The 72,089-nt window shown below is 41.6% G+C and overlaps 1 protein-coding gene across 1 annotated transcript; it reads right to left on the reverse strand.

Moving 5' to 3' along the window:
• Positions 1-28,755: 28,755 nt before the first annotated feature.
• On the reverse strand, positions 28,756-31,240 carry LOC145074366 (uncharacterized). Its single transcript, XM_079020760.1, has 4 exons — positions 31,141-31,240; positions 29,978-30,205; positions 29,559-29,690; positions 28,756-29,460 (listed from the first exon to the last, which is right to left on the reverse strand). Exons 2-4 carry the CDS (start codon positions 30,194-30,196, stop codon positions 28,882-28,884), a joined length of 930 nt encoding a protein of 309 aa, XP_078876886.1. The 5' UTR covers positions 30,197-30,205; positions 31,141-31,240; the 3' UTR covers positions 28,756-28,881.
• Positions 31,241-72,089: the final 40,849 nt, after the last annotated feature.

A 72,089-nucleotide genomic window follows, 5' to 3' on the forward strand; every position in this document is an offset into this window, starting at 1 on the left:
ATTTAATGCAGCATCATCCATTTCTTGAAAAGTATTTATGATCAGTTTTTAATTGATTTAATTGAAAATTTAAATAAAATTTTTGAACATCTTCATTTTAAAATCGAAGTTTATTTTCATCCATTTTATGTGTTAAATTCATTGATCCCCAATTACAATATTTATATTTAACTTTGCAACCAAAGCTTGTTATTTTTTTATCAAATGTACACGTTAATTTGTACTATTTTATTTTCACTTTTTATAAAATAATACAAAAAAATTTATTCATATTTGTTATCTATAATAAATTCGTAAAAGTATTGAAAAACTGTTTTAAGTTTAAAAAATAATTTATCTAGATTTTAGTTTTTTTTTTTTGCAGCATGTAGACATTAAAAAACAAATAGTCTTCTTTTTTCAGACTACGGATGTTTGGTCCACCTATTCTACTATAGTGGTTTGCAGATATGGTCCGCAGACTGCAGAAATTTTGACTCAGAAAAAACATACATAACCTAAGTTTTCTTGGTTGTGCAATTAGTTCTCTCCCATTCAATTATTTGGGTGTTCTAGTTAGGAAAAATAGGGCTCTAAAGAAACATTGGAAGTTGGTTATTGATCGTTTACAATCTAAGCTATCGAATTGGAAATCAAAGTCTCTCTCCTTTGGCGTTCGTCTCATACTAATCAAGGATGCTTTTAGTAGTCTCCCAACTTACTACTTCTCGTTGTTCAAAATCTTAGGTTGCATTATCAACTACGTTGAAAAAAAGCAGAATGCGGTTTTATGGGGTAGCGTTGATTCCTCCGAAAAAATTCATCGGGTCTCATAGACCAAGGTACTTGCAAGTAGAAGCAAAGGTGGTATAGGAGTGGGCAATCTTTAAAAGCCCAAAATTATGTTCTCCTTTTCAAATGGTGGTGGAAAATGAAATCTAGTAAATAAGGCACTATGGAAGGATGTGGTAAACAATATCCACAAAGTCGAGAGTAAACATATTGATTGTATGTCCAATAAAACTGGTAACGATGTGTGACGAATTGTCAAAGTCTTATCTAATCTTCTAGCTTTGAATATTAATATATCTAATGTGTTTGGTTTCAAAGTGGGTTCAGGTAATGAAATCAAGTTTTAGAAAGATGAATGGCGGTGCAATTTTAAGTTGCAATCAAGGTTTCATGTTTTATACTCTCTTGAATCCATAAAATGTTGTAGAGTTTCCGAGAGATTGTTGAACAAGGGATGTTTATGGGGGTGTAAATAAAATGATCTTGACTAAGAAGCGATCTATGAACTTACACATTTGATCATTTAAACTTGTTAAATGTGTTAATATATTACTATTGTCATTGACTATCTCATGTAACAATGGTAACATATGAAGACATTTTATAAGTTAAATGATCAAATGTATACAAAAAAACAAAAATTGTTTAAATGTGAACAAAACGAAAAGTTAATTACCCCAATAAATTATTTTCCTCACTTTTAATAGCGATTTTATTTTTCATATTTGTCTGTATTATTTTTCCAAATGTTATTTATAAAGTATCTATAATGACTGATTATTTATCTCATTTATAGTCTTCTGAGTCGATAAATCAATTTTCAACTAATATGTTTTTAGCTAAATCTTATTATCATAAATATTAATTAAATAATGATCAATTCTAAATTTTTTAATTAATAAATATGTTTATTTTTTTGTAAAATATTTTATACTCTTATATTTTTTTTTCTTTTGTTTTAAGCATAGACAATATTTGAAAAGTAAAAGTATCTAACAATAAAATTAAATAAGCTAAATATGTAAAAATAAATATGGAGGGTCTTTCAAAATAAATAAAAAGAAAATAGTATGTAGAACAAAAAAAATCCATATAATGTAAATATTTAAATATTATTACAACTTTCATAGAAGTTTATAAATTTTTTTAATTTTTTAATACAACGTTCTAAATTAGTATTTAACGAAAGTATTTTAAAATGTTATAAAAAGTATTAATTATCATACAAAATCTATGAAACGCTTTATAAATGTTGTAAAAGAAAGTTTAGAAATAATTGCATAAAGGTTATAAAAAAATTGTATGAAAATCCAAAAAAATAATTAAAAACTTGTAAGAAAGTTTTAAGACATTTAGAAAATATTTGATTTAAAAACACTTGTATGAAAATTATAAAAATGTATAAAAAAAAAGTTTAAAAAAAGTATATGCAAAGTTTAAAACGTTGTATTAGAAAAACCAATTGGAAAAAATGATAAAAATGTTGTAAAAAATTATAAAAAAATCTTAAGAAATTTGTATAAAAATTGTTTATATTTAAGTAATCTTTTTTTACACATTTGACCATTTAATTTGTTAAATATGTTCACATTTTACCATTGTCACCTGAGATAACTGAGATAGCAGGTATGATAGATGTCATTTCATGCATTTTTAGGGTAGTTTTTATAAGCAATTAGCATCATAATTTGTACATTTGCATGTCATTAGTTTAAATAATGTTCAGCTCATGTCTTTTATTAGAATTCTCATACTGCTAGCATTTTTGTGTAATTTTCACATAACCGATGAGGTGAATTATAATTGTGTATCCTAGTACCAAAGGATACAATTTTTTATATTAATAATAATAGTCGTACAGTCGGGTCTTGGTAGAAGGCTACTTTCAAAACAGTCGGGTCTTGGTAGAAGGCTACTTTCAAAACAGTCGGGTCTTGGTAGATGGCTACTTTCAAAACAGTCGGGTCTTGGTAGAAGGCTACTTTCAAAACAGTTAGGTCTTGGTAGAAGATTTCCTCTATACTAATAGGAAGGGTTTTTCAAACATTTTCAATTACTTACAAACATTTTCATACTTATACGAACTTTCTTTCAAAACGATTTCAAGTCTTTCATTACAAATTTTACAAATCAAAGACACATTAATACTTATGAATTCACCAGCATTTTGGCTGATACTCGCTTTCAAAATAACGTGTATTCTCAGGTCAAAAATAGAGAGGTACGACGACCAGGTTTTGTGAAGACGGAGAAGTCAAGACTCCTCTTTTATTTTGATTATTCATTATGTTGTCTTATACCATAAAAGAACACACTTGTAATTAAATTTATACTATTAATGCAATGGATGATGTTGTTGCTTGTTTACTACTTTACATTTTTATGATACATTACATGACGTCCTCCGCCCCATAACGTTTCCGTCATTCTCGGTTTTGGGGTGTGACATTCCGCCTCGTGCTAGGGAGGTTCCCTAGGCTTTTCGGAGGGTTACGGGGCTAGAGAGAGGTTCTAGAGAGAGAGAGAAAGGGAGGGAGAGAGCGAGAAAGAGAGAGAGTAAAGTGAAGAAAGAATGAGAAAGGTGTGAAGAAAATGAGGGTGGGAGAGGTTCTATTTATAGGGTGAAAAATGGCTGAACTTGGTGCCACATGTCACCATCTAGTGGTAAGACTTAGGGAGAAAGCAGCGGCCAAGATTGTGTCACATCACCCATTTTCGCACAACACACTTCCGACTTCTAAAATCCGTAACTTTCACATACGACCTCCTTTTTGATGTTCTTTATATCTACGCGTAGGTAAAAATAAGATCTACAACTTTCATATTGACTCCGTCGGCTAATTCTCGACCAATCTTAAATTTAACAGTACGAGGAGATTATATTGTTAAATGTCCGCGTAAAATTCATAACTTCTACATACGGACTCTGTTTTCGTCTGTATTTTTACAGTTGAGTTCCTATTAATGAGATCTTCAATTATCATTTAGGTCACGTAGACCAAAAACCGCTCGATCTAAAATTCGAGTTTCGGGCTGTGCACTGCTAAGCCAAATCTTAGAAAATTCATAACTTCCTCATACGAAGTTAGATTTGGGCGTTCTTTTTTTGTATGTTGTCGGTTTAACGTATACTATAACTTTTGTTTAGATTTCTAAGGTTAAAAATTCCTCCATCATAAATTCACTATTTACGTCTTCCGGTGTCGTGTCGGTTTTGTCGTAAAACTTCGACGAACCATAACTTCTTCGTTATAACTCGGATTTCGGTGCTCTTTATATGTACAGAACCCTTGAGACGTATTCTACAACTTGGTTCAGATTATTCTAAATAATCTTTTCTAGAAAAGTCATTTTCGACCCCTATTATCTCTAAATTGATTAGCCCGAATTTACGGTCGTTACAGGGACACCATGTCTTAGGGGCATTGTTGTCTTAAAGGCTTAATACCCTGTGTGTAATAGATACACTTTATGAGGCTTGCATTTGGCTTGCTTCTCACTTACTCCTAAACCATAACATGCTCATGGTCATGCTTTCTGTCTCGTTTGTTCATCTTTTCTTAAAGAACACTTGCCTTTACATGCCCTCTTAAAGTTCATATTGGTTATGAAGTTAAATCTTAAGGGTTTAAGAGTTTATGGACTAGAATCTACATCAAGTTGAGCCATTGTTGGTGTCTCAAATGTTCCATATTCTTTATCAAATTCCAAGCCTCCTAAGATGATCCAAAGAACAACAAAGGTTGTTATTTCTTCATCCTTTCTATGGTTGGTATTTTATCTTTCTATTACTTGCAAGAAGATCCTTGGTGAGTATAAAATGTTTATGTTATATCAAAATTAAAGTGTTCCGTTTGCCATATTTTTTAGTTTATGAAACTATTTTAAACTAAAACCCAACATGATATGGTGGCTGCCAGGGTGTAAAACCCTAATTTTATGGGTGTCGGGTCTTATTTAAGGGATGTGATGGCTAGGGTTTGCATAGCCTCAACCTCCATCACCTTCCTATCAACATAGAGCAACCCTAGCATCCATTGTTGACATTTGTGAGCTTGGTGCATTGAACTAACAAGAAAATCTCATCACCATCTTCTTGCACACATTCTGGACTCTTGTAAGTCCTGAAAATCTGATCTTTGTGTGCTATGTTTCTAGATCTAGCCTTGTATGCACTTTTTTCAATGATTAAGAGAGTTTAAGTGGATGGATTTCGTAAAGTTGAAAACTTAATGGATCCTTGAGGTCCCTTTGTGGTTATATGTTCCAGATATAAAGTTTGATAGATTTTTTATTCCATGCATGAGGTTTTGGCCTCACTTTCACCATTTTAACCTAGACTGAGCTCAAGACATGCATTGAACGTGCATATTTATAAAGAAACAATTTTTATGATTTTTTGGGTGTAAGAAAGACTTTGGGAAAGTATGAATGAGTATCTTAAAGGATTAAGGGCTTAATGCATTAAGCTGGCTAGAATAGGTTCCAGGACGTGGAGGATTGATCACCACCACATGGCGATAGACAGTCTTTACGATTGTTTGTTGTGAGGTCACCACAACGTGGCAAATTCTTGGCCACGACGTGGTCGTTAGCTGATTTGGTTTTGACTGTTAACTTTTTAACCAGTTTGACTTTTTTTGTCAAACTTGGGTAGAATTGTTTATTTAGGTAAGGGATAGTCTTGGTTTGGCTTTAGGTAGCTCTGGTTAGCCGTTCTATTGCTAAAGATGCTATTGAGCTTCCATTATTTTTTTCACGTGAGTTTTCTTACTATACTTTGTACTGCGGTATGTATCCTTGTGTGTAGGGTGTTGGTAGGTTGTAGTGATATGTTAGATTGGTAGATCTGTTATGATTACATTTTCCTTCCTGGTTATTGTTTATCTATTTGTGATGAGATTAAATCTTTAATCTTTGAAGATCGATTAGATCTTAAACAGGTAAGTAAATATAAAACAGCAAGAACACGAAAATAAGAACAAGGCAAGAGTGAATCAAACGTGTCGAATGATTAAAACAAAATCCTCAGAAGAGCTCGATTAAGAACATCAACTGTAGAGGATTGGTAGGTTTACAAGAAGGATCAAAGAAATCTGTAAATACTATCGTTATGCTCTAGATCAATCCTTTTTCTAATATGCATGCAAGCATATACTTATATAATAAACATAATGGGCTCTCGGTTGGACAGGCCCAAACCGGAATACAAATTAAATAAACAAATAGCTGAGCCCAAAGACGCAACCCTTGAACAAATCTTCAACCCAACAATCTCCCCCTTTGCGTCAATTGGAGCGAGATCTTCACTTGTTACTTGGGCCAGCAGCGGAGGCAGGTACCTTCTTCTTCACGGTGTTAAACAGATGAGAGATAAGAGCCAGAATCGTCTGCCTAAACCTGATGTACCACTGGATCATGTCATTGAAGTACTTAACATCATCCGCTGTATTCTCTTTACACCTTTGGATGATCGACAACACGTGCTCTAGACAAGCAGTGGTGTAAAGATGTTTGTCAGCTAAAGCAAAGAGACATTTCTGTCCTTCTGCTCTAGTGAACATAACCGAATTGCGTCTCGGGTCGATCTTGCCCATTTTCATCTGATTGAGATCACTTGCCGATCCCACAGGAGCTATCTTCGGTTTCTTCTTGAAGACAGTGGCTACCTCCTGATCCATAAGGGCTACCTCCATGATATAACAGACAATCATCCTCTTGAGATGGTCTATGATCGGACCATATTCAGCTTCATTTGTCAAGAGGATGTTATGCAAAATAATCCAATCATGAGGATTTAAGTTCGGTAGATCTGCCAGGGAGATATGATGTGCAGTTCTTGCAGATCCTCGAATCACCTTGAACCGAACATTAATGAATCTACCTTCGGTGTAAGGCTTTAGTACCCGGACGTTCACTATCTTCTGGGCGCTCCATGTTAGATACTGAGGACGAGCAGCCTTCAGATAGAAGTCGATGAGCTCCCTATCAACCTCAGGGTTCGGATGAGGGACTTCATAAATATTTGAGAAGGCGTGGAAGATAAACTCCTTTCGAGTCAACGGCATGTCGAACTGCGAATCGACAGAATTATTGCAGTCGAACGAAATCGCCGACTCGAGCCATAAGATGCTGGGAGTGTCTATGGCCTCTTTGATCATTCGCTCCCGAGTCCAGGCAGGGAAGAGAGTCTTCCTGCTCTCGAGTAGATCGTTGGCTTCCTTCTGCTTGCGTTCGGCTTCTTCAGCCTCTCGCGCCACACGATTAACATCTTCATCAACATTGCGACTGTTCTTTCGTTTCAACATGTCAGCAATGGTTTCTTTATCTTCATCTTCATCTTCTTCCTCAACTATGTTTTTCCCTTTGTCTTTCACACCCGAACCCGAAGCTTGACCAGTTGGAGGTGGTTCGGTTGTGTGAGTAGCTTTGGAGGAAGGAGGTGGTTTCGATCCAGTCTTCTTCTCTTCTCCCCCTTGTTTCGGATTGGACACGAAACTAGGTAAACCTTCGATTTTGCTGAGAAGGTCCATGGCAGGAGAAAGCTTTTTAGCAAGGGTTCGCCTCACCGAATGGTTTAGAATTGGATCGTGTGCTTCTAGGATGTTTGATAAGGCAGCGTGTACATCCGAAACACATGTCTTGATGACCTCCCTTTCGGATCGAAGAGCTTCAAGCTGTTGTTGAGAGTTTGATAGCTGAGTGCTCTTGACCTTTAGGGCGGTGGTTTTGCTTGCCAGAATGTCCATCAATGAGTTCTCAGCTGCGAGATCCTCTTGAAGCTTAGCTAGGCGCTCATCAATGGAGGCACGAAGGGCCGAGTTGTCGTCGCATATTGATTGGCGAAGGTTGGTGAACGAGGTCAACTCCGTTGAGACAAACTTTGACAATTGCTGAACAATCGGTTCCAAAGTTGTCTTGGTAGAATCCGCACTCTCCTGTAAGGACTTAAACAGGGATGAGGCGTCGTTGAATAGTTTATCGACTTTTGTGGTCGCAGCCTCATAGGCTTTGGTAGAGGCGTCGATGGCGGCAGTGGTTGAGGCTACCGAATCATGCTGAGCCCTGGAGAAGGCATCAACAATCTTTTGAAGTGCAGCTTCAGATAGAGAGGACTGTTGGTTGGAAGATGAGGCGAGAAGTAAGTCAACCTTCTCGTTGAGCTCCTTAAGATGCTTCTTTGTCACTGGAGCATCATCCTCTTCATCACTCTGAACCTGAAACGGACTAAAATAGACCGAATCGAAGGTCATGTTATCACCGCCAAGGAACGGGTTATCTCCATCAGAGGCGTGATCTGGAGATGGTTGGGGTGGTGAAGCTGGGGGTGTTGTGGGTTTTGTGGATTCAGGTTGAGTGTGGGTAGGTTCGGTTGTATGGGTTTCGGTTTGAGGTGGTTTGGTTACGGGTGGGGTTTCGGTTACAGGTGGTGTTTCGGTTGCAGTTGTGAAAATGGGTGGTGGTATAGGGAAAGAGGTTGGAGGAATAGTGGTAGTGGGGTTTATGGTGGGAATGGAAGTAGGAATGGTTTGAGTGGGTGAAGGAATGGGTGAGTTGTCGATTTCCATATCTGGGGTAGGAGATCGGGGTGGGGTGTTGCCTCCTGGAGGGGTTTCGCCTCTTTGAGAGCCGGCCGAGTCCGAACTCTCGCCTTCAGAGTCACTCGAAGAAGAGGGAATAACAAGCTTGCGCTTCAGTTGAGTCTTCCTCCTCTTCGGCTGTGGGGACTGTGCAGCTTTTGTCTGTTTCCTCTTCTTGGGAGAAGGACCCTTAGGAGCTTTGGTCGCTTGCTTCCCTTTGTCCGCCTTTTTGCCCCTGGGCACCGGTTTGTCAGCATCATGGATGGACTTTAGCATTTCCGGTGTAAGTTCCCTAGGACCAGATGCCTTGAACTCTTTGATCGTCCGGATGATCCTGCTGTCGGATGGGACGTCGCCATACATTGTCTCTGGAATAGAGCCAATGAAAGAGAACCTGGATGCATCAGAAACGATTATCTTGGTGGTATGAAAAGTACCGACCGAAGACATCACCGCACCAACAGCAGTAGGTATATCCAGCTTATCCATCGCCCATTTGGTGATAAGAATCCAGAACCGGGCAAGCGACACCTCAGAATGTCGTGATGAAGAAGAAAGGCTCTGGATGAGCTGTTGCCAGTGGACCAACCCAAAGTCGAGGTTGACGCCGTTGTAAACTGCGTACATAATCGACAAGAACAGTCGACTAGCACCATCAGATCTTGAGCTCCGTTCAGACAAGCCCTTGAAGAGAACTGTGAACATGCCGTTCCACTGCGGCGGCAAGCAGGACTTCTTGAACTTTGCAACGGAGACGAGCGCCTCCGTGTACCCCATGTTATAGAACATGTTGTAAAGATGCCCAATCGGAATCGTCTCCGGATTAATTCGCGATTGGTCAGCAGCCAAACCAATCAAAGTGCCAAATCGCTGTCGAGAAATAGAGGTTTTGTGATCAGCAACCTCGAAGAACACCCGCTCGACTGCTTTGTCATAATAGGCAGTCGCATACACCTGCGAGAGAACCACCATTGGCACAGACTCAATCCTGGAGAGAGCTGGAGCGATTTGGGAGTACTTCAGGCACTCGATAATCGGCGACATGTAAGAGTCGTACGCCAGAGGGTTTAGGTCGATCACCAGGCATTGTTGTGGACGAATAGGAAGGATTTGTGAGGTAGCATGGACGAAAGATGATTCTGCCATTGTTGAAGGTAGGAAGAAGAAGATGAACAGTGAAGCTTTTTCGAGTTTTGGCTCTCTTGTAAATTTTGAAGCAGTAAAGAGGTAAATCGTGGTGAAGACTGCCTTTTATAGTGGGTGAAAGGAGAGAGAAAAATCGTTTCAAATCTTCTATGGAAATACGAAAAGGTTTCCTGAATGACAGATGCGTGACAGTTGAGGCGTGCGATGATCACGTAGGAGAGAGAGTGTCAGATTCCTAGGATCACGCCGCCCAACAAGCGCCGTTTCAGAAGAAAACCGTTTCAAATCCTCACGCGCCTTTAAGTGCCAGAGGGATGTCGCTTGGATTTCGCACACGCGTCCACTTTGTCAGTAAAAGAGTGGACGTTTCAAATTCACACGCGCCCCTTTTTACCACTGGTTGAAATTCAATCCTTTTAATTTCCCACCTGAGTCAGCAACCCTTCGTCTTATCGTTTTGAATGGCATCTTTTGAATAAATTGCCCACGTGGAGGATTGTTGACCACGTCTTAATTATTAACCACCAATGCAACAAATCAGCCTGATATTAATTAGTAACGGAAGTTTGGAAAATCAAAGATTTTCGTGCAAAGAGTGTAAAAAGAAAAGAAATAAAGCAACTCTTTTTAGGATTTACTGTGATGTCAATAATGACACGACTGATGATCCCGGGCATGAATCTCTTCCTTCAAGGTCAAGAGAGACCTTAAAGTGTTAATGTGGATTCCCGTTGAATTACGATCAATCATTTTTTAAGAAATGTTGAAAGGCTTCCTTTATGAGATACTAAACAACAGAAAGCCCAATATGAAATTTTTCCATGTATTCGGCTCACGGTGTTTCATCTTTAACTCTAAAGAACACCGCAACAAGTTCGATGTCAAAGCCGACGAGGGAATCTTTATGGGCTACTCTCTCACATCCAAAGCATACAGAGTCCTAAACAAGCGTTCGAGAAAAATTGAAGAGACATATTACGTGACCTTTGACGATAGCTATGTCAAAAAGCTACAAGCCAAAGAAGACACCGCTGGGGAAATCTTTCCTCAAACTGGCCAAGTCACAGTCTCGATCGCTAATCTATACGAGAAATTTCTGGAGCTCGTTGACGAACCAGAGAAAGCTTCTCTCTCAGAAGCAGGTGCAGCAGACAACAAGGTAGACCACATGAAGCAAATTGTTGAGATTAAAACTTTAATCTTTGAAGATCGATTATATCTTAAACAGGTAAGTAAATATAAAACAGCAAGAACACGAAAATAAGAACAAGGCAAGAGTGAATCGCTTGTTGAGATAGGACCTGTTCTGTGTAAAACAAGCAGCAGAAATAGCATCAACCCAAAAATAAAGAGGTAAGGAAGCGAAACTTAGCATAGTTCGGGCAGCTTCACACAAAGATCGGTTTCGTCTTTCGACTATTCCGTTCTGTTGAGGTGTGTAAGGAGCTGAGAAGTTGTGACTTATTCCCTTTTCTGCTAGAAATTCTTCAAATTCCCTGTTTTTGAATTCCAGACCATTGTCGCTCCTGATGTTGCGAACGACCTTCTTGAGCTGTACTTCAATTTGCTTGATAAACATTTTCAGCTTATGAGTCGCTTCAGATTTGAGCTTTAGAAAGAACACCCACGTAAATCGTGAAAAGTCATCAACAATAACAAGAATATACTTGCTACCACCGATGCTTTCGATAGATGAAGGAGCACACAAATCAATATGAAGTAATTCGAGTGGTTCAACAACTTTTGTGTTAATTACAGATGGATGACTTTGACGACTCTGCTTCCCCATTTCGCATGCAGCACACAAATGATCTCTATCGAACTTGAGCAATGGAAGACCCCTAACATGACCTCCAGTGACAAGTCGGTTGATATCTTTAAAGTTGAGATGAGAGAGTCTTCGGTGCCACAACCAGCTTTCGTCAGATTGAGCTTTTGATAACAAGCATATAGCTGGGTTTCCTTTGATGGGTTTAAGGTTTAGAGGAAACATTTCACCCTTTCGCTCCGACTTGAGAATTACTTTCTTTGTCTTTTTCTCAATAATTTCAGAACCTTCATCATCGAATGAGACTTTGAGACCTGTACCTCCAACAAGCTGAGATACACTGATGAGGTTGTGTTGGAGTCCTTCCACATAAGCCACCTTCCTTATAGTGAAATCACCATTAGTTATCATTCCGTATCCCTTTATGATGCCGAAAGAATTGTTTCCAAACTTGACATTGCCAGCATTTGTAAGAGATCTGTATTCCCTGAGCTCCTCTTTCCTCCCTGTCATGTGACATGAGCAGCCACTATCGATGTACCATTCTTCGTCAAACTGCTCGTCACTTATAACCTGCAAAAATTAAGAAGATTTAGGAACCCAAAGTTTCTTGGGTCCACGTGAGCTTTTCATGGGAACAGGAACAGTAAGAGAGATGTCAACAAGATATGTTCGTTTTATAAGTGTTGTTTCATCTTTCTTTTTAATGGTAAAAACTTTTATTTTATTAGGATTGGGTGCGGTCGGTTTAGACTCTGGTGTGGATGTAGAAACCTTCTGTTTGCCCTTTTGTTCAGCCAATGAATGAGGTTTTTGAGAATGAACAGAATGAGCTTTAGAGCAAAATGGAGATGAATTGGTGGAAGTAGAAGAATTAGATGAACTAGAAGGAGTGGGTTTCGATTGAGAGGACTTCTTGGCTGGAGACTCTAGGTGACCCTTTTGCTTTTGATCATTGGAGGGACTGACCTTAGAGTTTTGATCTCTTTTGACTTCAGAACCGAACCTTTGCTTTCGGTTGAAATCGTTCTTTGAACCGAACCTTTGCTTTCGGTTGAAGTCATTCTCAGGCTTTCCGACAGGATTGTTTTCATACTTCAGATTCTTGTCTTGATGTGAGAAGTATGCATTCTGGGATTGCCAGAATTGCCTCCTTTCAAAGAGATTCTTCCTGTATCTTTGGTTCCTTTCACGTTTCTTATTCCTCATCTGCTTCGGTTGATGATGAATATTAGCTTTCATTTTCGGTTTCTCCTTGGCTGGTTCATTTTGAACTGTAGGAGTTTCACTTTGAACTGAGGAAGTAGAGGGAACGTCTTCTTTTGCCGAACTTTCATTCTCCTGAGGAATGTCTTTCGTACCACTGGTGCTTGGCTCATCGAAATTATCTGGCTTGTTCAAGGGTTCAGGTATGTATCTACCTTTACTCATCCAAGAGGTTCTTTCTGATAAGCCTATCGTTTCGTTTGCATTATCTATTGGAGCTGACCAGAAGTACTCATCACAGTCATCAGCATTGTCTTCGTTTACAATAGCTGTGAGTTCAGCCGTCTGATGTTCGGTTACTCCAGTGACCTTGTATACTTGATTTGGAGTGGTCCTGACCTTTTGATACACAACTGCTTTCTCTGCTAAGATCGGGGACTTTTGTTGGGACAATCGAGCGAACTCCACTGAATTTTCAGAAATTAGATTCTTGTGGTTTTCAGGTTCGCTTTTTACAAATTCTGAGCAGTCAACCGTGTCCTCTACAGAAATTTCACTCATGTTGTCGTCCTCGTTAAGCTCAGATGCATTTTCAACATCAATTTTGTTTTCTGAGCTTACGTTGGCGTTTAAAGAGTCAAATTTTTGTATGGTTTCGGTTCTCAGTTTAAGTCTATCATTTTCATCCAAAAGGTTTTTAAGCATGTCCTTGTGGTCCTTGGATTTAATGAAGGACTCAATTTTGTCCAGTCCATACATGTAGGTCGGATTGACATCGTCAGATGATATCACACTCTCACAGTTATAAGCTTCGGCATCAATTTCATCCTCCTTAAACTCAAGGAAGGGCAAAATCATGCGATGGATCTTTTGGCCTATTTCACAGTCCAAGTGCAGCTGAGTACTATTAGAATAAAGACGTTTTTCAATTAAACAAAAAACATTCCTCTGTTTTAACAACTTTAAATTGTCTCTTTGTAAATAAACGTTTTCGTCTTTAATATTAACTAATTCAGACTCCTTCAACTCGATCCACATGCGCTGCTCCTCACTCTTCGAAGACACCCCGCTTAATTGATCAGTTAGGTTAGAATTGGTGACTCGAGTTTGAGTTAAGCTACTATCTAGATGAGAAATTCTTGTATTAACATTTTTTAGTTCTTTCTCATATGAGGATTGTGGTACTTTAAATAAAATGAAAACCGATTGTACCTTCTTTATCAGTTCATCAAGCTCATTGAACTGCTGGCTGAGTGGTTTGGCCGTAAAGCACATGTCCTCCTGCCCCTTCGGTTCATTGCTTCCACCATCAGTGTTGTATCCCCTCATCTGAGATACATCAGACACCATGAAGCATCTTCCTCCACTGCTCTCCTCCTTTGCCATATAAGCCTTTCCATGAGTAGGCTTCCTCACTTCATCGTCTTCTGAGTCGGTAGACCAAACTTCCACGCTACCGAACTCGTCATCAGCAACCGAACCCTGCACAATAAGAGCATTCATGGAAGGGTTAGCGGTAGACTTCTTCTTTCTCATCTCATCGAGCCTTTTCTGCAGCACAACTTCCTCATCCTTTTCATCATCCTTTTCAGCCATCTTTTTAAGGACACAATCTTTAGCATAGTGGTTTTTCCCACCACAGTAGTAACAGCTTACTCCAGAATCACCATCCACCTTCGGTTCCTTCTTGGGCTCTTCAACCTTCGGTTCATTGTTAACTTTTTCTGAACTATAACTCCCCTGCCAGTTTCGGTTTTTATTGCTGGGGAATCTCTTCTTTATGAACCTCTTGGGGTTAGACACCATCATAGCATAATCCTCAGACGTGAGGTCATACTCCTCCAAGTTAAGGTCTTCATCCTCCATCACAGCTTTACTTTTTGACAGGAGGGCCAGCGAACCAAGGCTTGAAACAACGTTCTTCTCCTGCAGTACAATCTTCTCCTGGGACTTGAGAATACCCACCAGTTTCGCCAAAGAATATGATTTAAACTGCTCATGGGCTTTGACTGTAGACACCACTGCTCTCCATTCAGACCTCAGACCATTTAAGAATGTAACCTTCTGCTCGATAAGCTTCCTTTCGATGTCATGTTTGATCATCCTGCTGAGAAGATGATTAAAGCGATCGAACGTCTGGGTCACTGTTTCTTCTGCTCCTTGCCTGAATTCTCCAAACTCAGATAAGAGCAAGGTTTGGATAGAATGTTCAAGATCCTCGTCTGTAGAGTACAGTTCGCGAAGTCTATCCCAAACTTCCTTTGCCGTCGTGCATGAGCTGACCAACCTGAAGGTGTCGGACTGAAGGGCGAATCTTATCAATCTTAACGCCTTGATATTGCATTGGAATTTATCCTTTTCATCTTGTGCAATATCTTTAACATCCTTCAGCAGATCATTGTACTCCTTTTGAGTTTTGATAATCCTGGACGTTGCAGAATGAGAAAAAGGTCCATTAATGATAGCTTCCCATATGAGGTATCCATTATCCTCAGATCCTATCACGTAGTCTTCGAAGTGATGCGCCCAGACTTCATAGTCATGGGTATATAGGATTGGAATCTTCGTGGTTGAACCGATGCTGTTGGAAATATTGATAGGATTTGATTGCGACTCATCCATTATGATCGAAAAACCTGTTCAAAGATCAGACTTGTAATAAAGCAGATTAGGGCAAAACAATAAATATCAAGATACGTCAATAATGAGATGACGGCTCAATAAATATCGGTAGTTGCGGAAAAACCCTAATTGAAATCTTTTCACAGAAAAGATGTGTATCGATTACACATCCTCCTGCTCTGATACCAATTGATGAGATTAAATCTTTAATCTTTGAAGATTGATTAGATCTTAAACAGGTAAGTAAATATAAAACAGCAAGAACACGAAAATAAGAACAAGGCAAGAGTGAATCAAACGTGTCGAATGATTAAAACAAAATCCTCAGAAGAGCTCGATTAAGAACATCAACTGTAGAGGATTGGTAGGTTTACAAGAAGGATCAAAGAAATCTGTAAATACTATCGTTATGATCTAGATCAATCCTTTTTCTAATATGCATGCAAGCATATACTTATATAATAAACATAATGGGCTCTCGGTTGGACAGGCCCAAACCGGAATACAAATTAAATAAACAAATAGCTGAGCCCAAAGACGCAACCCTTGAACAAATCTTCAACCCAACAATTTGCATATGTCGATATATTATGGTTGGGTTGAGGTAGTCCTAATGTAGGCGTTGTGAGGCAGTCTAGCCAGATTGTAGGTCCAAGGAGAGCGGTCCAGGTGTACTCTAGGCTTTACGAGACGGTCCAGTCAAACTGTAGGCTCATGTGTTCATGCATTGTATATGTATTGTTGTTGGGGTATTTGGAGAACTTACTAAGCTTTGGCTCATAGTTATGGATTCAAATGTTTCTCAGGTACTAATTAGATTACGAAGGCGAGACTGTACACACATGTCACACCCCAAAACCGGAACGGCGAAAACGTTCTGGGGTGGATGATGTCATGTCAAGTATCACAGCATATGCAGTATAGTAATCAAAGTACAACAATCATTGCATTAAAAGTAATAGTTTTACATCGGTTTACATTGAAAAGAATCATCAAATTAATACAAGTAATAATGTAGATGCAGCTTGGTACTAAACGGTCTTCACTAAAAGCGCCTGAGATGTACCTGTCTATTGCTGACCTGAGAATACAAGTTATTTGAAAGCGAGTATCAGCATTTTTACGAATGCTGGTGAGTTCATATGTATTTAGTGTCATTTTATCCAAATAACTTTATATAAGTAGTAGTTTAGAGTATACGGTGAATTAGAGTCCTTTCCAGAAAATCCTATATTTTCTAATTTAAAAGTAGTCTTCTACCAAGATTGGACAGAGTTATGTTGTAAAAAGTAATTTTTTTCCCTTAACACTATCATTATCAAAATATGGTATTGATTTTAAAGAAAGTAGGAGAATATCAGGGAAAATAACATATGCCTCAGCAGTGAAGACTGCTGACTAAGGCAAAAGAAATCATAGACTCTAGGAGAGTATCGAATGAACGACACACCTGACTCAGTCTAACGAGAAGAGACACAGACCCCAAACAGTATCAAATGAATGATACGTCTAGCAAGGTCTAAAAACAGTGAATACAGTGTTAATTCCCGTTACCTTAAGGCCATGAATTATAAGGTAACCCCGAGATACTCGTAACCATACTGATAGACACTAGACAACTTGACGCCCTGCAAGCGTCGGAAATAATGTGACATCTGTCACCCTTTGGCTTGGTAGGCCGTGGACTGTAGCTAGCAGTCAGGGTGCGGGGGTGTCAATCCCGTATAGATCTATACACCCAATTCCCGCTCTCCCTACAGGAGACTCTGGTCACCAACTAGACAACGGAGAAGGCCGTGTCCTGAAGATGCATCTCGTATAGTGAGATCTGATGTAAAATACTGAACTAGTGATAGAGACTCACAACTTAACTGACCGATGTAAACCTATATGTCTATGCTTGTATACATAGTATGTAACTAATGATCAAATGAACTTCGGACGGATATCCGATCCCACCAGACTACATCTCAACGAAGAAATGGAAATAGGGCGAACTAGCCTTCCTAAGTCCTTTAAACATTGTTTATATAACTATACAAGCACGGGCATACATTTAACTAAGTAGAAGCATTAACAAAGTAGAAGTATTTCATGAAGTAGAAGCGTTTCTTAAAGTGGAAGTGCTAATAAGGTATAAGCGTTTACGAAGTAGTAGCATAAATAAAGTAGGAGTGGTTCGTGAAGTAGTAGCATTAATAAAGTAGGAGTGGTTCATGAAGTAGTAGCATTAGTAAAGTAGGAGTGTTAATAAGTGGAAGCGTATCGTGAAGTAGAAGCGTATCGTGAAGTAGAAGTGTTAACAAGTAGAAGCGTATCGTGAAGTAGAAGTGCATCGTGAAGTAGAAGCGTATTACAAAGTAAAAGTGTAACACGAAGTTAAAGCGTTAACAAAGTAGTAGTATTTAACTAAGTAGGAGCATTAACTAAGTGGAAGTATAACGAAGCAGTGGTATCTAACAAAGTAGGAGTATAAACACATGGACGAAAAGGTTAATGGAAACGTTGGAAAACCATTACATTTAAGAAAATCAAGATCTGGTATTCTTTTGTAGAATAAGTTTGAAAACCTTTAGACATCCTTTCATAAACAAGTTTTAAATGAAGCTTTGATAAAGCATTATAGGTAAAGAAATCCTTGTTTAAAATACTGCTGTAACTGAATCTGAAATAAAACATACAGTGCGAGAGTCAATTTGAGAAAAGATTTGAACAAGTAAAGACGTTTTAGAAAACCATTTACAGTATCATACTTGGTAAAACAGTTAACAGTGTAATGAATCCTTGTGCATGCGGGTTATCAATCACAAGTGATTGATATGATAACTGGCATGTTAAACTTGTATTCCCCCCCATAAAAGCATGTAAAAACATTTAAAAGGTTAATTTAGGGGTATGAACTCACTTGTTGTAAGTGGATCGAACGAAGGTGCTGGTTGGGTGCTCGGGGTCAAGTAAAGACTTGAACACACTTAGTGACCTATTAACATATGATGACATATGTTTACATACAATTAGTAAATATAATACTAATTAAACACGTATACGCATCCTAAATTGCGGAAAACACTTTGATTGAGTGCTAGGGGTGTCCCGGGTAACATCTATGGGTATAAATGGCCTAGATAGGGAGTTTACTCTTCAAGAGTAAACTCTTTATAGAGTTCAAGGCCCTAAGACCAACTCCCCATGAGTTTACGGCCGTAAACTCATGGTGAGGGTGTTTTAGGGTGCTAAATGGTCTTATCTCACTCATAGAATTAGGCTAGGTCCAAATATAATGCATATGAAGGGGTTTAAAGCTTTAAATGGACCATTTGAGGAGTTTACGGCCCTAAAAAAGGAGTTTACGGCTGTAAGCTCCTATATGCATGTTCTTTTGGTGTTTTAAGGACTTAAATGGTAGGAGATAAAGTTCTATGCATTTTTCCAAGTCAAATGAAGGAGTTAGGGCATCATTTGGGAACTTAATGGGCGTTTACGACCCATGGACCAATTATAGGGGGGTTCACGGCCGTGAAATCCTATTTCCTTGGTTTCTTTAATGTTTAAAGCATTTACTACAATGGGGTTGCTTCTAGACATTTTTCCAAGGCCATAAGAGGTGTTTGAGGGCATTTCTAACTCTTGAATTTGAGTTTACTCCCCGTGAAGAGGAGTTTACGGCCCAAACATGTTATTGGGTAGTAAACTCAAGTTTACTCCCCAAAAGTTAAGTTCAAGGTGTTCTAAGTTCGTTCCCATCAGTCATTTAGCCATATCTAAGCCTTAGGGGTAGTTTAGATGGGTTTTGGGGCTTAAAAACCCCACTTAAGGGTGTTCATGGTCCAAGAGTGTTCTTGCGCCGTAAACACATATCCTTGCCCCTATTTGATGTCTTAAACACGAATTTGCATGTTAACTAAGCTATACAACAAGTTAGGATAGATTTCTTACTAGTTTGGGGCTCGAAACGGGCGTTTTTGGCTCGAAAACAAGTTGTAGAGAGAGAGAGAGAGAGAGTGTAGAGAGAGAGTGAAAAAAGTGTAAATGAAGTTTACTCTCCCTTATATAGGTGCTTGAGTTGGGGCTCAGTGGAAATCTACCCAATACTGTCGCTAAACGGGGCTTTTGGTCGGACCCGATTAAGTGGTCGTATTTCGACTTGGTTGAAACTAGAACTTTTCAAGGGATTAATGAGGGTGTTTCTTATTTGTTTTCAACCCTTACCAAGTCATTATAAAAGTCCCACATTAATTAACCTTTTCAAAAAGGCTAACGGACAGTTTAAAAAAACAAGGCTTATTAACAGAAACAGGGGTTAAATATGACAGATTAAATTTCGGGTTGTCACATCATCCCCCGTTAGAGGGAATTTTTTCCCAAAATTCAGGTTTAGGCAAGGAAGTAGGTGTGAATGACCGAGTAATGAGATGAAGGTACTTCCTATTAGGCTGATCCTCGCACTCCCAAGTGAACTCTGGCCTTTGCTTGGCGTTCTAACAAAACTTCACTTATGGGATGCGGATTTCCGTCTCGTGCCGTTAGCAATTCCTACTGGTTCATCTACGAAGTTAGGGTTCCCAATGGTTTCTATCAAGATGAAGATGAGTGGGATACAAAGAGTGGCGTCGGGCAAACACTTATCAAGTCTAAGAAGTGGATCGATTCAGGGTAAACTTATGGAGTTTCCGAAAGTAGTAGTGGACTGACGAGGGTTGGACCAATCTTCTGAGGAATCTCGGATGGTCCTAAGCTCTTGGAAGGGTAGAGCTTTTCAGTACTTAGAACATAGTGTACTTCTATGGCGAGATCATCACCGGGGTGATCGCCATTCCGAAGTTCCAACCGTTCTCTCTCGTACTGAAGATGTAGTCCTTCTGGTTGGTTCTTAGAAACTCGGGTTGTCCTTGGATTCATGTTTCTACTATTGATTGGCTCTCCGAGGTTTTCTGGATCATTGGATGGATTGCATGTCTACGGGTATCTGTTTGCTATAGAGTGGCTATCTCAATCTTGTGCAAAATAAACCTGCATTAATGAATCTTGAGATATTTCTAACGGAAACCCTCAGGGTTGGGGAGATAGGGTTTCACCAGACGAGTGTTGGACTATCTCTGGAGGTGGTTCTACTATTTCTGTGCGAGATAGTATTTGTGGAACACCTAGTAGTCCAATGAATCTCTAGGATATGTCGTATTCTCTAAGGCGTTGATTTATTTTGGTTGCAGAAAGCGCGTGCTCTAGTATAGCCCATCGACTAACACCTAGACTGGTGTCATGTCTATAATCTCTTCGGGATCTGGGTTATAAGGCTTAACGCAACCTATTTTCAACTTTAATCATGTATTCTTGACCGTGGAGGTTATCCTGTGGTTCTCGGTATTCTAGTGCTTACTTCGGAGAAGGTGGTCCATCGTCTACAGGGAAACGGTGATTTCCTCCACGCGAGAAGGCGGAGGGTCCTAGGCACTACTCGTCGGTAACGGGGTGGACGAAGTGCCTGAGTAGTGCGAACATCTTCAGCAACTACTCTTCCGAAGGTTCTAAGTTTTCTTGATCTAGGTCAAATCTAGTGAGTATAGGGTTCCATCACTCGGAGCTTTAATCTCTTCATCCACTCTTCCCAGAGTTTTAACTTATCGAAGTTTTTGGATTTCCGATATATCCGCTGAGATGCTTAATTCAAGGGATTAAGCGTGAATGGATGGTCGTAGTCAATGTCCTTGACTCTTACAACTCAGATCTCCTTACCAACCGAGGGTTTGGCTACTATGTTGGCTTAACAGGGATGACAACAAACTTCGGATTTGTGGTCATTATAGTAGCTCACCCGCAGGGGTCTATGGAATAGGGTGAAGGGTTTTACTATGAGGTTCGTGGTAGAGCTCATACTTGGCTTAACCACTAATACTTGGTGTATGCAAGCTGTATATAATTGAGGTTGGCAGGATGTTCAGTTGTGCGACTCCACCCCAGAACCACAACCCAACGAGGAACAGGGAATAAGGAGGAAGCACACATCTTAAATCTTTTTTATCTCAATTATATACCACCCTTATGCATATACTCAGTTATAGTGGTCAGTCCCATGAGTTCTATCCTCTTGATTCACGAACCTGATTGCGAGGTGCGAAGGGTCTTTCTGGGGAATCTACGGAGTCTACTCCGGGTGGTTATCGTCTTCTGGAATGCCTGCAGTGTCTTTCGTTTTGGTTTCTATCTATCTAAGAAGGTTTGGTTAACTGCGCGCGGTACCCTTCTCCTGGGTACTTCGGAAGGTTGATATACGAGTGACGACTGATGGATCGTATTAGTCTTTATTATTTTTATTTTGATTAGGTTCGGAAGAACCTTTATTTGCTGAAATGGATATGGAGAAAGTTCTTTTTACACAGCACTAAGGATTTACACATGGTTGCATGATGTCGAACCATGATTGATAGAGGCATCGAAGTTGGCATACTTCGACATGATAGAGAATGAGAGTTGATAGGGTCATGTGCTGAACGGGCACACCAGTTCTAGGCGTCTTGGGTTTCGTCCCGTGTATCACTGTCATGGATACTTGGGCCGATAGAGTCGACGCGGAACTATCAAAGGCCCTGAGTGTTTCTGAGTAAAGTACCTTTTCATGAATGGATTCTCACGAGGCATTTCTATAATCGCCTAACATATACTAGTCATGTATAATTAAGGTGGGGAGGACTGTTGACTGAGCGACTCCACCCTAAATCCACAACCAAACAAGGAACAGGAAATGAGGCGGTATTTACTCACTTTAGGTCTATCCATCTCAATTATACATGGTCGTAACGTATATATCTAGCCATTATAGTTTTACCTGATGAAATTTTAAATTTTATAACAGTGCTGTGACTTTCGCCTTAACGGGGAAGTATTTACATTTAGAATTAGTCTTTTGATGTTTTCAGTTAGTTATCTGAATTTGAGAGACGTACCAAAATCTATCAGGTTCCTTGATGCTTTTCCCCAAGCATTAGAGTTAGACTCCTCCTGTGTCTTTGTTGTTTCCTTCAGTTGGGCAGTCCCTTTTTGAGGTGTCCCTTTTCGCCACATAGGTGGCAATCTGTATTGGTCGCCACATTGGTGGTTGATGAAATAAACTCAATCGGGGTTTTGCAGACGCGAGCAGTATGCCCCTTCATGTTGCACCTAGCACAATAGAGTTCCCGACATATACCATGATGATGGTAGCTACACGGGCTGCAGTGGGGAAGGTTTCCTAGGTATGGTCTTCTTGAAGTCGGGATGGAAGAGCTGGCAGGGGTATCGACTGTCTCAGCTCATTGCCTTATGAAAAGGTCCTTGAGCCGAGGTACTTCCCTCCTCGATCTTGAGCTTTCTCTTCAGTGGATTTGGTTGAGGTTCTCGGACGGATGGGTATGCAGGTGTTGGTTGCTGCTGTCCATTATTTGGATCGAAATTTTCCGATAGGGCTCTTGCTAACATTGGTGTTGTTAGCATTCAGTTGAGCCATGACAGCTGCTATGGCTGCCAAGACCGCATCTTGGAACGTGGCTTCATCGAATAGGAGAGTCGGTTTCTTGTCGGCGGATGGGTTACGCTTCCTCGGAGGCATGGTTTTCCTACACGGAAAGGAACACAAGCTGATGAGAGACGACGGTTAACCCTGGACGTATCTATCCTTACTATATTAGGCATAAATTTTTCCCGTGTTTCGGATACTGGTTGTCTGAGTGTCGACTTACATCCCTATGATGTAGTCCAGGTATTCAAGGTAAGAGTATGAGTATCGAAAAAAAAGCCATAAGATGGGAGTCGTTCCTACTAAGTTACCTTTATACTGGGAAAGGTTTCACTCTCTGGTTTGGAAAGATCTGAGAACAGTTCAGAACGAAGACTGCGAGATGAAAGGCTCATGAAGACTTATGGCTAACAACCTCAATAGAGGTGTGGGGATCCGCTCTAATCGTATTACTTGCAACGGGAAAAGGAGATTTACCTAACACATAGCGTGAGTAGTGGAATCACCAACTCACTAAATTGTATTATTTTATGGGTGTATTAGCGCGACTAACACGAGGAATAAGACACTTCTCGGGTTCCATGTACTGGCTCCCTTTGTCTACCTCGTATTTTTTACTGAGACCGGCGTTGGTTTCCTTCGGGTAGTTACCTAGGGTTCTCCTCTCCTATAGACATATTGAATTTCTACTCCGCCTTACTTCCGAATCCGACTCTGGGTGTCATCACTTCATGATGGATGACTGGAAATCTCGGAAGTTTAGGCGAATTTCTCACTGATGTTCCTAAAAGATATAGGCACTTGGTGGTTTCAATAGTTTCGACCTACTTCATTTATTTTCGAACTAAAAATCTTCTTAATGAACCTTTTCCTGGATCTGCATTGCCTCTTCTGCCGAGTACTGAAGTAGATAGGGTTTTCTACAGGGTTCGTGCGAGAATGGAAATGTCTAAGGAATCCTAAGAGATTTTTACATTTCACTAGGTGATCCATATCGAGTCCTGCTACGATTACACAGGGTATACAGATCATATATAGCTTAGATCCGATAGGCCTTCGAATATGTGATACTACTCTATATCCACATCCAAACAAGGAAAAGGAAGTAGAGCGAAACCACACATTCTTAGCCTATGGTATCCTTATTATATATAACCTTGGGAGTATACTCTCTGTAATTGTAGGTATATCAATAAGGATCTTTTTAGTTCTTCACACAAGGTTATCTATGGATCCTAAAAATACCCCTATGGTATTTTAATTTCTTGCCTGTTTTTTATCTTCTGAACATGATTCTGGGATTGATGTGAGTCTTTTAGTATTCCAAAATACTCTCATAGTATTTTAAACTTTATGTTTGGCTCTAGCATTCCTAGTTGGTAAGTTTCAGACCTACTGCAACACCACTATCACTCCGAAGCACACGTTCATCGCATCTCGAATAAATGTAGTTGATCAGGTTACATTTATTCCAACTTACGATTACATAACTGCCCAGGTTTGACGGTAATGCTCAACATCCGAAGACTTTTATTCTTGTTCTTCCTATGATACTTGTGTTCGAGTGTTTAGATTCTGGATGTTCTTATACTTTCGTAAAATATGGTTATATTTTAAAGTATAATTCTTTGTCAGAGTGTTTTATCCCTATGTATTTATAGGCTGTATATCTTTTATGAATTTATATACTTAGCTCACTATAAACAATGCTCTGATACCAATCTGTCACACCCCAAAACCGGAATGGCGAAAACGTTCTGGGGTGGATGACGTCATGTCAAGTATCACAGCATATGCAGTATAGTAATCAAAGTACAACAATCATTGCATTAAAAGTAATAGTTTTACATCGGTTTACATTGAATAGAATCATCAAAGTAATACAAGTAATAATGTAGATGCAACTTGGTACTAAACGGTCTTCACCAAAAGCGCCTGAGATGTACCTGTCTATTGCTGACCTGAGAATACAAGTTATTTGAAAGCGAGTATCAGCATTTTTACGAATGCTGGTGAGCAGGAGTGGTTCGTGAAGTAGTAGCATTAATAAAGTAGGAGTGGTTCGTGAAGTAGTAGCATTAATAAAGTAGGAGTGTTAATAAGTGGAAGCGTATCGTGAAGTAGAAGCGTTAACAAGTAGAAGCGTAGCGTGAAGTAGAAGCGTTAACAAGTAGAAGCGCATCGTGAAGTAGAAGCGTTAATAAGTAGAAGCGTATTACGAAGTAAAAGAGTATCACGAAGTAAAAGCGTTAACAAAGTAGTAGTATTTAACTAAGTAGGAGCATTAACTAAGTGGAAGTATAACGAAGCAGTGGTATCTAACAAAGTAGGAGTATAAACACATGGACGAAAACTTTAATGGAAACATTGGAAAACCATTACATTTAAGAAAATCACAACCTGGTATTCTTTTGTAGAATAAATTTGAAAACCTTTAGAAATCCTTTCATAAACAAGTTTTAAATGAAGCTTTGATAAAGCATTATAGGTAAAGAAAGCCTTATTTAAAATACTGCTGTAACTGAATCTGAAATAAAACATACAGCGCGAGAGTCAATTTGAGAAAAGCTTTGAACAAGTAAAGATGTTTTAGAAAACCATTTACAGTATCATACTTGGTAAAACAGTTAACAGTGTAATGAATCCTTGTGCATGTGGGTTATCAATCACATGTGATTGATATGATAACTGGCATGTTAAACTTGTATTCCCCCCCCCCATAAAAGCATGTAAAAACATTTAAAAGGTTAATTCAGCGGTATGAACTCACCTGTTGTAAGTGGATCGAACGAAGGTGCTGGTTGGGTGCTCGGGGTCAAGTAAAGACTTGAACACACTTAGTGACCTATTAACATATGATGACATATGTTTACATACAATTAGTAAATATAAGACTAATTAAACACGTATACGCATCCTAAATTGCGGAAAACACTTTGATTGAGTGCTAGGGGTGTCCCGGGTAACATCTATGGGTATAAATGGCCTAGATAGGGAGTTTACTCTTCAAGAGTAAACTCTTTATAGAGTTCAAGGCCCTAAGACCAACTCCCCATGAGTTTACGGCCGTAAACTCATGGTGAGGGTGTTCTAGGGTGCTAAATGGTCTTATCTCACTCATAGAATTAGGCTAGGTCCAAATATAATGCATATGAAGGGGTTTAAAGCTTTAAATGGACCATTTGAGGAGTTTACGGCCCTAAAAAGGAGTTTACGGCCGTAAGCTCCTATATGCATGTTCTTTTGGTGTTTTAAGGACTTAAATGGTAGGAGATAAAGTTCTATGCATTTTTCCAAGTCAAATGAAGGAGTTAGGGCATCATTTGGGCACTTAATGGGAGTTTACAGCCCATGGACCAATTCTAGGGGGGGTTCATGGCCGTAAACTCCTATTTCCTTGGTTTCTTTAATGTTTAAAGCATTTACTACAATGGGGTTGCTTCTAGACATTTTTCCAAGGCCATAGGAGGTGTTTGAGGGCATTTCTAACACTTGGATTTGAGTTTACTCCCCATGAAAAGGAGTTTACGGCCCAAGCATGTTCTTGGGTAGTAAAATCAAGTTTACTCCCCAATAGTTAAGTTTAAGGTGTTCTAAGTCCGTTGACATAAGTCATTTAGCCATATCTAAGCCTTAGGGGTAGTTTAGATGGGTTTTGGGGCTTAAAAACTCCACTTAAGGGTGTTCACGGTCCAATAGTGTTCTTGGGCCGTAAACACATAACCTTTCCCCTATTTGATGTCTTAAACACAAATTTTCATGTTAACTAAGCTATACAACAAGTTAGGATAGATTTCTTACTAGTTTGGGGCTCAAAACGGGCGTTTTTGGCTCGAAAACAAGTTGTAGAGAGAGAGAGAGAGAGTGAAAAGAGTGTAAATGAAGTTTACTCTCCCTTATATAGGTGCTTGAGTTAGGGCTCAGTGGAAATCTACCCGATACTGCCGCTAAACAGGGCTTTTGGTCGCACCCGATTAAGTGGTCGTATTTCGACTTGGTTGAAACTAGAACTTTTCAAGGGATTAATGAGGGTGTTTCTAATTTGTTTTCAACCCTTACCAAGTCATTATAAAAGCCCCACATTAATTAACCTTTTCAAAAAGGTTAACGGACAGTTTAAAAAACAAGGCTTATTAACGGAAGGAGGGGTTAAATATGACGGATTAAATTTCGGGTTGTCACAACACACATTAATAGTTTTATGATTCGAGATTCCACATTGTTTTCCTTATAACTCTGATTTTGAATTATGGTTTTTGAACAAATGATTGAATTGAGTGTAAGTTTAAGAAAATGGGTGTTTATTTTAGTTTAAAATTTCGAAGCATTTATTTTGGATATTGAGACGTTACACAATGTGTCCCAGTAGGAGTATGCCTACTACTGATTCGTTCTTTGATACGGTAGACATGTGTTTAATACTCGTTTGCATCTATGTATAGGGGTAAGGATTAGATGATATGATATTGTGTATGTGTGAAATTAACTAAGCTTTGTGCTTATCACTTTTCCCTTAAAAATATTGTTTCAGGTACATAGGATGGCAGGGTGTGATCGTACACACTGACTCGAGGCAGATTATTGGAATTTTGATTTTTTTTCTTGGTTTATGTTTACTTCAATTTTATAATTATAAATAGAAATGGTTTTTAAAATTGAATTAGTCTTGGGTTTTTTTTAAACTTATTTTTAATTAAGATATTAATTGGATGAATTATGTTGTTTTAAAATGTTCAAATTTATTGGAAACTTTGAGATGTTACAAAAACATTTATACTTAGGAGATCCACAATGAGGGTTGCAGGAGAGTTCATTGGAATTAAATTAAATGCAATATATAATAGAAAGAAGGTGAAGTTCAATCAACACAGAAGATTTTAGTGGAAAATGTAGCTCTTTTTAAAAATTGAATGATCTCTCTCCTATATGACATTTGATTCGACTCTCTAAGAGTTAAATAGAGCGTGGATAAGAGAAATTAAATATCATCCTACCTTTTGATTCTACCAATCCTCATACCCATTTAAATTATGACATGTGTCATATTAGTATCATAAAATATCATTAAATCTCATTAAATGAACAATAAATGTTACACATGTCACCATTTCATTGGGTAGGAAGATATGTAGGAACAAAAAGTAGGAGGATATTTAATTTCTCCGTGGATAAACAAGGGTGGCCAATATTAACCCTATTGCAGCTAGTAGCCGAGCTATGTAGTGTGCATGGACCCACCATAAATGTGGGTCCCATCTTAGATGTATATAAATATTTTTTTTAGTTAATTCATGCTTGCTCTTTGACTTATGGCACCCAATATTAAATCAAAATGAGTTAGTTTAAATAAAATCAACAGAGGTTTGTATTGAAGTCAAATCAAGACGGTATCTAGGGGTGCAAACGAGACAAACTACTCGGGATCAGATTGTTAAAAGCTCGACTCGAAACCGATTTTAAACGAGCCCGAGCCGAACTCGAGCTTAATAGTAAACTCGTTTATTAAACGAGCTCGAGCTCGAACCTATGTCACTAAGCTCGATTAGGCTCACGAGCCTAAATGAGCATTTATTTAATATAATTTATTATTATTTTTATATATTAAAATAAAACATATTTGAGGATTAGAGATTTAGGGTATTAGTAAACGAGCTTCTTAATGAGCTCGAGCCGAACTTAAGCTTAATTAGACACGTCAGACAAAAAACGAGCCGAGCCCAAGCCCGAGTCGAGCTTGTATAATTATTTATGAGCTCGAGCCGAGATCAGTAAAAAAAGATCAAATCGGTTCGAGCTCGAGCTCGAGTCTCGTATAACTTAAACGAGCCCGGGCCGAGCCTGACCAGGCTTGGGCTCGGCTCGGCTCGTTTATACCCCTAACGGTATCCCTTTGAAATATACAGCAAGTGTCGTGACTCCATTCTCTTTTCTTTTTCACTTTACTATTTAATATTTCTAATTGTTTCTTTTTCACCAAATTTGACTTTTAGATTTAATTTTATTAACAAATAAACTCTAACAGGTTTTGTTACAATATCTAACTTTTAGTTTCATAGAGACCCCAATCGATTTTCATTTTGGCTCTGCCGCTGATTGCAGCTTACCTATGTCAAGATATATAATAGTATAAACACAAGATTTAAATAAGTTAGAAAGTATTTACTCATGAAAAACTCATTATTTAAGTTAATAACAATTTTTAGTTTTTGTTTATCTAAACACTAAAAACTACTTATTAGCGGTGTCAAACTGTAATAAGCTAATAAGCAGCGAATTAAATAAACAATACCAAACACACCCTAATAATAGTGGTAGTAAACCTTATGATATGGCCAAGGTGGATACATGGCGGCGATGGATTTTAGGCGATGTTGCTCAGCCATAGATCCAAGAACCTGTCCCAGAATAGTGAGGCCAAGTACATATGCCATGGTAGTTTTTGGCATCAGAACAACTTTAGCAAGGAAGGATATATATGGAAAGGCTACAAGAAGGACTGTAAGCCAAGGAGGTGAGAATTTGCCGTGTTCTCGACACATACCTAATGGGAAATTAATAGCCATGGTTATTGCCCCGATCAAGAGTATCTCTTGGAACTTGGGTTGACTCATTAGGTTTTGTGCAATGAGTGTTATAATTTTTGACACACACTCGTATTCTATGTCCGATGCCTTGGACATTGCCACCCTCATGAGTATCTCTCGGAGAATTGGTTGATTTTTCAAGCTTGCTGCAATGACGGTTGTTGCAATGGTTGTCATAATTGTTGGCACGCAATTATATTGATCATTGTTGGATGCTTTTGCCACAATTGGTTGCACGTTTCTATATGATCTTGTCATCCGACAATTCCTAGGCTTAATCCGGTAGTCTCCATTCTGTCAAATCATTTATAAAATTGCACGTTAGGTTATTATTATTATTATTATATTGAAAACTTATATTGTTACCTTGAGGGGAAAAGCTAACACCATACCTGATAAGAGTTTTGTTTGTGTAGCTTCTTACATAATGCATCGAAACCAAAGTTTGACCCCCTGAAACTCAAGAGACTAATAGTTGCTGCCTTTGCTGCCAAAGGATAATAAAAGTCTTCCGTTTCCCATGCCTAATGGACAACAATATCACATTAGTTCATTTCTATGAATTTGCCATATAACAATTAAATAGTGTCCAATTATGGTGTTTTCAGTATACTTAGGTTTACATGATATATATGTAAGTTTTTAGAAGTTATGTGTTCAACATTTATGCATATATATTAAACATGTTATGAAATTTCGAAGTACATGTTTTACAATTGGATGCCATGTTTTATATTGTATCAAACTATGATATATTGATATTTAGAAAAAAAAAACATGTGAAAAAAAAAATTGAGAATTGCTACCATACCTGAGAAAAGTCCTTATGTATCTTCTCGAACATCCCATTGAGTGGATCAGAATTCAAGACACTAATAGTGACTGGTGCTAGTGCTTTTGTAGATAAAGACCGGAGTGTGTCGAGCAACACCGACTCCTCCTTCACTTTTATGGGAAATTGCAATAATCCTCCAACCCTAAAACCCATTTCAATATCACTGTCGCCAAACATACAACCTTTTGTTCCCATCAAGCCCTCCTAAGAGAAAAGATTATGAAATTAGTTTATTTGCATAGATAGATATCGACGGTTTCTTTTTTATTTAAAGAATGCAAAAAGAATCGTTTTAATCTTTTTCCTATCAAGTGAACTTTTTATGGATATGTCAATCATTTTTCCCAAATATATTTTAAACATCATTTACCATATAAAACTTAATGGAAAAAACATCAAAGTGCCGAAAATATTAGAATGGGGTTGGCTAACCCTATTTTTCCACATAGACACCCCATTAGAATATGTCTTTGTTTGTATAAATAGTCTTAATAGGGAATTTTCGGATTTATTACTTATCAAGAGCTAAAACGTTTTAGCATCAAAACCCATTTAATCAACAAGATCTTCAGATCCCCCAATCGAACCAATTTGTATCTCAAAACCAAAAACAGTATGTTATAAATTTCATAGTTTTCAATAGCAAATAGTGGACAATAGCTTCAACCTATATGCTTAGACAATTAATATATATATTCATTACCTTGAAGCCTTAAACTATTTAACCAATTTTAAATTAATAAATAATAGCTAAATTGCTTGATCTTTTTAATATTAAAGTCGTGTTTAATGCATGTTCAGACAATTTGATCACACCTGAGAGACAGAACGTCAAACACACAAAATCAAGAATCAAAACAATTTAAGAAAACATTACGAAGAATTGATCAATCATAAATTTAAACTTGTAGCACAAGAACATTAACAACTAACAAGAATAAACTTAAACTTGTGCTAGTTGCATTCAGACAAAACAAGAGTAAACTTAATTTTGATCAAATAAAGTACGCAAGACAGAAATCAAAAAGATGATTCATTTGATTAAATAATCTTTAACAACTAAAAAGAACATAAAAATCAGAAAGAGTGAAAGATACATCAAAGAGAGAAAAAGACAATCAGAAAAATAAAGAAAAAACCTGAGTCAGAGATATCTCCAGAGGTGGAGTCGTGAGCGGTCAAAGACGAGGTCGTGAGGTTGAGGCACGTATCTTCTCTTTCAGCCAAGGCAGCGCTCAACCCTAATAACTCTATTTATGCCGACATAAAAATAGTAAAAATATAGAGGATTTTCTAATATATGTCCTGAATCTTAATGGGACATGTAAGAATCACTAATTATGATAAAAAAAAATTATTAGGACTAGCATTCCATATTAACTAGCTTACCGTTTATTCTTTTCTATATTTACCTATTCCCCTCTCAAAATTTTTCTCAATTCGCATAAAAACTAGCACATCTTAGATTTTTAGTTCGTTCCAAAATTCTTTTATTACAATTAACATTCTATGATTTAAAACTAACCCTTATAAATATAATTTATTAATAATAACTAACTTTTATAAAATTTGAAAAAATAATCATTTTCTTCAATATAGGACATTACATATAAGCACATATTAGGTGGTAGGTATAGTTTGGATTTTGGAATCTGACATTGTATATTCCGAATTGATATAATCAATTCTAGAATACGGTACTAAAACCTATATACTTATAGAATTGACATTCCGGACATACATTCTAAACACATTCTAGATACATATTTCGGACACACAAAAACTAGGTTTTTCTTCCGTGTATAAGATATGTTATTCCATTTAAATAATCACTTACAACCAAAATTCATAATTTTGTATTATAATTACTTGAAGATGAGTTAATCAAACCGTAACCACGAAGAAAGCTTTACCAACATGCTAATTTACATGCACAACCTTGGGTGGACGAAGCCTTATAATTACACAAACATTAAAATTGATTTATGGATCGTTTCCAACTTTTTTTTTTGGATTTTGGGTGTGTGGTAAAATAATTTTGCTCCAAGTTTTAATTGTTTAGTTAAAATTTATAATATTTTTATAACTTATTATTTTATTTTCCTAACCAAATGCAACTCCATGCATTCATAGGTTGTTTGTTGTCTGTTATCTTTATAGGTAATGTCCCTATAAGAGGGGACTACCTACATGCAATATTCATAGCGGTTGCTATGGATGAAAACAACTAGATCCTGCCAATAGCATTTTGTCTTGTTGTGACAAATAATGTCGACTCTTGTAGCTGGTTCTTGATGAGGTTGAAAGAAGCTCTCAGGGGCGCTAAGGAAGTATTGTACATAACTAATATGAACAATGTCATAACTTGTTCTTTAGGTTAGGTATTTCTTGATTCTTATCATGAGTATTGTTGTAAGAGTGTGGCATTGCATGTGCATACATGATTTGTTCAAAACAGAACATTTGAGCATTTGTTTTGGGGTACATGTAAATTATATACTATGTCTGATTTTCAAGCAACATTATGTTGGCTAACCCCTGTTGCAAGTGAGGTGTTTGCCAACATCGGTCATGCAAAATAGGGCAAAAACCCATTTCCCTAACATCTGCTAGAATATACTCAACATTGATATTCTATAATTCATCTTGGTTTTATTGGTTAATGAACACAATGTGCCAATAATAACGCTTATTGAGCTAATCTGTGAGTAAAGTCAACGAATTCTGTTCACATAGTTGACTGTCGTACTCACCCCATATGCATAGATGGTGCTTTAGAGGAGGATGCACAACTTTGTTCGGTGGCAGGAAACAAAGATCTCATTCAAAAATTTTCAATTTTTTCATTTTAGAAAAAGATTGGGTTGTATATCTGAACCTCCGTACATGTTCATGTGGTGTAACATCCAAAAAACACAGTCTGAAAATTTCGTTTAATTTAATAATAAAAACCATAGTCATTAAACCTCATATAAATTTCATAAGCAATGTATCTCAAAATATTATAACTGTAACGCCCCGTCTCTGGTATGTTGCTTCCGTGGCATTTATTTAGAAGTTTTCAAGAGGGACTCGGCGAGTCTATAGCCCGAATCGTCGAGTAGGGGCGGGATTTCGAGCACGTGTTAGTCAGCGACTCGGCGAGTCCATATTCGGGACTCGGCGAGTCTGCCTGCCAGGAAGAAACCCTAAATCCCCGGGTTGCTCACTATTTAAGCAATGTTATGTGCCCCAAACTCGCCTCCTTCACCCTCAGAGAGCTGTGAGAAACCCTAATCCATCCCTTGATTGATTTAAGTGTTTTTGTGTGGATTCTTGAAGGCTTGAAGAAGAAGAAGAAGAAAGGAACAAAAAGAAGAGGTGTAGAGCAAAGATCCAAGGGCAAAATCAGAGTTTATTGAGGTATTTCTCGGATTCCTTCTGTTTTATGCTTTAGACCTCCATTAGAACACTTCTAGGGCTAGTTTGATGTATTTTCCAAACCTTATAGTTGTATGGATGCCTTAATAGGTCGAGATATCCCTAGGTCTGTTCATTTAGGAGTTGTAGAGCCCGGATCTATTGCCTTTTTGAAGATGCTTTGCATGAGAACCCTAGATCTAGCCTTTATTATGCTTTTTGAGCCTTATTATCTTCATGGACGCTTATGGGCACGTAAAGATAGAATCTTTACGTGCTAATCGAACTAAGGAAGCCCAGATCTATAAGTTTTAGACGCTGGATTCAAGCAGAATCGAGTTTAGAGTAGCTGCATGGATGTGACTCGGCGAGTCGGAAGAACGACTCGGCGAGTCAAGTCGCGAGTCTCGATTTTCCCCTTTTTGAGTGATGTCGAGTGGGAGCCTGTGAGTAGTAGAGTGGACTCAGTGAGTTGGAGGGCAGACTCAGTGATGGAGGGACTCGACGAGTTGTTCATACAACTCGGCGAGTCCAAGGCAATCTTCTTAGCTCAAGAACAACTCGTCGAGTTGTTCATATGACTCGGCGAGTCGGATGCAGATTGTCTGAGTTTTTGAATCGAGAGGGTACTCGTCGAGTCGATGCCATACTCGACGAGTAGCCACGAGTAGGGTTGAGAAGTGAGAGTAGAGACTCGGCGAGTTGACGGCCCAACTCAGCGAGTCAGGTCAACTGTGGGTTGACTTTGACCGGGAGAGTTGACTTTGACCAAGGGTAAAAGAGTCATTTTACCCCAGTGCAGCGATTAGCATTTGATTGACTGTGTTTATGGATTTGTAGCCGGGGAGATACCGGAGCAGTAGCAGTTAGCTTCCAGAGCCATACACACAGCAGCCAGTTCACGAGGTGAGTTTCCTTCCAGTAGGAACGGGTCTACGGCCACAATGCTGGCCCGTTTAGTTAATAGTAGTTCCGGACTTCAGTCCGAAGCAGTAGTTCAGTATGCTTGATGTCTATGTGATTCAAACATGTTTGTGTGTTATATGTTCCGGACTTCGGTCCGACGCAATATGTAGTATATGTGTTTATATTAGTTGATATGTGTTATGTTATGCTATGATCAGTCAGTTCCGGACTTCGGTCCGATGCAGTCAGTTCCGGACTTCGGTCCGATGCAGCTAGTTCCGGACATCGGTCCGATGTAGTGGGCAAGGCCCAGTATGTGCTTTATATGTATTGTATGGTATGTGGTAGTTTGGGGGAGCTCACTAAGCTTCGTGCTTACAGTTTCAGTTTTGGTTTCAGGTACTTCCGCAAGCAAAGGGAAGAGCTCGGGATGATGGCATCGCACACACCACAGCTTCAATTTTTTTTGTCCTGGGAGTTGATTTAGTTTCTTGATATGTTTGGATACAGTTGTGATATAGTTTTCTCACAGTATTTTATCATGGTTTTTGAGACACGCAACGTATGGTTTTGTTATGTGATACTTGGTTTCATGGTTTTGTTATAATAAAAATTGAAATTTTTGGTCGTATTTTTGGGTCGTTTCAAGTTGGTATCAGAGCCTTGGTTTGAGGGATTCGGATACACCTCCGGGTGCATCTGAACTCAAACTAAGGGAAAGATAAAAATATTTTCAAAAAGAAAAATGTTTTCGAATGAAATTTTGAAAAGCACTTAGAAAGAAAAGAAATTTTTTTAAAAGATAAGGGTGTGGTGCATGCGATCAGCCGAGCTCAAGTAAGTACTCCCAAATTACCCATACAAGTTTTATTATTATGATTAATTGTTCTAGTTTCAGTAGAAGAACATGCTAGTATAGGACTAAGGATCTAGGAGGATGCCTTATGTGCCTGCTATATGTGTTTCAGCTTCATGAGAATTGCATGCTAGTATTGAGTAGACAGCAGTAGGATAGCCTGTTTAGGTTATGCCTGGTAGCGCGAGCTTAGCATTGTATGCTAGTACAATTTCTCGTTATGAGAGTAGATTTGCTTGAGTAGTTTCCGGTGTCCGAATGCTGCTTGCTTCGTGCTTTGTAGAACTCTTGGTGATGAGAGTTAGCCGTTAGATGAATACGCCACGTCACATGTGATCAGGGTTGAATAATCTCAGAGTATTGGATTTGGCCCTATTACGCAGCTCTTGTTTGAGTCTAGCCGTTGTAGGGACGAGCCTTTTACTCGAAGGATTATCCGAGCCTCATCACATGTGATGGTATTCAGGTGATGGCTAATTAGCATTACAAGGAGGCCTTCAGCAGCTGAGGACTGGTTTGAGTGGAGTTAGAGATTTCCCTAGGGCAAGCCTAGGATGAGAGTAGCAGAGATCAGTAGTAGTAGAAGTAACTTGGTGGAGTCAAGGCAGTTCTTAAGGAAAGTACGGATAGATGTGGAAGGTAGTATGGGCCCGTACTACTGAAAGCAGAGGATCCGTACTCGAATCAAGAAAGGCCGAGACAAGACCAGGAAGCTAGTAGTAGTATCATTGATCCCCTGAGATATTTCAGTTTTCTGATGTTGCTATGATTGTTTCAGAATGGTGGTTTTGCGTTCGAGGCCAGCAGCCGGTAGTGGAGGTGCCGGGGAGGGATCAGGATCAGGCTCGGGGAACGAGCGCATGGATGAGCAGACCAAAGAGTTTCTTTCTTCAGAGATTACTCGTATCATTTTAGAGCAGACTCCTGTGATCTTCGGTTCGATCAAGGAGGGTATCATAGAGTTGATGGATGAGAGGTTGGGCACCTTCCGTGCCGAGGTGGCGGCCATGATGGGGTCGTGCACACTTACGTTCAGGGAGTTCAGGGCATGTGGAGCTCCAGACTATCATGGGGCGCGGGACCCCATAGCGAGTACTAGATGGTTGGCGGATGTGGCCAACGCGTTCCGCACGAGCAGGTGTCCCGAGGGGGACAAGGTTAGATTGGCGTCCTGTCTTCTGAAGGACAGGGTACGGGATTGGTGGGAGGAGGTCGGACATACCATTGGAGATGATGCAGCGTTGGATGCCATGACCTGGGCTGATTTCTCTACCAGGTTCAGGGCGGAGTTTGCACCAGTTATTGAGGTGCAACAGTTAGCCAGAGAGTTTCAGGACCTCACCCAGACTACAGAGACCGTGGTGGAGATCACCGCCAAGTTCAGGGAGAGGGCTCTTCTTGTTCCTTAGTATGCAGCCGATGAGGAAATGAAGAAGGCCCGTTATCATGAGATGTTGCGGAGCGATATCCGCCAGTTTGTGAGCCGGTCCAGCTGTAAAACGCTGGATGACATGATTGCTAGGGCTCGGGAGAGGGACATTGATCTCGAGATGGAGAAGAAGAGGAAACCAAAGGCGGTTTCGGGTACAGGCAGTTCGGGCAAAAAGCCCAAAGTTTCTGATCACAGATCCAGGAGTCAGCAGAGCCACGGTCGATGTGACAAGTGTGGGAGATTGCACGATGGGGTGTGAAAGGCAGGGAGTTCCGGCTGCTACAAGTGCGGTCGGACTGGGCATTTGAGCAGGGATTGTACGGCCCCTGCTACTGCCATTGCAGCATCAAATCTGATTTTTCAATGCAATCGGAGGGGACATAAAAAGTCCCAGTGTCCGAGTTCAGCTACAGTAGGGAAGGTGGCTGCACCTGCCCCTGCTTCTTTGAGGATTACATATGGCCGGCAGGGCCGAGCCGAGGCGCCAGTGTCGAAGAGTAGGGCGTTTCAGATGACAGCAGAGGAGGCGCGAGCGACTCCTGATGTGGTGATGGGTATGTATCTTCCCTTCATCTATATATTATTATTGATTGATTGTTGCTTATGATTATATGTTTTATATAGGGTCGTTCTCTGTGAACGGCATTTCTGCTATGGTATTATTCGATTCGGGGGCTACTTGATCATTTGTATTGCTTGTGTTTAGCAAGAGATTTAGTAGAGCTCCAGGGGAGCTGGATTGTCCACTAGAGGTTGAGATAGCAGATGATAGGACCGTGAGGGTCGCCAGAGTGCATAGAGGGTGTTCTCTCTAGTTGTTTGACGAGCAGTTTTCGGTAGACCTGGTTCCTATTCCCCTGCGAGGGAATAAGGTTATAGTAGGCATGGATTGGATGAGCCCCAATGGGGCGGTGATTGATTGTGAGTTGCAGCTAGTGAGGGTTCGCACTCCCAGTGGGGGAGAGTTAGTGATTCAGGGCGAGAGGCCACAGCGCAGACCAACCTTTTGTTCCGCCGCGAGAGCGAGACGCTATTTTCAGCAGGGTTGCGCGGGTTATGTAGCTTATGTCTTGGATGCCCGGGAGAAGGGCAAGACGACAGTTGATGATGTTCCGATAGTGCGAGACTTCCCGGATGTATTTCCCAAGGATTTACCGGGAATACCTCCTGAGAGGCAGGATGAGTTTAGGATCGACCTGATTCCTGGTGCGGCTCCGATAGCCAAGGCACCGTATCGCCTAGCTCCCCCTGAGATGCAGGAGTTGTCTACGCAGCTGCAGGAGCTGCTAGACAGGGGTTTCATTCGGCCGAGCAATTCGCCTTGGGGAGCGCCGATCCTGTTTGTGAGGATGAAGGATGGTTCGCATCGTATGTGTATAGATTACCGGGAGTTGAATAAGGTAACGGTAAAGAACTGTTACCCACTTCCGAGGATAGATGATTTGTTTGATCAGCTTCAGGGAGCGTCTTGGTTCTCCAAGATCGATCTACGCTCCGGGTATCATCAAATGCGGGTTAGGGATGAGGATGTGCAGAAGACTGCTTTCAGGACTAGGTATGGTCCTTATGAGTTTGTGGTGATGCCATTTGGGCTCACCAATGCTCCAGCCACGTTCATGGATCTCATGAATCGCGTGTGCAGGCCGATGCTAGATCGGTTAGTGATAGTATTCATCGATGATATCTTGGTGTATTCCAAGACGCAGGAGTAGCACGAGGAGCACCTGAGGGAGGTGCTGGAAGTTTTGAGGAGGGAGAGACTTTTCGCAAAGTTCTCCAAGTGTGAGTTCTGGTTGCGCGAGGTGCAGTTCCTTGGTCACCTCATCAACCAGAAGGGTATTTTGGTGGATCCGGCCAAGATAGAGGCCGTGATGCAGTGGGAGGTCCCGAAGTCTCCATCCGAGATTCGGAGCTTCCTAGGGTTGGTAGGGTATTACCTGAGGTTCATTCAGGATTTCTCCAAGATAGCAGTGCCGCTCACCCGACTGACCAAGAAGTCGGTGGTATTTCGTTGGGGGCCTGAGCATCAGGCAGCGTTCGAGACCCTCAGACAAAGATTGTGCGAGACTCTGATCCTTACCTTGCCAGAGGGAGTAGAGGACTTTGTAGTCTACTGTGATGCCTCAATCACAGGTATGGGAGCAGTGTTGATGCAGCGAGGCCATGTGATAGCTTACGCCTCGAGGCAGCTGAAGCCTCACGAGGCTAATTATCCTACCCATGATTTAGAGCTGGGGGCGGTTGTGTTTGCCCTCAAGATTTGGAGACATTATCTTTATGGGGTCCGTTGTACTATCTACATGGACCACAAGAGTTTGAGGTACCTTATGGATCAGCCGAGTTTGAACATGAGGCAGAGGAGATGGTTGGATGTGCTGAAGGATTATGATTGTGAGATCCTTTACCATCCAGGGAAGGCCAACGTGGTGGCCGACGCCCTAAGCCGTAAGGTATCGTCAGCCCCTATCAGAGATTTGTGTTTGAGGATGATAGTGATTACTCCGTTGTTGGAACGGATCAGGGAGGCTCAGGTTGAGGGCCTCAAGGAGGAGAGGCAAAAGTGTGAGAGGATAGTGGGCCGAGTAGCTTCATTTGACTATGACAGTCGGGGATTGCTGACACTTCATGGGAGAGTGCGGGTACCATACTGGGGTGGGGTACGGCAGGTATTGATGGACGAGGCTCATAAGTCTCGATTTTCTATCCACCCAGGGGCGACGAAGATGTATAGAGATCTTCGACCCGATTATTGGTGGCCCTGCATGAAGCGGGATGTCGCTTGGTATGTTGAGAGATGCCTGACCTGCAGGAAGGTCAAGGCGGAGCACCAGAGACCTCACGGAAAGATGCAGCCGTTAGACATTCCCGTGTGGAAATGGGAGGACATCACCATGGATTTTATCACCAAGCTTCCCAGGACCGCACGAGGAGTAGATTCGATATGGGTACTAGTGGATCGGTTGACGAAGAGTGCTCATTTTATCCCAATCCAGGAGAGTATATCGGCAGAAAAGTTAGCCGATATCTATGTGCGTGAGATCGTGGCACGTCATGGAGTGTCGGTATCGGTGGTGTCAGACCGAGATGTTCGTTTTACATCCAGATTTTGGTAGCGGTTTCATGATGAGATGGGTACTCGTCTTCATTTCAGCACCGCTTTCCACCCTCAGACAGACGGGCATAGCGAGAGGACGATTCAGACTCTCGAGGACATGCTCAGGGCATGTGTTCTAGACTTCGGTGGCAGTTGGGATACGTATCTTCCGTTAGCGGAATTTTCGTATAACAACAGTTATCATGCGAGCATTGATCGACATCCTTTTGAGATGCTTTATGGGAGGAAGTGTAGGACCCCGATTTGTTGGGGCGAGGTCGGTCAGCGAGTCGTTGTGAGCACAGAGGTGGTGCTCAAGATGACCGAGTTGATTCAACAGGTCCGTAGTAGACTTCAGACTGCGCAGAGTCGGCAGAAGAGCTACGTCGAAAGGAGGCGTTTAGACTTGGAGTTCCAGGTAGGCGATATGGTCCTTCTGAAGGTCTCACCCTGGAAGGGTGTCATCAGGTTTCGGAAGAGGGGCAAGCTGGGCCCCAGGTTCATTGGTCCTTTCAGGGTTTTGGCCCAAGTGGGTCAGGTTGCTTATCGGTTGAATCTTCCTGTAGAGCTTAGCCAGATCCACAACACTTTCCATGTGTCTCAGTTGAGGAAGTGTTTGGTGGATGAGTCAGTAGTTGTTCCCCTAGAGGATATTCAGGTTGATAGCAGCCTGAATTATATTGAGAGGCCGGTCGCGATTCTGGACCGGAAGACAAAGACCTTGAGGAACAAGGCAATTTAGTTAGTGAAGGTGCAGTGGCAGCACCGGAAGTGGTTTGAGTGGACGTGGGAGGCTGAGGAGGAAATGAGAGAGCACTACCCGGAGTTATTTGCAGATTCAGCCGTAGCAGACTTCGAGGACGAAGTCTGAGACAAGTGGGGGAGAATTGTAACGCCCCGTCTCTGGTATGTTGCTTCCGTGGCATTTATTTAGAAGTTTTCAAGAGGGACTCGGCGAGTCTATAGCCCGACTCGTCGAGTAGGGGTGGGATTTCGAGCACGTGTTAGTCGGCGACTCAGCGAGTCCATATTCGGGACTCGGCGAGTCTGCCTGCCAGGAAGAAATCCTAAATCCCTGGGTTGCTCACTATTTAAGCAATGTTATGTGCCCCAAACTCGCCTTCTTCACCCTCAGAGAGCTGTGAGAAACCCTAATCCATCCCTTGATTGATTTAAGTGTTTTTGTGTGGATTCTTGAAGGCTTGAAGAAGAAGAAGAAGAAAGGAACAAAGAGAAGAGGTGTAGAGCAAAGATCCAAGGGCAAAATCAGAGTTCATTGAGGTATTTCTCGGATTCCTTCTGTTTTATGCTTTAGACCTCCATTAGAACACTTCTAGGGCTAGTTTGATGTATTTTCCAAACCTTATAGTTGTATGGATGCCTTAATAGGTCGAGATATCCCTAGATATGTTCATTTAGGAGTTGTAGAGCCCGGATCTATTGCCTTTTTGAAGATGCTTTGCATGAGAACCCTAGATCTAGCCTTTATTATGCTTTTTGAGCCTTATTATCTTCATGGACGCTTATGGGCACGTAAAGATAGAATATTTATGTGCTAATCGAACTAAGGAAGCCTAGATCTATAAGTTTTAGACGCTGGATTCAAGCAGAATCGAGTTTAGAGTAGCTGCATGGATGTGACTCGGCGAGTCGGAAGAACGACTCGGCGAGTCAAGTCGCGAGTCCCGATTTTCCCCTTTTTGAGTGATGTCGAGTGGGAGCCTGTGAGTAGTAGAGTGGACTCAGTGAGTTGGAGGGCAGTCTCAGTGATGGAGGGACTCGACGAGTTGTTCATTCAACTCGGCGAGTCCAAGGCAATCTTCTTAGCTCAAGAACAACTCGTCGAGTTGTTCATATGACTCGGCTAGTCGGATGCATATTGTCTGAGTTCTTGAATCGAGAGGGTACTCGTCGAGTCGATGCCATACTCGATGAGTAGCCACGAGTAGGGTTGAGAAGTGAGATTAGAGACTCGGCGAGTTGGCGGCCCAACTCGGCGAGTCAGGTCAACTGTGGGTTGACTTTGACCGGGAGAGTTGACTTTGACCAAGGGTACAAGAGTCATTTTACGCCAGTGCAGCGATTAGCATTTGATTGAGTGTGTTTATGGATTTGTAGCCGACGAGATACCGGAGTAGCAGCAGGTAGCTTCCAGAGCCATACACACAGCAGCCAGTTCATGAGGTGAGTTTCCTTCCAGTAGGAACAGGTCTACGGCCACAATGCCGACCCGTTTAGTTAATAGTAGTTCCGGACTTCAGTCCGAAGCAGTAGTTCAGTATGCTTGATGTCTATGTGATTCAAGCATGTTTGTGTGTTATATGTTCCGGACTTCGGTCCGACACAGTATGCAATATATGTGTTTATATTAGTTGATATGTGTTATGCTATGCTATGATTAGTCAGTTCTGGACTTCGGTTCGATGCAGTCAGTTCCGGACTTCGGTCCGATGCAGCTAGTTCCGGACATCGGTCCGATGCAGTGGGCAAGGCCCAGTATGTGCTTTATATGTATTGTATGGTATGTGGTAGTTTGGGGGAACTCACTAAGCTTCGTGCTTACAGTTTCAATTTTGGTTTCAGGTACTTCCGCAAGCAAAGGGAAGAGCTCGGGATGATGGCATCGCACACACCACAACTTCAGTTTTTTTTTTTTGTCTTGGGAGTTGATTTAGTTTCTTGATATGTTTGGATATAGTTGTGATACAATTTTCTCACAGTATTTTATCATGGTTTTTGAGACACGCAACGTATGGTTTTGTTAGGTGATACTTGGTTTCATGGTTTTGTTATAATAAAAATTGAAATTTTTGGGTCGGTTCAATAACAACTGTCAAGTATATCATAGTATAAACATCCCAGGCTGAACAAATGGTGTGTGCACTGAAATCTCCCTGAGCTCCTTTTTTGAAAACTGAATACCTGAAACTAAAACTGAAACTGTAAGCATGAAGCTTAGTGAGCTCCACTAAACCACTATATACCATACAATAACATATAAAGCACATATTGGGCCTTGCCCACTGCATCGGACCGATGTCCGGACTAACTGCATCGGACCGAAGTCTGGAACTAACCAGGGCCTTGCCCTCTGCATCGGACCGTAGTCCGGAAACTGCATCGGACCGTAGTCCGGAAACTGCATCGGACCGAAGTTCGGAACTAACCAGGGCCTTGCCCTCTGCATTGGACCGAAGTCTAGAAACTGCATTGGATCGACGTCTGGAACTAACCAGGGCCTTGTCCTCTGCATCGGACCGAAGTCCGGAAACTGACTGAACATAGCATAGCATAATCATAACTACTAGCATAAACACATATACTGCATACTGCATCGGACCGAAGTCCGAAACACATAACACAAAGACATGCTTGAATCGCAAAGAAATCAAGCACACTGAACTACTGCATCGGACCAAAGTCTAGTACTACTGCTAGGTAAATCGGTCGGCATTGTGGCCGTAGACCCGTTCCTACTGGAAGGAAACTCAGTTGTACTGCTGAACTCTGCTGATAATCCTCTCGTTGCTGATCGACTATTTTCTGAAGCACTGCTCTCCTAGTACTACGAGTTATCAACACCAAATAATAGAACTTAGCCTAAAATGTCCTCAAGAAGTCAAGTAAGTCAACTCTGGTCAAAGTCCTTCTCAAGGTCAAAGTCCTCGTCAAAGTCAACCTTCTAGTTGACTCGACTCGTCGAGTTATTCAGCCAACTCGCCGAGTCCATGCTCCTCAAATCCCAAAACAACCCCAACTCCACTCGTCGAGTCTATCGATAACTCGACGAGTTCTCCTTCATCTAACACTTTGGGACTATCTTCAACCAGCTCGCCGAGTTCATCCTTGAACTCGTCAAGTTCATTATCATCGCATGAATATCTAGGCCATGACTTACCGAGTTGTATGAACAACTCATCGAGTTCATCTTCAGAACTAAGAAGATTGCCTTGGACTCGCCGAGTTCCTCTTCGAACTTGTCGAGTACTATGGTCTTCATGTCCATTACATACCCAATCTGGTTGAATCCTTACTAACTCCACCCACTGATCCGAATCATAAACAGGAGTGTTTGGGTTTGCGACCTGACTCGTCAAGTCCATGAACTGACTCGCCGAGTCCACCTCGTGACATCTCTATTCTGTTGATTACAGTCCATTCCAACACCTTCAACTCATAGATCTGGACTTCTAATGCTAGCTTTGCATGTAAAGTTGCTAACTTTATGTTCATGCAAGGTTTTATGAAGCCAAAACACTTAATCCAAGCTAGAAAGAAGGTCTAGGTCATGAAATCGGATCTTAGCTGGATAAAGCCAGCAACTTTGAGCTTCTAGAGCTCAAGAGTGTCCAGATCTGTGTCTAATCCATCCTCAAAGGCTTAATACTCGGATTGACCTTGAAGATGGTCCAAATGTGACCAAATCTATGCTAGAAAAGGGATCTAGATGATTAACAGTCAAGGTATAAGCTTTTTACCTCTAATTGGTCTGAAATGCTACCCCAGCTCTGGATCTATAGCTTCCTCTTGCACCAACAAGGTCCTTCTTCCTTTTACAAGCTTCAATTCACTCTCAAGGCAAGAACTATCTCAACAATGGAGTTGGGTGGCTAGGGTTTTGGGTCCTGGATGAGAGAGAGGCTGAAAATGAACCCAAGGGAAGAGAATAAGATGCTTGAATAGGGTACCAAGTCCTAGAATTAGGGCTTCCTAACCCAGAGCAGATTCACCGAGTCCACTCACCGACTCGTCGAGTCGGTCACTTAGTTTTCCACACGGAGCCCGCTCCGACTCATCGAGTTCTTCCTTGAACTCAACGAGTTGACTCCTTTAACTAAGGGCTTTTCTTTCCTTTCTTGGTCTTTCGGATTCTGGGTGTTACAACTCTCCCCCACTTAAACTAGTCTTCATCCTCGAAGACCGCTATGTCCAACTGTTCTACAATCTGCTTTCAACACTCCAGCCGAAAGAATTTAACTCTCGTTGGCCACTTCCATTGACCTTTCATCCGGTCATTCAGACTAAAACTGTTCCTCACAAATAACAATTCTCAAGTGCACTCTAATTCCCCCAACGATCCTAAGAAATCAATTTACTCAACTGGCCATCCTTCACAAGGCCCTAAATTCTACAGATGAACGAATTCCTTGCAACAAGATCACATTTATCCGTATGAAATCTGTTGTCTCAAGATGGTCTGAATCCTTGATAGACCACTCATACTAAATCACTATAGATGAACCCCGCGGGGGTGACTTAGCATTACTCAAGAATCTGTTACGCTTACTATACATGATCCTCAACTACCATTACCGCTGGAGACCCAAAATTGTCTGAAACACTGACCTACTGAAAACACTAAACTGCCTGGAACACTGAACTTCCTGAACCACCATGCTGCTACATTGCTGCTTTCCAACATCTATCGAGACCTTCCTGGTGTCAATTCATTCATCAGTCATCTGAAATATCGAGTTCCAGCCCGGCTGCGGAGCCAAAGGACTCCCTATTTAGTCACCTCACATGACTTCTGAACAAAATCCTTCTCTGGAACTAGTTGCCACTAGTTATCATGTCACTAAGGCGGTCCAAGCGTCGAATATTGATGTTACCAAACCACGGCTAAACGTGACTGCTACATGACCAATTGTAGCCTTATATAACAAGTAACCTGAAGCAATCCACTACTTCCTCGATCTCAAAACTGCAGTGGAATTCCTATAGTCTTATCACTGGCTCAACTAGGTCTAAGCCATCCAGATAATCCCGAAATCCAATCCGTGGATTTCCATATCCTTACTGCTACGCCCAAACTGGTGGGTACTATTATTCCTTCCGAGTCCTAACAACACGCTCATGTTGTCTACCAGCCAAGTGTATTCTATGGCTACGCCTGCAGTCTCACAACACTCTAGCACTACCTAACTGCTAGTGAATGCTATGGCTACACCCGCAGACTTACAGCACTCTAACACTATATGGCTGCTAGTGAATGCTACGGCTACACCCACAGACTTACAACACTATAACACCATCTGGCTGCTAGTGAATGCTACGGCTACACCCGCAGAGTTACAACACACTAACACTATCTGATTGCTAGTGAATGTTACAGCTACACCCATAGAATTACAACACTCTAATACTATCTGGCTGCTAGTGAATGCTACGGCTACACCCGCAGACTTACACCACTCTAACACTATCTGATTCGCTGGTTACTGATCCGAACACATCCGATGACGAGCATACACACGACCTACCATTCAAGACTTAACCCATGTCCTGACTGGAATTCCCAACCTGATGCCCTAAGGCTTGCTGGCAAACATTATGGGAACGCGACCTCCTTACTGGCAAGTTTTTCCAAACTTCCATCTCACACTATCCTCAAACCATACAGCTGCCTGGGCTGTCTTCCTTTCTGACAAGGATGCGAAACTTATCCCAGTTTCAAAACTACTCCTACTTCTAAATCCTTGGATGATTCTCCCCCACTTTGATTCAACTAACGTCTTACAGCACACAATACTGGAAGGATTCTCAATCCTTCTTACCATTGTATGCGCAATCTGCTGAAAACCACGCTTACCATTGCTAGTGTGCCAATACTAACCAATCCAAAAGATCACCCCACTTCCAAGGACCCAGATACTTCTCCAGTAAAAACCCGCTAGACCTAGGAAGCTCCAAATCCCAATTGGAGACCTTGGAAACTCCCACTAAATCGCGGATTCTATCTTCGCCGGAACAACTAGAATACCCTTCTGATTGACAAGGTACCTAAGCAATTGCACCTCGCACAACCAGAACTCACATTTGGAGTACTTTGCAAAAAGTCTCTCCCTCCTCAAAGTCTCTAGCACCTCCCTCAGGTGCTCCTTGTGCTGGAATATAACAAGTCTATACCCGAACAACACCTTTCCGAAGGTAGTGAGATGCTACTGAGTCTCACACATACTTGCTACCGCTACTGCATCCGAAGTAACCTGCTCTACAGGGGATGTCCTCCAACTATCATTCTAAAATCCAATATATGCAGATGACGTATTACTCAATCATAAGTAGGCCACAAGATTCCAAAGTATCTTTATCATTACCGACGCAGAACCTTAACAATATAATTATTACAAAAGGGAGAATTCAAACGACATACTTGCGAGCTATTGCGGCTCGATCTTGACTTCCTGCTGGACGATGGGCGCTTGAACCTTGACTCTCTCCACCACCAAAATACGACAGCAAGCCTTGAAATGACCAGACTGGTGGCAATGAAAAAATATCTGATACTTCTTACAATACCGATACACATGCCCCCTTTCCACGCACTTGAAAAACCTGAACTTGTGGCAAGCATACCCATGAGTTCCTCCACACTTACCACACACCTCAAGGTCCTCCCGACGTCTAACACCCAAGTCAGCTGAGTATGACTCCTCACTTTTCCCAATTGTAATGAGTGCTTGCTTCCTTTTACCGCACTGCCTATCCAAACCAATCTCCTTCTCCCGAGCTACCCCGACTACCTCATTCATCAATTTGTAACAATGAAATTTTCAAACAAATTTTCATTTTTAAAATATAATTATTTCCATTCAAAACAAGGCATAAATAGTTTAAGTATTCTGTCAAGTACAAATATTCAAAATCCCAAGATCATAAAAGCATTCTTCAGTGTGTATCGATCACGCCGGCGCCTTCCCACGGTCCTCGCTAGTACCTGAAACACATACATAACAACTGTAAGCATAAATGCTTAGTGAGTTCCCCAATATACAACTTACGCACATACGCCTTTCCAGGCCCTGACCTTCCGGTCATCAACACCACGCCTTCCGGCCCATAACATATTGCCTTCCGGCCCACATAACATACATAGCACATATAACAAATATCTTACCACATATAGCACACATATCACATATCGTATCTGACCTTCCGGTCACACAGTCAAACCCTTCCGGGTACAGTATAGTGAGAAGACTCACCTCGTGAATGCTGAAAGCTAGCAAATCCTGAAATCACTCGTGCACAATCCGACGAGCTACAACCTCCCTATAACATCACATATCTCATTAACACATATATCTTCTAAGTGTGACTATCCCTAAGAAGTCAGACTTAGGTCAACTCTGGTCAACGGTCAACTCGACCGGACTCGGCGAGTACCACGGCGACTCGGCGAGTCTAGACGTCCTCCCCAACTTCCCCTGATGTTCCCTTTCTATTCGTCGAGTATCCCTCTTGGCTCGACGAGATCCTCGTGGAAGAATCGCGGGGCCACCCCGACTCCACTCGCCGAGTCTGAAGAACAGCTCGACGAGTTCCAGTCAATCTCCAAGCTACTCGCCGAGTCTGTTCATCGGACTCGGCGAGTCCATGCCATGCAGTCGATCAAACTGCTTCCTGAGATAAGTTTTGTCCCGAAATACACAAGCATGGGACCTTCTGGACCTCTTAAGGTCCTAATACAGGGTTACAGTCGTTTGGGTAACAATGTATTAATTCATCTAATCACCAAATGGGTTCCATAAACCCTAAATCCATACACACATCAACAATACAGAAAGAATCCGAGATATTACCTGAATAACGCACTCTCTGTGTCCCCAAACCGCAGAACTCGAATCCCTTGCTGTTCCTTTAGCCAAAACTCTTCTCCTCCTTGCACAACAATCTCTTCAAAAGCCCTAATACCCTTCAATCTTGCTCTAGATGCCCACAGCCGTTTAGGGTTCTTCTCAGTCGACTAAAGACGAACAATGACGGCCTATAAGTGCCTTATATACGTTCCAAAACCAAACGGTTAGGGTTTCCGCTGAACAGCGTCGACTCGCCGAGTCTATATCTGGACTCGTCGAGTCCAGTCGCGATCCCGCGACCAAGTCTGCGATCCTACTCGGCGAGTCTAGGCTCCAACTCGCCGAGTCCCCTCTTAAATCACCCCAAAAACATAATTTAATAATACCTGAGATTTCGGGCTGTTACAACTCTCCCCCACTAGGATTAGACTTCGCCCTCGAAGTCTCATTCTGCAAATAGTCCCGGATGCTGCTCCCGCATCTCACGTTCCGGCTCCCAAGTCATTTCCGATCCCTTACGGTGTTGCCACTGAACCAACACCAGAGGTACCTCCTTGTTCCTCAGAACCTTGATCTTCCGATCCCTGATGGCCACTGGTCTTTCAGCATAATTCAGGCTCGCATCCACCTGGATATCCTCCAATGGAACCACTGCCGACTCATCGGCTATGCATCTCCTCAATTGCGACACATGAAAAGTGTCGTGGATCTGTCCCAACTCCGCTGGCAACTCCAACCGATAGGCTACCCGGCCTATCCTTGCAATCACCCGAAATGGCCCAATATACCGGGGCCCCAACTTGCCTCTCTTCCTAAATCGAATCACTCCTTTCCAAGGAGATACCTTCAGGAGAACGAAGTCGCCGACTTGAAACTCAAGCTCGGATCGGCGCCTGTCTGCATAACTCTTCTGTCGGCTCTGGGCGGTCAATAACCTCTGTCTAACTTGCTGAATCTGCTCTGTCGTCTGAAGCACGATCTCTGTGCTACCCATCACTCTCTGTCCCACCTCTCCCCAGCAAATGGGGGTCCGACACCTCCTACCATACAACAACTCAAAAGGTGGCATACCAATGCTCGAATGATGGCTGTTGTTGTAGGAAAACTCTGCTAAGGGTAAATACGCATCCCAGCTACCCCCAAAGTCTAATACACATGCTCGAAGCATGTCCTCCAGCGTCTGAATCGTCCGCTCGCTCTGACCGTCTGTCTGGGGATGGTATGCGGTACTAAAATGCAATTTAATACCCAGCTCCTCATGAAATTTCTTCTAGAACCTGGAAGTGAAACGCACATCAGGGTCTGAAACAATCGAAGTCGGTACCCCATGCCGAGATACCACCTCTCTCACATATATCTCCGCCAACTTCTCCGCTGAAGAACTCTCACTGATGGCAAGGAAGTGTGCACTCTTCGTCAACCTATCCACAATCACCCAAATTGCATCAACTCCCCTGGCAGTCCTCGGCAATTTGGTGATGAAATCCATAGTGATCTGTTCCCACTTCCACTCGGGGATCCCCAATGGCTGTAACTTGCCATGCGGTCTCTGGTGCTCGGCCTTAACCCTACGACAGGTCAAGCACCTCTCAACGAACCATGCGACGTCCCTCTTCATACAGGGCCACCAATACTCTTTCCTTAAGTCCAAATACATCTTCGTAGCACCGGGATGGATCAAGAATTTCGATCTATGAGCCTCTTCCATCAAAGTAATACGTGTACCGCCCACGAACGGTACCCAAATCCGGCCCTGAAACGTCATAAGCCCTCGACCATCCTGAACGAACTCTGAGATTAACCCCACAACCCGCTCTTTCTTCTGCATTTCTGGTCGCGCCGCTTCGGCCTGTGCCCCACGAATAGCATCCAATACAGGAGTCATCACAGTCAGTCTCAAGCATACATCTCGCAATGGAGTGTTCTCCGCCTTGCGGCTCAACGCGTCGGCTGCCACATTCGCCTTACCTGGGTGGTACAGGATCTCACAATCATAATCCTTGACCACATCCAGCCACCTCCTCTGAGGCATATTTAGGTTGGGCTGATCCATCAAATACTTCAAGCTCTTATGGTCCGTATAGATCGTACATCGAACCCCATACAGGTAGTGACGCCAAATCTTGAGAGCGAACACTACTGCTCCCAACTCTAAATCATGCGTGGGGTATCTCGCCTCATGAGGCTTCAGCTGCCTCGACGCATACGCTATCACATGACCCCTCTGCATCAACACTGCACCCAGTCCCGAAATCGATGCGTCACAATATACTACAAAATCTTCCATCCCTTCCGGGAGAGCTAATACCGGGGCTTCGCACAACCTTTGGCGAAGTGTCTCAAAGGAGGTCTGCTGCTCGGGCCCCCATGAGAATGCAACACCCTTCCGGGTCAATCTGGTGAGTGGTACTGCGATCTTGGAGAAATCCTTGATGAATCTCCGATAATACCCTGCCAACCCAAGGAAGCTCCTGATCTCAGAAGGTGACTTCGGCACCTCCCAACTCATCACCGCCTCGACCTTGGCCGGATCGACCAATATCCCTTTCTGATTGACAACATGTCCTAGAAATTGGACCTCCCGCAGCCAGAAGTCACATTTGGAGAACTTTGCATAAAGCTTCTCCGACCTCAATACCTCGAGGACCTCCCTCAAATGCTCCTCATGCTGCTCTCTAGATCTAGAATACACCAGAATGTCGTCGATAAATACAATCACTGACCGATCCAACATCGGTCTGCATACCCTATTCATGAGATCCATGAACACAGCCGGGGCATTGGTGAGCCCGAAAGGCATCACCACAAACTCATAATGCCCATATCGCGTCCTAAACGCTGTCTTCTGGACATCCCCATCCCGTACTCTCACCTGATGGTACCCTGACCTCAGATCGATCTTGGAAAACCAAGACGCTCCCTGCAACTGATCGAATAAATCATCGATCCTCGGTAACGGGTAACGGTTCTTGACCGTCAACTTGTTCAACTCCCGGTAATCAATACACATCCGGTGTGAACCATCCTTCTTCTTGACGAACAGAATAGGTGCTCCCCACGGCGAGCTGCTCGGCCGAATGAATCCCTTCCCCAGCAACTCCTGGAGCTGCGAGGACAACTCTTGCATCTCTGGAGGTGCAAGACGATAAGGCACCTTAGCAATAGGCGCGGCCCCCGGAACCAGGTCAATACCAAACTCTACTTGCCTCACAGGAGGTACTCCCGGCAACTCCTCGGGGAAAAATCTAAAAACTCGCGCACCACAGGAACCTCCTCAACTGATTTCGGTCTCTCGGAATTCTCCCGCGTATCCATCACATACGCCACAAAACCCTTACAGCCCGGCTGTAGACACTGCCTCGCCCTAGCGGCCGAACAAAAAGCTGACCCCGAACGGGTACCCTCGCCGTACACCGAAAGAACTCCCCCACTATGGTCTCGTATAGTCACCAACTGATGCTCACAGTCGATGACAGCGCCGAATCGGCTCAACCAGTCCATGCCCACTATGACACAGACGTCACCCATCGCAATAGGAATCAGGTCAATCGGAAACCCAACCCCGAAAATCTCTAGCACACATCCCCGAAGAACCTCCGTGGCATAAATCGATTTCTCGTCAGCTATAGAAACTCTCAAAGGTCGACTCAAAGACTCACGATTAACGCTGATATGCTGACTAAAGGCTAAAGATACAAAGGACCTACTCGCACCCGAGTCAAATAACACTAAGGCAGGCACAGAGTCCACAAGGAAAGTACCTACGCATATAATAACATGAGCATAACATCTCGACATTAAAATAAATACATGAATTACAACATACCTGCCACAACATCGGGCGCAGCGCGGACCTCCTCCGCAGTCAGCTGAAAGGCTCTCCCACGAGCCCTCGGGGCCTCGACCTTCACCGGTCGAGTCTCAGTAGTCCTGGCAGTAGGTGCAGATCCCTGACGAAGCTGAGGGCACTCGGCCTTCCGATGGCCGGTCTGGTTGCAATGAAAGCAAACCGTAAATCCCTTGGGACACTCCCTAGAAATGTGCCCCTCCTTGCCACACTTGTAGCAAGCACCGGCTCGACACGCCCCATCGTGACCCTTGCCGCATTTTCCGCAAGTGCGGCTCTTCGAACCTCCCGTCCTCGAATCGGCGGACTTGATCCGCTTGGCTGCCGGCTGAGACTGAGCCGGCCGCCGGTCTGCCTGCTGAGACTCGGCCTCCTCCCTGGCCTGAGTCTCCAACTCGATCTCACGCTTCCTGGCATTCGCCTGAAGCTCAGTAAAAGTATGGTAAGTGGAGTTTGACACAAACTCTCGGATCTCCCTCCTCAGAACACCCAAGTACCGGCTCATCCGGGCCTGTTCTGTGGCCACCAGCTCGGGGCAAAACATCGCCCTCTCGTGAAACTTCCGCGTGATCGCCGCCACCGAGTCAGTACCCTGCTTGAGGGTTAAGAACTCCTGAACCAATCGTTCCCGCTCCACCGGGGGAACGTACTCATCCCTGAACATGGCAGTGAACCCCTCCCATGTCACTGCCGTAGTTTCTGCCAAAGTGAAGTTCGCCGTCACGAACTTCCACCAGTCCTTCGCTTCCAGACGGAGCTGGTTCAAAGCGAATCGTACCCTCAGGTGCTCCGGGCATGAACAAGTGTAGAAGCACCCCTCTATATCTGCGATCCACCTCATCGCAGCGATTGGATCCTGCGTCCCATCGAACTCTGGTGGCTTCGTGTTGCTGAACTCTCGGAACAGCAACGAGTCACCCCCCTGTGGCCTAGCAGCGGCCACAGCTGTGGTAGCTGCAGCGGTTGCAGCCTCAGTCAATGCGGCGTACCGCTCATCGAACGTCTCCATCAGGGTGGTCTTAATAGACCCAAACATCTCCGGGATCTCAGCCCGGATCGCCGCCGCTACTTCCTTGTGAATCATCTGACGAATCTCCTCGTCACTCACACCGCTCGAACTCGCTCCGTGGTGTGGTCTAACCATGATGTCTCTGAAATACAACATAAAACTATCAGAGACTCCAGCGAGTGTAATCGCACTCGATAACGCAACCCCACTCAGTCTCCGATATCCAGGGATTCTTACTTGGGCCTCCCACTGACCCGGTGTCCTCGGTAGTACGGGCCCAATACTACCGACCACACCGCATCAGCGTTCATCCCAAGTCTTCCTCCCCAAACTCCGGATAGTGAGTACTCTACTTCTGATATGCACTATCTACCCGCATACTAGCAAAGCATCTCATATAGGCTAACTTCCCTAGACTAAGGCATCACAAATCAGGCCACTCTAGTCCTATCATGAATACCTAGTCTTCTAGCATGCATAACAATTCATATCATATAATATTGTAAGGTATTTTGGGGATCTTTACCGTTCGGGCGCTGACTGATCGTACACACTGCTTCTTTCTTGCTTACCACCAAAACCATTTACAAAAGTTTATGCCTTTATTTAAAAAGTTTCCTCAAATCCTCGGTTTGAGTTCAGTTACCCCCGAAGGTGCACCCGAATCCCTCAAACCAAGGCTCTGATACCAATTGTAACAACGAAATTTTCAAACAAAATTTCATTTTTAAAATATAATTATTTCCATTCAAAACAAGGCATAAATAGTTTAAGTATTCTGTCAAGTACAAATATTCAAAATCCCAAGATCATAAAAGCATTCTTCAGTGTGTATCGATCACGCCGGCTCCTTCCCACGGTCCTCGCTAGTACCTGAAACACATACATAACAACTGTAAGCATAAATGCTTAGTGAGTTCCCCAATATACAACTTACGCACATACGCCTTTCCAGGCCCTGACCTTCCGGTCATCAACACCACGCCTTCCGGCCCATAACATATTGCCTTCCGGCCCACATAACATACATAGCACATATAACAAATATCTTACCACATATAGCACACATATCACATATCGTATCTGACCTTCCGGTCACACAGTCAAACCCTTCCGGGTACAGTATAGTGAGAAGACTCACCTCGTGAATGCTGAAAGCTAGCAAATCCTGAAATCACTCGTGCACAATCCGACGAGCTACAACCTCCCTATAACATCACATATCTCATTAACACATATATCTTCTAAGTGTGACTATCCCTAAGAAGTCAGACTTAGGTCAACTCTGGTCAACGGTCAACTCGACCGGACTCGGCGAGTACCACGGCGACTCGGCGAGTCTAGACGTCCTCCCCAACTTCCCCTGATGTTCCCTTTCTATTCGTCGAGTATCCCTCTTGGCTCGACGAGATCCTCGTGGAAGAATCGCGGGGCCACCCCGACTCCACTCGCCGAGTCTGAAGAACAGCTCGACGAGTTCCAGTCAATCTCCAAGCTACTCACCGAGTCTGTTCATCGGACTCGGCGAGTCCATGCCATGCAGTCGATCAAACTGCTTCCTGAGATAAGTTTTGTCCCGAAATACACAAGCATGGGACCTTCTGGACCTCTTAAGGTCCTAATACAGGGTTACAGTCGTTTGGGTAACAATGTATTAATTCATCTAATCACCAAATGGGTTCCATAAACCCTAAATCCATACACACATCAACAATACAGAAAGAATCCGAGATATTACCTGAATAACGCACTCTCTGTGTCCCCAAACCGCAGAACTCGAATCCCTTGCTGTTCCTTTAGCCAAAACTCTTCTCCTCCTTGCACAACAATCTATTCAAAAGCCCTAATACCCTTCAATCTTGCTCTAGATGCCCACAGCCGTTTAGGGTTCTTCTCAGTCGACTAAAGACGAACAATGACGGCCTATAAGTGCCTTATATACGTTCCAAAACCAAACGGTTAGGTTTTCCGCTGAACAGCGTCGACTCGCCGAGTCTATATCTGGACTCGTCGAGTCCAGTCGCGATCCCGCGACCAAGTCTGCGATCCTACTCGGCGAGTCTAGGATCCAACTCGCCGAGTCCCCTCTTAAATCACCCCAAAAACATAATTTAATAATACCTGAGATTTCGGGCTGTTACACAATTGAGTATTCACTAACTGGCCCTGAAACTTAGCTACTAGCCCAATATTGTCGGGTAGTTCTTCGCGTACTGCTCACGACTCCACTGCAGACAACTGAAAAGCCCTACTTCCCACCGCAGGCGTCTCTACCCGGCCCTGAAGGCCGTCGGTGATCCTCAATGTGGCAGGGACAGGTGATATCATCTGTACTGTCAGAAGCAAACTTGGACACTGGGCCTTCCTATGGCCCCACTGACTGCAAAGGAAACATTTCAGATCTGACCCTTGAGTGGTGGTAACAGTACAATCTCTGCTAAAATGACCAGTTCCGCCACATCGGAAGCATCCAGAATCACCACCACTACCACTCCTACACGCACCCTCATGCGTCCTGCCACACTTTCCGCATCGGCTGCGGCTCTGATAATCCCTCGATCTCGAATCTGACCCCTTGAGCCTTTTGCCCGAACCCGTGGTTACCTGAACCTCATTTGGCTTCCTCTTCCTGATCTACTCCAGATTAATCTCCCTTTCTCTAGCCCGAGCAATCATATCCTCCAGCGTTTTACAGCTGGACCTGCTCACAAACTGCCTGATGGCATATCTCAGCATTTCATGATATCGAGCTTTCTTCATCTCCTCGTCCACCACATATTATGGAATCAAGAGAGCCCTCTCCCTGAACTTGGAGGTGATCTCCGCCACCGTCTCAGTAGTCTGCTGAAGATCCTGTAACGCTCGTGCCAACCGCTTCACCTCAATAACTGGTGCAAACTCAGCCCTGAACCTAGCCGAGAAATCACTCCATGACATCGCGTCCAATGCGACATCATCCTCCAAGGCATGAACAACCTCCTCCCACCAATCCTGCGCTCTGCCCTTCAGAAGACAGGAGGCGAGTCTGACCTTGTCCCCCTCGGGACACTGGCTCGCGCGGAATGCGTTGGCAACATCTACCAACCATTTGCTGCTATCAATTGGGTCCCTACCCCCATTATAATCTGGTGCTCCACAAGCTCTAAACTCTCGAAATGTCAACTTACGTGCTCCTATAAAAGCCATCATCTTTGCCCGAAAGGCTCCAAGCCTCTCATCCAAAATCTCTAGTATACCCTCCTTGATCGTGCCAAAGATCACATGAGTCTGGTCTAAGATACTGCGCGTGATCTCAGCTGATACAAACTCTCTCATATGCTCCTCGAGCTGCTCAGTCCCTGAACCCGAGCCTGATCCCTCTCTGGCGCCTGATCCGCCCACTGTCCTTCCACGCAACGTCACCATGCTGAAAGCATACCACAATAACTATCAAAATACACTTCATTGCTAAGGGATTACACATACACACTACAAGTTCCCTGGCTTTGTCTTGGCCCCTCTTGAATCGAGTACGGATCCTCTGATTTCAGTAGTACGGGCCCATACTACCTTCCACATCTATCCGTACTTTCCTCAAGAACTACCTTGACTCTACCAAGTCCCTTCTACTGCTACTGATCTCTGCTACTCTCATCCTAGGCTTGCCCTAGGGAAAATCTCTGACTCCATCCAAACTAGTCCTCACCTGCTAAAGGCCTCCTTGCAATGCGAATTAGCCATCACCTGAATACCATCACATGTGACGAGGATCAGATAATCCTTCGAGTAAAAGACTCAGCCCTACAACGGTTAGACTCAGACGAGAGCTGCACAATAGGGCCAAATCCAGCACTCTGAGATTATTCAACCCTGATCACATGTGACGTGACATATTCACCTAATGGCTAATTCCCATCACTCAGAGTCCTACCAAGCACAAAGTAAGCAACATTCAGACACAAGAAACTACTCAAGCAAATATATCCTCATAACAAGAAACTGTACTAGCATACAATGTTAAGCTCATACTATCAGGCATAACCTAAACAGGCTATCCTATCACTATCAACTTAATACTAGCATGCAATTCTCATAAAGCTGGAACACATATAGCAGGCACATAAGGCATCCACCTAGATCCTTAGTCCTATTCTAGCATGATGTCCTACTAAAACTGATAATCATAACATAAACTGGTATGGGTAATTTGGGAGTACTTACTTGAGCTCGGCTGATTGCATGCACCACACCCTTTTCTATTTTCAAAGTTGTTTTCTTTTAAGACTTATTTTCACTTTTTCTAAAACGCTTTTCTTCCTTCAAAATCATTCTTACAAAAATTGGTTTTCATTTTGAAAATTTCTATACCAATCCTTAGTTTGAGTTCAGACATACCCGAAAGCGTTCCTGAATCCCTCAAACCAAGGCTCTGATACCAACATGTAACATCGAAAAAACACAGTTTGAAAATTTCGTTTAATTTACTAATAAAAACCATAGTCAATAAACCTCATATAAAATTCATAAGTAATGTATCTCAAAATATTATAACAACTGTCAAGTATATCAGAGTATAAACATCCTAGGTTGAACAAATGGTGTGTGCACTGCAATCTTCCTAAGCTCCTCTTTTGAAAACTGAATACCTGAAACCAAAGCTGAAACTGTAAGCACGAAGCTTAGTGAGCTCCCCCAAACCACTACATACCAAACAATAACATATAAAGCACATACTGGGCCTTGCCCACTGCATCGGACTGAAGTCCGGACTAATTGCATCGGACCAAAGTCCGGAACTAACCAGGGCCTTTCCCTCTGCATCGGACCGTAGTCCGGAAACTGCATCGAACCGAAGTCCGGAACTAACCAGGGCGTTGCCCTCTGCATCGGACGGAAGTCCGGAATTAACCAGGGCCTTGCCCTCTGCATCGGACCGAAGTCCGGAACTAACCAGGACCTTGCCCTCTACATCGGATTGAAGTCCGAAAACTGACTGAACATAGCATAGCATAATCATAACTACTAGCATAAACACATATACTGTATACTGCATCAGACCGAAGTCCGGAACACATAACACAAAGAAATGCTTGAATCACAAAGACATTAAGCACACTGAACTGCTGCATTGGACCGAAGTCCGGTACTACAGCTAGCTACACCGGCCGGCATTGTGGCCGTAGACCCGTTCCTACTGGAAGGAAACTCACCTGTACTGCTGAACTCTGTTGATAATCCTCTCGTTGCTGATCGACTATTTTTTGAAGCGCTGATCTCCTAGTACTACGAGCTATCAACACCAAATAATAGAACTTAGCCTAAACTGTCCTCAAGAAGTCAAGTAAGTCAACTCTGGTCAAAGTCCTTCTCAAGGTCAAAGTCCTCGTCAAAGTCAACCTTCCAGTTGACTCGACTCGTCGAGTTGTTCAACCAACTCGCCGAGTCCATGCTCCTCAAATCCCAAAACAACCCCAACTCCACTGTTCGAGTCTATCGAGAACTCGACGAGTTCTCCTTCATCTAACACTTCGGGACTATCTTCAACCGGCTCGTCAAGTTCATCCTTGAACTCGTCGAGTTCATTATCATCACATGAATATCTAGGCCATAACTCGCCGAGTTGTATGAACAACTCATCGAGTTCATCTTTAGAACAAAGAAGATTGCCCTGGACTCGCTGAGTTCCTCTTCGAACTCGTCGAGTACTATGGTCTTCATGTCCATTACGTACCCAGTCTGGTTGAATCCTTACTAACTCCACCCACTGATCCGAATCAGAAACAGGAGTGTTTGGGTTTGCGACCTGACTCGTCGAGTCCATGAACTGACTCGCCGAGTCCACCTCGTGGGAAATGTTCATGTGGGAAATGGTGCAGTTTCGGTAAAAGTGTGGTCATGTTATCGTGACATCACGTTATTTAAGCATCAAATATTTTTACCATATGTTTGTAAAATCCCATTTTCACAACCAACAATTTTCATTTTATTAAAGTAAAACTTCCCAATTATAAATTTATTAGTAAGAAAACCATTTGTTCCAAAATACATTTATTAAAATCAGAGTATTATAGTAAACGTGAAATTCCTCAATGTTGTTGATCAGTGTGTACAGTCTCGCCTTCGCCTTCCAATGATCACCGATAAAACCTGAAAAAAATAAATAACTGGGTAAGCACAAAGCTTAGTGATTTCCCCCCAAAGTACCCCATACAATAAACATACAAGCATGCATAATGACCCACAATCATAAGATTGGAATGCTCAGGCCCAATCAGTCCTCGGACTGGAATGCCAACATGCAAGGGTTCCAATCAACCATCAGGCTACAATGCCCAAAGTGTGTTGGCATACCGCCTCAACCCAACCAATGTTCCCGAGCCTCCATGCCTACGGCTTCCAGCTGACCGCCTCAACCCACTTCCACCATATGCTGACATATATACAATCAGGGATCAAGTAGGCACATAATATAGGTAAACATCAATCATACAACTTACTACTGCCTATTATTCCTCACACCGCACACTATCTCGCTACCAACTAACCTCCATGAAATGCGTAACCATAAGTAACAAGTGGTGACATTTCCACCCGAACAGATGACCCTACTCTAGAGCCACAAATAAGCAAGAAACATGCAAGAAAGCCTATATCAAGAGTTCTTAGGCTATCCTACATGACTTCATATAGCCCCTAAGGCACTCCACTAAATGATAACTAATCTACTAGCACTCTAACCAACATACCACTGCTACAACATCCTACCATATAAGGATATATACACAAATTTAGTAGATCATTATATCACAACAACATACTATACATAAGGATACATAGACAACAATCCAAGGAATGCATAACCGCATATACTCAGAGGTGAGATAGATATCCGGATAAGTGATCATACTCTAAAGCCACTACCAAACAAAGAACAGGCAAGAAAGCCTAGATCAAGTGTTCTCAATCTATCCTATGTGACTACATGCAGTCCCTATGGCATCCTTCTACTAAAAAATAACCAAACTAGTGGGTTGGAATTGATGCCTTCGACCCACGATACAACGAGGCAAAACTCACCTGAATCGAAGAACTCTAAACACTACGACACGATCCCTTTTCTGCATTGGTTGCACCCGTGAACCCACTAACACCATAACCAGATACAATCTCAATCAATAGCCCCACATCCTCAAGTTTGACCCACAGTCAAACTTGGTAAAAAATTCAATGGTCAACGAAAGTCAACAAAAGTCAAAATTCCAGGTAGGCTGAGTACGCCTTGCGTACTCAACTTATTCCCAACATACTCAACTTATGCCTAGCATATGCAAGCTGGCTCCAACATTTTGCATTAAGTAGTTTATCCATTAAGACCTTTTGACCAGAGCTCATATCTAAGTCCGAATGATTTTCTAAATCATAAAGTTTCCAACTTTAGAATGTTACATGGCTAGAAAGGGTCCAATACCAAATCCCTAACTTACTATAAGATTTGAAGCTTCAAAACTAATGCATGAATGGAAGAACAAGACCAAAATTGCATTTTTATGACTTAACACCCTTATATACAACTGAAAATGCACCTCACAAGATCTGGGACGACCCACACTCAAACGGACCAATTTGTGGGACAAAAATGACATAACTTTAACACCTTAAACTAGATCAAAGGAAACATTCATAAAGCTTCTAACTTTATGCCATCTGGAGAGATAAATGAAGGAGCAGAACTTCTAGATCCAAGGTTGCTTCAAGCTTCTAAGCACAATCACCACCTTTTTCTTCCTTCAAAGGCACTCAAAAACACATTTTTATCTTACAAGGCTCAAACTAGGGTTAGAGTTTCAAGGGAGGACGTTGGAGAGGTGAAGCCTGAAAATGTAAAGGGTTTGTGAAAGTTAATGAGCTTAAATAGGGCTCAAAACCCCAAAATTAGGGTTTGGGTTATGATCGAGTATGCCCAACATACAATATGGTACACCCAGCGTATGCTTTTAAATGCACAGCTTCGCCATGCTGGTACGCCCAACGTACCAGCCTCCTTCCCAACTTTAACCCATTTTCAATTTACTACAACTTCTTCGATTCTACTCTAATTTTGGCGTTCATTATATGCACAGAAATGTATCGAAGAGCTCCAAAATATTATCTAGATATCTTGGACTAAAAAAATTCTCGAACAAAAATCCATATTTCATACAAGAACCCGACCTAAGACTTTTCCATTTCTACCCTTCGGCCTAATACACAGTTCAAGAGTTAAATCTCTTAACCGTCATTACCTCCTTCGAAAAAGGTCTAAACTTTACCTCCTTAAGGCCCAAAGTCTTTACATAATCGACTTCCAGCCTACGACCCTAAAACAAGAAATGACAGGAAACAAGATGTTACATGGTTCAAATTTATTATCGGGCTGATGTTTTTCGATGTACGTACTAGATGCAAAATGAGCATCTTAGTCCCCTTCCATATGAATGGAAAATATCAGACCCAATGATTGTCGTTTTAATCCCTATGTAACCAAATATTTATTTTTAACTTCAATTCGTTATGTTTTTTTTATCTATTTGGAATGACTAATGGAAATTATTATTGCCCTATTATTTTTTTTACATGTCAAAAAGAAGAAAAACCATAATTTAGAAATACCATATGGTTATTTAACCTACATAGAATTTTACAAATAAGAAAATACATAATTTAAAAATACGGGACATCTTATAAAATGTTCCAAGCATGTTCTTATGGAAAATCAACCTTGTAATTTTTATTTCTGCATTTCATCCTAGCCACGTGCAAGATTACTTCTTCATCTTCATTCAATAATCAGTTGTTAATATTGTGATAAATTTCACTAAACTTCTTCACCTTTGATCTTATGTATTTAAACTTACCCTTGACTTATTTTTCTTTTCAATAATATCTACGAGGTATCTCATAGTGAAAGATATTTTTCAAGTGGAGCCAAAGTGATCTATACATCAAATGTGGGAGACCAGTGACAACAATATCATCCTCAATGAATATCCAAGACCGAACGAGTAAGATCTCTTCTTTTGAAGTCCATGGTTGTGGTTGATTTGTTGTGCTTCCAAAGGTGTATAAGTAGCTTTAGTTTCACTCTTATTTATAGTGGATCGTGAACATTGAATGTCACACAATCCAATCCACAAATTCTGAACTGACATTTCAAACATCAAGTATGTCATATAATGACATTGAATGCACTCTAAGTGTAACGTCCCATTTTTCAAACCAAAATTTTTATTTTTAAAAGATAATATTTCATTCAAACATTAATTTATTCATAAAGAAAACCGTTGATTGAAAATTAAAACCCAACCATTCAAATTAGAGTTTAGAATAGAACATACAAAAATCTCAAAACCTGATGCCAATGCACATGTACAATCAAGCCTTACCCTTTCCCACGATCTGATTAAGTACATGATACAACAGGAAGCTTATCACGTTCCCTAAAATACCACATACAACATAAAAACTAATCATAACAGTAACATGTTGATTTCAACCGACAAGCCTATCCCAACCAACTGGTTTGTTTCAACTAACAAGTCTATATCAATGAGCATGCCTATTTCAGCTAACAAATCTATTTTAACCAATAAGTCTATTTCAACTGGCATACCTATGTCAACCAATATGTATTTTTCAACAAACATAGCATGCAAGCAGACAAGAAGTAACATACGAGTCTAGCTAAGCATACGATCATGTCATAACAACTATGTCATAAGTAATACAATGAGAAACTCACATGAATAGTTACTCAAACAATTATTAACTATTCAACTGGTGAGAATGAAAGATCTTTATGCAAGAGTCATTATATAATGTTATTTGCTAGCTGATATATCATCCTAAAAGCTCATGCTAACAACAACATGATGCAAATATATTATTTATAAGAATTTGATCCTTGGTAAATATTTATATTTTTTTAATTAACTGGAAAATAATTATTTTATGAAAATAATACTTTTCTATAATAAGTATCAAATAAAATAATAATTTATGATTTATAAAAGTCATACATTCTATAATAAGTATCAAATAAAATAATAATCTCGGGGCCCATAAATTGCTTCTCTTCTACCTCAAGCCAACAAGACGGCGTATGAAACTTTTGTCCGTACAAATCTTGATAGGGTGCTATCTTGATGCTCGAGTGGAAACTGTTACTGTAGGAAAACTCTACCAAAGGTAAGTGCTCATCCCAGTTACCTTGGAATTCTAGGGTACATGCTCTCAGCATATATCTTCGAGTGTTTGTATCAAACACAACTTCATAACCAATTCCTCTTGTAAACTCCTCCAAAACATTGACGTGAAACAAATTTCATGATCTGATACATTCGTTAGGGGAACACCATGAAGTCTTACTATCTCCTTCACATAAGCATTTGCGAGCTTATTCATAGACCATCTCTCGTTGGCTGCTACGAAGTGTGCACTCTTAGTGAAACGATCCACGACCACCCAAATCATGTTGTGACCGTTCTTCGTTCTGGGTAGTCTAGTCACAAAAACGATGGTGATGTCTTCCCATTTACCTATGGGTACAAGTATGGGTTCTAAATTCCCATACGGTTTTTGATGTTGTGCCTTAACTTTTACACATGTTACATATCCAACCACAAACTTCGCAACATCGAGCTTCATCGTCGGCCATCAGTAGTAGGGTTTTAGGTCCCTATACAATTTAGTGCTACCGAGATGAATCGAGTACATGGTCTTTCGAGCTTCTTCCATCATAAGATCTCTTATTCCTCCCGTATTAGGTACCCAAATCCGATCTTGTAATACCTTCAGTCCTTGACTATTTGTACCGAACACTAACATTTTGCCCAAACGTTCTTCTTTTCGGTCATTCTTCTCTGAAGCTTTTTCTTGAGCTTTCTTGATGCTTTCCACGATTGTCAAGACAACTTCTATTCTTAATGCTCTCGGCCTTTTTCTTTCAAGGTTTACTTTCTGACTAAGAGCATCAATGACAACATTGGCTTTACCAGGATGGTAAAGTATCTCGCAGTTGTAGTCCTTGAGTAACTCTAGCCAGCGTCGTTGACTCGTATTCAATTCCTTTTGATTAAAGAGATACTGGAGACTCTTATGATCAGTGAAAAGTTTGCATTTCGTGCCATAGAGGTAATGCCTCCATATCTTTGGGGCAAATACTACCGCTGGCAACTCCAGATCATTAGTGGGGTAGTTCTTTTCCTGCTCCTTCAACTGTCAAGATGCATACCCTATCACCTTTTCTATTTGGGTCGGAACACAACCCAACCTGACTCCGGATGCATCACTATAGATTGTGAAGTTTTCAACTCCATCGGGTAGAGAAAGAATCGGTGCTTCACATAATTTCCTTTTTAGCTTCTCAAACGCTTCTCCATGCTTCTCACTCCATGTACATGTAGCTCCTTTGTGGGTTAAAGCTGTCAATGGGGCAGCTAACGAAGAAAAGCCATAGATAAACCTTCGATAATATTCAGCTAATCCTAGAAAGCTTCAGATGTCCGTGGAACTTTTTGGTCGTTCCAACTTCATCACAGCTTAGATCTTTGCTGGGTCAACCATTATACCTTCTTGGTTAACTACATGACCCAAGAATTGGACTTCTCAGATCCAAAAATCACATTTGGAGAACTTTGCATACAACTTCTCCTTCTTTAATACTTCTAACACTTCTCGCAGTGTCTGCCATGCTCCTACTGGATTTTTGAGTAAATTAGAATGTCATCTATGAACACTATCACAGATTTATCGAGGAATAGTTTAGAAACCTTGTTCATCAAATCCATGAATGCTGCTGGAGCATTGGTTAGTCCAAATGACATAACCAAGAACTCATAGTGTCCATATCTTGTTCTGAATGCAGTCTTCTCGATATCCCACTCTCTCATCTTCAACTGATGATATCCTGACCTAAGATCGATTTTTGAGAAATAGCTCGAACCTTGCAGCTGATCGAATAGGTCATCAATCCTCGGCAATGGGTACTTGTTCTTTACCGTTGCCTTGTTCAGCTCTCTATAGTCTATGCACATTCTCATGCTTCTGTCCTTCTTCTTCACGAATAACACCGGAGCTACCGAAGGTGATGAACTAGGTCGAATGAAACCGTTGTCCAACAACTCCTAGAGTTGCGTCATGAGCTCCTTCATCTCTGCTGGTGTTAATGGGTATGGTGCTTTCACTATTGGTGGCGTTCTTGGTAACAAGTCTATTTGGAACTCTACTTGTCTATTAGGCGGTAATCCAGGAAGGACTTCGGGAAAGACTTCCGGATAATCACATACAACTGGAGTAGTTTGCTCCCGAATCAAATGGTATATTGGTAGGCAATCCATTTACAAGAAAGGTAGATGAAGCGACATCTGCTGCCTCCTTTGCAGCTTCGAGCGTCATCTGGAAGGCTCTCGCCTTCGACTTTGGTGGAATGTTCGGCCTTGCCACCTGTTTGTTCTTTGGGCAATCCTTAGCAATGTGCCCTTCCGCACGGCATTCGTAGCAAATGCTTTTGCTGGCGGTGCACTCATTGGTGTAATGCCCCGTCTTCCCACACTTATAGTAGGTCACTTCCTCGCTGCATTTCCCGAGTGCTTCTTCTTGCACTTCTCGCTCCACTTCGCTTCGTTTCCTCCTCCTCCAAATTTCCTTGAACTAAACTTGCTCTTCTTATTGGGCTTTGCAGACCCCTCAAACTTCCTCTTTTCACGAAACTCAATCTTGTTGGCGGCTCTTCCCTTGATCATGTCCTCCACAAACTTGGCAGCCCAAATAGTTGCCTCCAAGGTAGGTGCCTGACGTACTGGCACCACATACTCCCATGGAAGTCCCTTTGCGTACTTGTCGATTTTCTTCAGCTCATCTGGGACAAGACGCAAGGCAAACTCCAGCTTCTCTATGAACTTGTTGGTGTATTCATCAATCGACATCCTTCCTTTCTTCAAAGTCAGGAATTAGTTCTCTAGCTTGAGCAGGTTTTGGCCTGAGTAGTACTTGCGCTTAAATTGCACCAACAAATCTGCCCCCATCAGTTGCAGGGGCTCATTGGGGCTTAGAGTCTTTCCCAGGGTGTTTGACCAACGAACAGTGCCTCCTCGGAACTAATGCACTGCAATGGTGGTCTGTAACATGCCTCTGCAACCACACGTCATGAAGGCCAACTCCATCTCTGAGATGCAATCCATAACTCTGATCGAATCTTCCTTTCCAGTGAAAGTCGATGGCTTGAAAGTTAGAAAATCTGTGTACTTGCATCCATTGCTCTCGACTCTGTCATCTTGATTGTTCCTCCTAATCACCAGCAGATCAGCTTGACCAACGGTCCTTTTGTCGTTCCCTTCCTCAGTTTTTCCGTCGTTCAGCTTGGGATATTTAATAGGCACCGTAAGTTCCTCTCAATTTTGTTGAAGTAAACGCCTTGTTTCCTCCATTTGACGATCCAACATCATCTGGATCATCGCTTGCACTTCGGCCATCGTGATTGGGTCAGGAGCTGCTATTACAACATGTATTTGTTTAATCACTCCTGGTTGATTCCTAATTCCATTCATGTTCCCGACTCCACTTCAGGCTCTTGCTATTTTGATCTATACACCGAATAAGGTGAATTTAGATCTTTATTAAGTATAGATGTTTAAATAATCCTTATCACTTTGAAACGTTTACATGCTAGTTCTAATATCGTAGTCGTACGCTTAGAATCCTAAACACATAAGGTTTCCAGATTCGGTCGGCAACATACCATAGATCCGAACAAATAACAACATATCAGGCATAAAGCATTTAGCGCATAAAAGCATTTTAGGCATAATTCCTATAATAAACTAGTGCTTGTGTCTAAAATATAGTAGACACTCACCTCACAATCACCGTTTAGCATTCTAATTTTAAGTCTAGAAATCCTACGAATTCCTAGTTCGCTTAAACTAATGCTCTGATACCAACTGTGACATCCCCATGTTCACAGTCAGAAAAGACCAATTTTGTTTATGCTTTGTTTGAAAATCACAGTAACATTTTAAAAAAAGTGTTGCGGAATTTGTTCCCAAAAATAAAAATATGATAAAGATTTATCAAAGCATTTCCGAAGAAATGTATTTCATTAAAAACCTCGGAATGTCATGTTCGATATAGATCAAAAGCATAAACCGTACATTATAAGGCTTACAACATTTCTTCATATCTACAAGCCTATAATCTGTAACGCCCGTAGATCAGTGCTAGTCAATTTAGAGACAATGAGCGTCAAAAATGACTTTTTGATGGAAGATTATTTAGAAGGATTAATCTTAACTAAGTTGTAGTATATGTTACAAGGATTCCGTACATATAAAGAACGCCGAAATATTAGTCATAACGAAGAAGTTATGACCCGTCGAAGTTTCGCGACAGAACTGACACGATACAACGCGACGTAAATAGTGAATTTATGATAGAGCGATATTTGGATTTAGCGATCTAAACAAAAGATGTAGAATACGTTAAACTGAGAGCGTGCATGAGAAGAACACCCAAATCTAACTTCGTATGAAGAAGTTATGATTTTTCGAAGTTTCGGCGTAGCAGTATACAGCCCGAAGTTCGAATATGAGATCGAGCGATATTTATCCGAAACAATCTAAACAAGAATCGAAGATTTCATCAATAGTAGTCCAACGGTGAAAAGACAGTCGAAAACGGACATCACATGAAGGGGTTATGAATTTCTAACGGAATTTCCTGTCCCGGCCTACCAAAAATAATATATTATTAATATATTAAAAATAAATTCAAAATTAGCCTACAAAGTCTAAATGAAAGTTGTAGATATTGTTTTTACCTACGCGTCGATATAAAGAACGTCGAAAACGGAGCTCGTATGCGAAAGTTATAAATTTCTGAAGTTCGGGGCGCGAAACCCCAAAACTGTCAGAGACCACGACGTGAAATCAGTGGTAACGACGCGACATGTCTTCTGACGCCTCCTGGAGTCCGCCAAACCCAACTTGCGATGACGCATGCAATAACGACCAAGCCCACGACGTGAAAATACTGCTCACGACTTGAAAACTGAAATTTCAGCCCTATATATAGAAACCGAAGGCAGCCGGGTTTGGTTGCTAATTTCTCCACCTCTCTCCTACTCTACTCATCTTTAAGCCTTCTTTCAACCCCATGAAGCCCCGGTATCACCCCGATACCCGAAGTGAGTCCCGACGCTCGGAAGATCCCGATATCACCACCTCTCTCCTACTCTACTCATCTTTAAGCCTTCCTTTCATAAACACGATTTTAATACAAGTATTGCTTGAATGTATTAAGTATATGTTTGGTGTGAGTGTGTAGTTACTTTCTTCTAACACATAGATATGAAGCAATTGCTATGAAGTACGTGCTATGTGTTTATACACTGTTTGTTTACTTGAGATGGATTTTGAAATAATGTTTTATACTTGTTTTAAAAGATTTAAACCGTATGTGTTTGCATCTATAAATATGTTGGGTAGAACATGGGTAGATGAAATAGTTGATGTGAGATGAAATAATAAGTATTTTTGAACTCAATGTGTTCATTAGGTATTTTTGAACTCTATGTGTTCACTTGGTGTTTGAACTTAACGTGTTCATTAGGTATTTTTGAACTCTAGGTGTTCACTTAGTTTTTTTGAACTATATATGTCCGTTAGGTATTTTTGAACTCTATGTGTTCACTTGGTGTTTGAACTCAACGTGTTCATTAGGTATTGTTGAACTCTATGTGTTCACTTGGTATTTTTGAACTCAATATGTTCATTAAGTATTTTTGAAGTAGATGTATTCACTTGATGTTGTTGAACTGAGTGTGTTCACTTAGTGTTTTAGAACTAAGTATTCACTAGATGTTTTGAATTTAGTGTTCACTAGGAGTGTTAGAACTAGGTGTTTGTTAAGTGGTGGACTTTGTGTCAATTCTTTAGGTTAATCCTTAGTAATAAATGGATAAAGGATAGTTGATTCTTAGGGTAAATCCTTAAGAAATAAAGGAGATAATGGGAATGAGTAATTTGGATTGCTTGATTGATGATTGAATATAATAATTATATTATTGTGGGTCGAAATCCCTATATGCTCACCAGGCTCCCAAGCCTGACCCACTCAGTTTTCTTTGCATTACAGGTAATGGCACAAGAGTATAAGTTGGTGGGCTTGACAAGAGATTTTGGATTATAGATCAGTACTTATAAATAATTGTTGTAAGGTCTATTTAATATTGTTTATCCTTTCGGTCTGTATCGGAACATGACATCCTAGATTTTGTTATTTAATGAAAAATACATTTCTTTAAAGAAATGCTTTGATAAATTCTTCTCACATTTTGTTTTGGGAACAAATTCCGCAGCAGTTTTATTTAAACGGTTACTCTGATTTGGAAAACAAAGCATAAAAAAATCGGTCTTTTCTGGCCGTGAAAATGGGATGTTACAGTTGGTATCAGAGCATTAGTTTAAGCGAACTAGGAATTTGTAGGATTTCTAGACTTAAACTTAGAATACTAAGCAATGATTGTGAGATGAGTGTCTTCCATATTTTAGACACGAGCACTAGTATATTTTATGAAAGATGCCTAAAATGCTTTTATGTGCTAAATTTATATGTTTGCTATATATGATATTGTTTGTTCGGATCTATGGTCTGTTGCCGACCGAATCTGGAAACTTTATGTGTTTAGGATTCTAAGTGTATGGCTAAGATATTAGAATTAGCATGTAAACGTTTCGGAGTGACAAGGATGATTTTAATATCTATCGTGAATGAGGATCTAAAATAACCTTATTCGGTGTATAGATGAAAAATGGCAAGAACCAGGAGTGGAGCTGGAAACATGAACGAAAACAGGAATCAACCACATGTGATTGAACAAGTAGATATTGCAGCAGCACCACCTGAGCCGATGTCAATGGCTGGAGTACAATTGATGATTCAAACGATGTTGGATCGTCAGAGGGAAGAAACTAGACGTCTGCTTTGGCATAATCGGCAATAACTTTCAATGCAAGTTGAAGAGCCCGAAGGGAATGGAGGCCAGTCGGGAGGAGGGAACTTCAATGAGATCGTCGGCCAAGCTGATCCACCACTGATTAGGAGAAACAACCAAGACGACGGGGTCGAAAGAAATGGATGCAAGTACAAAGATTTTCTAACTTACAAGCCATCGACTTTCACAGGAAAAAGAAAACCCAATTGGAGTTATGGATTAGATATCGGAAATGGAGTTGGCATTCATAACATGTGGTTGCAAGGGAAAGAAACAAACCACATATGCAGTGTGTTAGTGTAGAGGCAACGTTGTTCGCTGGTGGAACACTTTGGGGAAAACCATAAGCCCTAACGAGCCACTGCAACTGACTTGGGCAGAATTCTTGGTGCAATTCCAATGAAAGTTCTGTTCGGCTTAAGATTTGATACAACTAGAGAACCAATTCCTAACATTAAAAAAATACAGCATGTCCATTGATGAATACTCCAATGCCTTCACAGATAAGACAGAGTTTGCTCTACGCATTGTCCCAGACGAGCTGGCGAAGATAGATAGGTATGCAAAGGGACTACCATGGGAGTACACAGTGCCAGTACGTCAGACACCTACCCTTGAGGCGGCCATCTGGGTTGCTAAGTCTGTCGAAGAAATGATCAAGGGCAGAACCGCCAACAAGGTTGAAGTTGGTGAGAAAATAAAGTTTGAGGGATCCCCATGATCCCACGAGAAGAGAAAATTCTCAAAGTCAGGTTCGAAAAAGTTCAAAGGAGGAAGAGATGAAGCAAGATGGTGTGATAAGTGCAAGAAGAAACATTTGGGAAAATGCGGCGACGAGGTCACATGTTTCAAGTGTGGAAAGTCTGGGCACTATGCCGATGAGTGTGCGTCTAGTAAGAAAGTGTGTTATGAGTGTAACGGAAAAGGGCATATGTCGATTAATTGCCCAAAGAAGAAAGAACCAGCAAAGCCGAAGGCATTCCACATGATCCTTGACGAAGCAGATGTCAATACGAGAAATCAAGGATGAAAACTTCGTATTAGATATGGCTAGTAACTGGAAGTGTAGCCTATTAGCGGCATAGTGTAGGGGGAACTTGAACCTTTGTGTAATCGTTTCAAGATATAATATAAACCCTGATTTTGATATCTATGTGATATGTATGGTTTAGATGTCTATGTGATATCTATGGTGTTAATATCTGATGTGTCAGATAATTGTGTGATTTGTTGTTGTTCTATGGTGACTTGGTTTAATTGAGAGACAATACTTGGGATGTGTATGAGTAGGTCTGAATAGTAGTAGAGATCTATACTATTGGAAGCACAGGACTCACGCTTGGATCAGGGAGAGTCACAAGGTTATCAAGAAGCTAGTAATTGATTCCGTTTTATTCAAGTATGTCATTACAATTGTTTCGGTAATGACTAGTATGATGGTTGTTATTCCCATCCTAATGGTGATATCAAATTGAGTCTGACTACAATGAGTTTGGTACGTGGTTCGGAGAACCAAGTTCGAGGTACCATCTGACGTAAGTCAGAAGATTGAAATCAATGCGACCAATAGCATCGCACTCGTTAGTAGCAAGAGATGCTACATGTTAAAATTTGACTATATCACATTAGAATATGAAGGAAGGTATATTCCATTTTGGAATTTGACTCTAAGAGACTTGAGTCAAAGCGTTGCTTCATACGATGAGAGGTCATTAGAACATGACCCATCGATCTGTTACAATAGATAAAGTAAAGTATTTATCCTAAGAAGAAGAAGGAGTCCACAATAAGTACTTATTGTGTAACTTAAAGGTTGTGATTGAAAGTCCAACATAATACGAAAATTAGATGCAAGATTGAGCATTGCATGTGGTCAAGAACTCCAAGAGTTAGATACTCATTCGAAGAAACATAGAAGTTACAATTATTATCTAGGATGAAAAAATATAAAGTATGAA

Source organism: Lactuca serriola, chromosome 9, assembly GCF_051521515.1.
Source record: "Lactuca serriola cultivar US96UC23 chromosome 9, Lser_US96UC23_V15, whole genome shotgun sequence".
NCBI classification, from domain to species: Eukaryota; Viridiplantae; Streptophyta; class Magnoliopsida; order Asterales; family Asteraceae; genus Lactuca; species Lactuca serriola.

Bases quoted from the DNA above. Each gene is read 5' to 3' on its own strand.
- LOC145074366 (XM_079020760.1), bottom strand. From the start codon at position 30,196: ATGGGAACAAAAGGTTGTATGTTTGGCGACAGTGATATTGAAATGGGT. The intron at 29,691-29,977 runs GTATGGTAGCAA...GTTGTCCATTAG, and splicing joins TACATAAGGACTTTTCTCAG to GCATGGGAAACGGAAGACTT. The intron at 29,461-29,558 runs GTATGGTGTTAG...ATGATTTGACAG, and splicing joins ACAAACAAAACTCTTATCAG to AATGGAGACTACCGGATTAA.